General features: G+C 46.6%; 1 protein-coding gene and 1 long non-coding RNA gene across 3 annotated transcripts; both read left to right on the top strand.

Annotated features, from left to right (window-relative positions):
• Positions 1-4,932: 4,932 nt before the first annotated feature.
• Positions 4,933-8,247, top strand: LOC122554617 (ankyrin repeat and SOCS box protein 12-like). The gene is made up of 2 exons (XM_043699931.2): positions 4,933-6,308; positions 8,032-8,247. The coding sequence occupies exons 1-2, from the start codon at positions 5,486-5,488 to the stop codon at positions 8,163-8,165; spliced, it is 957 nt and encodes a 318-aa protein (XP_043555866.1). The 5' UTR covers positions 4,933-5,485; the 3' UTR covers positions 8,166-8,247.
• A 25,977-nt stretch (positions 8,248-34,224) lies between these two features.
• On the top strand, positions 34,225-46,979 carry LOC148149192 (uncharacterized). Of its 2 annotated transcripts, none has more exons than XR_015758060.1 (3): positions 34,225-34,319; positions 35,113-35,305; positions 45,745-46,979. It is a non-coding gene; the product is annotated as an uncharacterized LOC148149192 (long non-coding RNA). The 2 variants fall into 2 exon arrangements; XR_015758062.1 differs by lacking the exon at positions 45,745-46,979 and adding an exon at positions 41,809-42,482.
• Positions 46,980-72,089: the final 25,110 nt, after the last annotated feature.

Below are 72,089 nucleotides of genomic sequence, written 5' to 3'. Positions count from 1 at the left end.
CTCCCCCTCCTCTCCCGCTTCTCACCCCTTCCCCTCCCCTCCCCTCCCCTTCCTTCCCCTCCCTTCTCACCCCCTCCCCTCCCCTCCCCTCCCCTTCTCACCCCCTCCCCTTCTCACCCCCTCCCCTTCTCACCCCCTCCCCTTCTCACCCCCTCTCCTCCCCTTCCCCTGCTCACCCCCTCTCCTCCCCTCCCCTTCTCACCCCCTCTCCTCCCCTCCCCTTCTCACCCCCTCTCCTCCCCTCCCCTTCTCTCCCCCTCCCCTCCCCTTCTCTCCCCCTCCCCTCCCCTTCTCACCCCCTCCCCTCCCCTTCTCACCCCCTCCCCTTCTCACCCCCTCCCCTCCCCTTCTCACCCCCTCCCCTCCCCTCTCTTTCTCGTTATTTGTAACGATATAAAAAGCATTTTTGTATTTATGTGGCACCTTTACTCGGAGTCTACCTGCTGGAAGCAGTGAGGTAGAGACTATATAAGCACATTGTGTGAATGTTTATTAGGAGATTTTTACCTTGCATATAGTTTAGGATAAGGAGAAGAATACTAATACATTTTTGTGTTAGTGTTGTTGGTAAATTAGGGACCTTCCCACTGACATTTTCATTTTAGCATGGTTCCTGAGTCTTTAAAAGCAAACTGCAGCTGCACCTCCCCCCCACACCCACAACCTTCCTGTTCACTTCTTCCTGCTTATTGAGCCATCTGTTTGCCACTTCCCTGCCACTCCCACCCTTACACTTAGTGCCTTCCTCCCTGACCTTCCTGCTCACTGTCTCAGGTCCTCGCCTGTGATGTTGTTCCTCCCTCCCTCCCATTTGTTCTCCTCTTGCTCCCTCCCTCAATCTCTCCCACTTGTCATCCCTCTGTAAGCATCCACTCCACAGCTTGTGTTTGGGAGAGGTAAGAAACGAGCAAGTAGGAACGGCAGAAGGAAGTGGCGAGCTGGAGCTTCAGGGACGTACAAATTAGTATCAAAACACTTTCAGTAAAGGAATAAGGCTGTCAGTTGGGAACAGATCAAAGAGATCGCTCCTAGATTCTGTACTACAGTGCTGGTGCACTAGGCCCAGGAGGGGAAAGGGGAGAATGGTCATGTTTCCACAGAGGATGAGGAGACGCCTCCAGGACCGCATTACAAAAAGAAGTGAGAACAGATATCTTTAATGATGTGCTTGTAACTGAAGCGTACCACAAGGGATTATACAAAGTTTCAATAGTCTTGCTGGTGTCTTGATTTAAGGGTTTTGACCCACAGAACACTGCAATGGGTAGAGGGTTAGAAAGTTAAGGATTAGCCATGGTGATGCAGGTTCATCTTCAGGGCACTCGCTGTCTGATTGCCTGGATGATGTCCTGGATGTCTCCTGTACTCACTCTCCCCCTGTTCTTCCTCCATCATGTATTGCTTTCCCTCTTCACTGCCTACATCACATCTCTTTGTAGAGCCTGCAATTGTAACTCCTGTTATGAAGAGGACAATAATCTAAATATTATTGTCTGTCTGAAAGATTATAAGAAGCTCTACAAATATATCCTGAGTTTTTAAGCAAAGGACAGTTTGCTAAGGAAAAGCCACTGAGTACAACTGCAACAGTGTTGTACCTGCAAGAATTACAGAGCACAAATATTCAGCTTGGAGAATATTCAGAGTTCAAATCGCCTGGTTCTGAGTGGGATAAGATTATTGCATTTTTGAACTGAGAAAATCTGACTTTCTGAAGAACTCCTCTCTCTTCAACTCGTTTTAGCAAAGCATGTGATCTGAAAGCCCACTTAAACTCATCTTTACCTGTCTGGATGAGTGTCTCAACTGGATTTCCTTGGAATCTACACTTTGATGCAGAGGAAACTCAAATAATTGCAGCATCTTTCAGGAAGGCCCCCCTTGCGCTAGCAGGTCCTGTGTTGCAGAAGGACTTCCGAATCACAGTATCATTTTGGACAATCCATGATTTTTTTTTTCCATGAATTTAATACTATTTAGCCAAAGTATTTTAAAGTTAACCTTCTGCAAAGTTTTCATTTCTTTGTTTCTCCTCAGACAAGGGTCAATATTTATGTTTGTATAATGCAAACATTTTGCCAATAATATTTGAATGTTTATTTGATGTTTGTTTTTTTGGCAATGAATCAGATATTTGTTGGCTGTCTCACTCTTAAAATTGAACCTGCAAAGTATGAGACTTGTAGGTCTTTTTAATCAATTTTTAAAGGGCTGGTAATACACACTTCCAGAGCAGGTGGACTTAAACACAGGTCTCCTGGCCCAGAGTTAGGAACAGTGTCACCATGCCACAAGATGCCTGCTGAGGATTGTATAAATCACTAACTTGTTTCACTTTAAATATTTAACCTCCCTCCACCAAACCTGCAAGCTCTTAGAACATAGAAGAATGAGGGTAATAGATACATGGGAACACAACCACCTCCAATTTCACCTCACTCACCAGCCTGACTTTAAAATATGTTGCCTTTCCTTCAGTGTTCCTGGGTCTCCCACTAACAGCAATGAGGGTGTCTCTACACTCTTAAGAACTGCAGTGGTTCAAGAAGGCAGCTTACTACCACCTTCACAGTGGCATTTAGAAATGTGTAATAAATGCTAGCTCAATCAGTGACACCCACATCCCGCAAAAGAAAATTAAAACTCTGCAGTTGCTAAAGAAATTCAACAATACCACATCTGAAAGTCCCACATACATTCAGCTGAAAGTCATCTGTATCATTTGCAGGGAATGTTTAACAGAGGGTGTTCACTGGAACCACATTGGATGCAACAGACATTGTGAGCTGTCTACCCTGCATAGTTCCAATATGTGCATATCAAGCTGGCCTCAGCACCTTGGAAACATGGTACAGTTCACAGGCTTTGCTAGGGAGCAGCTTGCCACTATTCTGAGTCTTATGGATCCCACATTTTGCTGAGTTTTACAAAATCTTATTTTCTGAAGCATAGTTCAACTTCCAATTCCTCCCATAAAATTGCGTCAATCATACTCACTGTACATGTAATTAAATATATTTGCCAATTACACACTCTACAAAAGTGTGCTCCTGTGTATTTTATCACAGACCGCCTCAGTATTAGTTGTATGCATTGCTACCCCTCTGTAAAATTAGTGTCCCCAGCAAATGATTCCCAAACCAAATTCTCTATTGTGTACTTTCATTTCTTTTACTAATTTTTCCCTACAAATGTTAAATAGTTAATTGTAGAACATAAAAAAAGCAGGCAAAGCTAAAGTACCCTTGAAACTCGAGAGCTATCTGGGTGCTGGGGTGTATTTCCATGTTAACTAGATAGTTAAGGAAAAATGGAATGTCAGTGAGAAAGATGTCTATGAAGCCTTCCCACCATAATTGGGAGACACTTGAAATATGAGATGGACAAGGATTATACTTGTGATATTGATACTAAGGAATAATAATGCACAGCGTGGAATACAAAGCTGAATGTATCCATCAAATTAAATGTCTCTCCCAGATATGGAGACAAGAAACAGAAATAGTTAATTTCCTGGAGCCTGCTCTAGCGTTCAATATGATCTTGGCTGATCTGCTGTTGGGTTCAATTTTCTGTCTGCCCTCCAAAACCCATGATTCCCTTGTCTGTCAAAAATCTCTCAAACCCGACCCCCAACCCCAATTGCTTATCAAGGAAGAGAATTCCAAGCACTAATGACCCCATCACTGTCCCGAGAAGAAATTCCTCCTCACCTCTCTCTTAAATGGGAAATCCCTTATTTTGAAACTGTGCACCTAGTTCAAGATTCTCCCAACAGAGGAAGAAAATACAGTAAAGAGTGGGACTGCATGCAAATGATTGTAGTTCTTGTAGAACATTAAATGCACTGTTTCACTGGTGCCACGGTTTGCTTTGTTGCTATCAGTGTTGCTTAATGTATGACTTAGGTTGTGGTTCCGGTTAGCACATGCTTTCAAGAATATCAACTGTTATAATCCCCATAGAGACTAAAATCTTGAAAAATGAATACGTAAACAATCTTACAAAAGGAATTGATGGACTAGATTTCATCTTTTTAAAGCTTTTACACTAGTAGTTGAATTCAAAATCAACATATAGTTAGGCATGCATTAACAGAAGAATAGAGTTTCACTAGGAACAATAGATTTCACTTTAACTAGATGACACAACAGATATGCCATGCAGAGTTGCAAGCTTTCCCCCTTCAGTATGTGAGACATGATGTAGCCATGCAGATTCGTAATATGCTGTTTCTTTATTCCCACGGTGGAGGCGGATGGAGTGGTAGTGATGGTGGTTAGGAGTCTGACAAAAGCTTCCACCCCCGAGTTTCGCAAGCATGATTATCATTGGCAAGATGCATTTTTATGACTCCAGTCTGCCTCAGGTCATGACCGTCCTGATAAATGCAGATTTTCAGAGATCCTTTTCAAATGACCAATCAATAACACTCTGTTTCATAGATCAACTCCTTCTAGTGAAAACACCCAGCTTTCAGCATCACCAAACTATCCACAGAGCTTTCCAGCTTTCAGACTTTTCTTTAGTCAGCTTCTTGTCGAAATCCTGACCGCTTCCCGAGAGAGATTTACTTCTCCTCACAAGAATTCAGTATGCTCTGATACTGACTGTAAACTGTAACCCAAACCTCCCACATAGTTTCTGTTTTCTTTATTTTTTAGCAACATCAGCCAGGGTTTAACTTCTAAGAAATGGTGTCGCAACCAAGTAATCCACCTACCCCTCTTTTTCAGCACTCTCTTTAGTATCGCTTTGATTTAAAAGGATATTTCAAAAATACAAGTTTATTTTTGCAAAATTCAGTATTCACCACCTTAAGATCCTGTTCCATCTATCCTGTTGCCACTTTCTTCTCCAGTGAAATTATAAATGCAGAACTTATCCCAAAATTCAACAGCCATAAACCTGAGTCTGTGATTCACCATGCACCCCAGTCTGTTACCAGGAGTAAGGAAATCTGGTTAACAGTGAAGGTTGGTTTACGGACATGGTCAGGGTTATTGTAACTCCATAGAGGATGTATTCCATAGTTTGTTCATAACTTCTGTAAGTACTTTGTTGCCACTTGCACCATCAAAATGCTGATTGCAAATTGACCATGCATGACCTCCTTCACTAATGTTTTCCTTCTTTTAAAATTCTACCGCAACCACAGACAAATGCACTGTTTCTTCAATGCTGTTGGCAGGCTGCCCAAGAACACCTGAGGAAGAGGTGCATGCATAAGATCCAAATTCAGAGAGGCAATGCTTATGGGACTTGGGTGCCATTCTAAGTTGGTTGCAAATGTGCATCTTAAGAACAATTTTCCTTGCAAGGTTATGAGCTGACCTGTGATGTTGGACAATGCAACTCTCTGCCCAACTGACCTCATAATCATCGCTGTGTTGCATCATGGACAATGTCAAAGTAGCCTTCAGGAGTAGCCAGCAGCATCATGAATGCCTCTGTGTGATACTGGCCTGATAGAGAATCCGACAACATGCTGAAAGTGGACCAGATCATGAGCCCGATGAAGATGAGCCTGGTGGACGTCAGTAAAATCTTCTCGATGCTTCAGCCCCGAAATCAAGATGACAATGTGGAAGTCAATCAGATTAACCAAGCCATCTCCAGAAACGATGCCACACTTTTGTCTGAGCTCTTGTCCCAGGAGAGGTACGCCCAGTTCATCAATAATCGGAGTGGCTGGGGGGTGCCGGGCACTCCTTTGCGTTTGGCAGCCTCCAAAGGCCACGTGAGCTGCCTGGAAATCCTCCTGAGGTACGGCGCCGAGGTGGACAGTTTAGATGTGAAAGCTCAGACCCCTCTGTTCACAGCTGTGAGTGGTAGGCACTTGCACTGTGTCCGGGCTCTGCTAAGAGCAGGGGCCAATCCAAATGGGAGTATCTACAACAACTGCTCGCCGGTGCTAACTGCTGCCAGAGAAGGGGATATGGATATTCTGCAAGCGCTGCTGGAGTATGGGGCTGAAGTTAACGTGCGCTCCAAGGTGCCAGAATGGGCATCAAATGCTTGTGCCTGTAGCGGCCCACTCTACCTGGCCTCAGTTTATAGACACTACGAATGCTTCCGGCTGCTCCTCTTGTATGGGGCTGACCCTGATTTCAACTGCACAGAGCAAAGACTCTTAGCAAAGATCAAACAGCCAAAGACGGTTCTGGAAATGTGCCTCAGGTACGGTTGTGGGCCTCAGTACATCCAGCTGCTCATAGACTTCGGAGCAAACCTTTATCTGCCAGGCCACAGTCCGGTGAAAAATACACAGCAGAACAAAGCTGCCGAGCTTCTAGCACGAGCCACAGGTGAGACAGTCGGAGCCAAGCATTATCTCAGAAGTGGAGAGGTTTAGGGAGGGAGTCTTCTCTGAGGTTGGGAACAACAAAGGTGAGTTTCCACCAAAGCGCTTGCGACAGCAAAGTGCATGGGGGAGCTAAACTGGGCACGACACCAAAATTCAGAATTGTGCCACCAGGCTCACTACTACATAGCTGAGGCATGTGGGACTGTTGTCTTCCTGGACGTCGGAGTGAGTAGTCGCTGGTTTGTCTTCATTGGGGAGCACTAGTCCATGTTCTGCCATGATTGATGTCAGTAACTTGCGTTGCCCAGGTTACAAAGGATGGCTGGGGGAGTGAACACTAATCTGTGCAAGGAGGCTGACCAAGGGTTGAAGGGTCACTATGGAAAAGTGGAAGGATTACCTAAGAATGTGACTGGTGCAGCTACAGTGTTGAAAGAGCTTCACAGGCAGGGATGTTGTTGACTCTTGTGCCTAAAGTGCTGCTTGATTCATATCAACATTAGGGTTTTGGAGATTGAATTGAGGGGACTGGGGAGTGCTGACATAGTGTCAGTGATGGAGGGGAGAGTGCTATATTGTATGGTGGCAGCTCCACAGTTATAGGCAGGAAGTGGATGGTCTCGTGGATCTGCTCGCTGCTAAAAGTGAAGATGGCCCCAATAATGGGAGAACTAAGGGGCAAGCATGAGGGACAGTGATGTCTGTCGGCTCAGGGGAGGCTGAAGCAGATGACTGACCATTGTAATGGTGTGCAGTGTAACTGGAGGGCCTCTCAAGGGTGACTGAGAGGATGTTAATCCCAACTCAGGAGTGGTCAACGATAATGGGACAGGATCTTGATGGATGCTCTTTCAAAAGTTACGATTGCACCCCATTGTCTGACTAGAGACAAACCCATGTCATAATGAGCCAACCTATCCTGGGGGTGTTGGTCTTCTTTCTATGGATAGGCCCACAGGGCAATAGGTTTGCTCCGTCTTTCAGGATCTCATGGCATTGACGTCTCAGCAAGATTAGGAGCCGCAGTGAAATCTGAGCTGAAGGGTATCTGTTATTGTCTGAGACAGGGACTGATGAGCTGAACAGATCCAACCTGGCTCTTTGTTCACATCTGTGATAAAAGAGACAGGGGAAAATAAATTCCATACTCTGATTGCAACAGTCAATAAACCAGCATAAGGCCTCATCCTGTTGGACCTGTGACACCTCTGGGGGTTGGAGTGGGATTGGGAAGCACCACCGTCTTCACTGATCCTTCTGGTTTGTATCTGGCCAAGTGCTGTTTAACTGTGGTGTGATGACCTCCAACCCCAAGAGTTCACAGCAGGGTATAGTAGGGCAAGAACCTCTTGCTGACCTGCTCCATAAGATTCACCATTGTCCCCACACACCATGAATATGAAATGGGCTGAGAACCACAAAAGCAATTGAAGAATCAACCTGTTCCCACACGACAGTGACTCCCACTTCCATGCCCGACTTTAGACAGCATTAGATTTCACCCACCATCTGTAGACATCCAATGAAGCAAGGCCCTGATAAGTTCTACTGACATATGTCCCTCAGTCAGAGATGAAACCATCAGGAGAATAGGAGAGGAACCTTAGGAGAATCTCATCTTCCCAATGAAACTACACTCTTCTGCAGGCCAGACAATGGCCAAATAGTCTTCTCAGGGCGTAGTCTATTCACATAGTACCGTATGTTTGATTTCTTTTTTCCAGCTCAGCCAAGATCGTTGATGTCACTCACCAGAATGGCAATCCGTAAATCCCTCAAACTCCTAAGTGGGCTACAGTCCATTGACCAACTGGACATACCGCTAATCCTAAGGAAGTATTTGAAGCACCAGACCTGAGGTGGATAGACAACAAGGTTGTGTGGATCTGTATAAGTAGGTACGCACTCACTCCACCCTTCCCTACCTTGCAGCAGAGAGGAGGGAGAGCCAACTGTACCAGCAGCAAGATTCCATCCCCACCGCAACCCTTTTGTACTCCTGCAGCTTCGTTGTAATTGGCCCAAGCATCTGATTACAAGTAGAATTCCTTAATCCACTCTATGTAGTAAGTTATTCCATAAGTCATAGTAAAGGAAGATGTACAAAAAATGCTGTATTCGCAACATAAATTTCAAAAAGCTTTGCAAGAAACTTACTTGCTCGTGGGAATTGCTCACGGTCGTTTTATTTTCTCCAACAAAATGGCGTCAAAGTGGGAGATAGTCACTTAAAGCCGTCTATCCACTGTGCCACCTAATGGCCAGAGCCTGCAACTACACTGTGATTGTTGACATGAAAAAGGTTGTCTGTGAAATTTTGATGCAGTAATTGTAAATGGCAAATGTAAAGATAAAAGGGCAATCAAAACATTGTGACAGCAAGAAGTTTGTGGACTGTCACACAATTTATAAAAATTATCTAAGGGATAATTTTTTAGAGTAAGTGGGAGCAGTTTCCAATAATTGCTATTAATATTAACTTAGAAATCCTTTCAAACAAAATGTCCAACTGATTCACATCATCAGATAGGAAGAAAGAATTGGGTTTTATTGTCACATGTACTTAAGTCCAGAAGTGCAGGAGTACAGTGAAGAGTATACAAAGTCACCATTCTCCATTGCCATCTTAGATTTTTTTTTGGTTTTTGTACCTATTTCGCTAAAACCAGAATTGAAAAGAACAAAAGCAGAAATACAAAATAAAACAGAGCCAAGGTAGTCTTATCTCCATCAGGTAAGTGGGCCTTTCTCCCCTGAGCCTTGAATCTCAGGGCCACAGGCCCTTGGAACTCACTTCTGCTGCTGTGGGCCATCATAGATTTTAAATTGGGCAAAGAAGTGGAAGGAATTTGGAGGGATTTCCAAAGTTTGCGCATTGGCAAGCTTGGGATAATCAAAAGACGAGAGTTGGAAGAGTTCTGACATTTGTAAGGCTGGGGGAGATTGCAAAATTAGGGAGAGCTAAGGCTGTAAAGAAATTTGAAAAGAAGCATGGGAATTTTAAAGTTCTCCAAGGAGCAGTGAAAGCTGAGTCATTGAATATAATCAAGGATGAGTTAGAAAGATTTTTGTCTAACAAGGGTTATGATGGTAGGGTATAAGTTGGTGCCCTTTCCAACAGGGAAATGCAGTTGGGACAATAATCCAATCAGCTATGGTGTTTCAAATAGCATGTCAGGGAAACGTTGCTTTTCCTGCTCCTCGGATGCTGCCTGGCCTGCAGTGCTTTTTTTAGCACCACACTTGACTCTAATCTCCAGCATCTGCAGTCCCCACTTTCGCCTGATGGGGCCATATAGCCTAATCCTGCTTCTAATTTTTGTATTCTTGTCAGGGACTCCTAAACTGAGACATAATCATAGAAGTCCTCCAGTGTGGAAGCAAGCCGTTCAGCCCATCAAGTCCACACTGACTCTGCAAAAGCATCCCACCCAAGCCCACCTCCTTACCCTATCCCTGTAACACTGCATTTCCCATGGCTAATACACTTAGCCTGCACATCTTTGGACTGGAGGATAAAACCCATGCAGACACGAGGAGAATGTGCAAACTCCACACAGACAGTCAAATAGAATCAAGGCCAGGTCCCTGGCACTGTGAGGCAGCAGTGCTAGTCACTGTGCCACCCTAAGTGGAGGTCAGCAAGAGCAGGGACAATGGTTGACATGTTTTGTTGCAGGTGGCAGATTTTAAGTTTTGGATTGTGCAGGATTGGAGACTAGCCTCTGAAACACCAGAATAGTCATGTCCAGAGTTACCAAATGCATTGAGATTTTTAGCAAGCACTGGTGGTGTTGCAGAGGTGGCATTTGATTAGTATGAATTTGGTTGCATTGTCCCACAAAATTGTTTTGGGTTATAGTTGTTAATTTTGGTGTCTTCCCAGAAACTCTTTGGTTTTGTCTCCATCTCATTCTGTTCCTTGCCAACTCACTCAGCTCCAGCTCCAGCCTTGGCTTACCTGAGCAGACTCCAAATCTATTTCCACTCTTTTGAAATATTTGATTATTATTATCTTTCTTTTGTATCCTTCCATGGAATGTGGGTATCACTGCTGAGGCCAGCATTAATGGAATGTCAATTTCACCAGATGCCAATGGTGGAATTCAAACCCACATCCCCAAAGTTTTAGCCTGGGTAGTCCTGGATTATCAGTCCATTGACATTGCGATATGCCAGTTTCCCCCATGCCAAGTGTTGCTGAAAGCCTCATACGTAGCCATATCCCGACCAAATTGCTTTCTTTGCCCTTAGCAGCCACTCCCCTCAACTTTACTGATGCCTCCCAAACTTCCAGAGTACTGGTTTTGAAATGATTGTCCTTCTGCATAAATCCCGCCATCCCACATCCCTCCAGACCTTTCCTATATCCCCTCAACCCTTTATACTTTGCTGTCTCTGCTTCCTCTTCAGGCTAGTCAGCTGTCCAGACCGTCTGCGAGTTTGAACTGTCAGTTAAGGCCAAAGTCCCAAAATGTTACAACCTGTCCTTCACCTTTACACCTGGTGCCTGACCTGTGTCATTTTTCCAGCATTTTTCCTTTCCTTTTCGGCTTTTCATTTTTGTGCTCCTGTGGAGGGTCTTGGGATGATTTCCCATGTTGTGTTGATATATAAATGCAATGTTATTCTGCTTTCCTACCTTCTGATCCCTGTTGAAGTGACCACCACCCGCCCCCCCAAAGACTTCTTCCCCTTTGTCCAAGGCGAAGTGGCCTCTTTTCTTTCTGAAACAAAAGTGACAAAAAAATTATTCCTGGGAGGTAATACCTGTGCAGGAGTTGGCGCAGCGGCATCACCATTACCTATGCAATTAACTCCTGGAGAGAGAATCCAGTAAAATGGTCCCACTTTTGAATAACCATGAAAATCTTCAGACTCCCGTGTACTTGTCACCCTTGGCCTGCCCTTGCTCCTGTCTCAGCCTGCTACTGTCTCCCAGTACCAGTCTCACTAGATTCACACACTCCACTCCCACATCTCCCATGTAGGGGAATGGGTCTGGGTGGGTTGCACTTAGGCGGGTCGGTGTGAACTTGTTGGGCCGAAGGGTCTGTTTCCACACTGTAAGTAATCTAATCTAATATAGATACTTTCCCCTCAGTGTTGTCTGCATCCATATCCAAAGTATAGCTCAGGACTGTTGAGCTGACTCCGTACCAGTTTCAGTCGCCGTAACAATAATAATAAACTCTAGTAAATCAGGAATGATTTTCCTCCTGGGAATAATGAATTTCCGACTCCTCAGGTAGCATTACTTTATGCGAAATTACATTAAAGCAGTATTGGCAATGTTAAAGTTAATCGGAAACATGGTATCATCTTTATAGCTTCAAGGTGTAATATTGTGTTTGGGATGCAACTCTGCAGACCAGCTGATTAAACATTGGCTGGTTAACCTTCAACTTAGAACCAGTGCGAGGTTTATCCAAAGCAACTATATTTGCAGCATTAAATATACAGTGTGCATTTAGTGATCACTCGCACCAATCATTCCTTCAACAGTTAGAAAGCTCATTTTGAAATCCGAGTAAGATGATTCGGGTACATCTGCAATGGCATTCAGTTCTCTAAGTGTCTGGTTTGACTTGGTGGAGCTTGAGGGTTGACACCTCTTCTAGCTGCCAGTTATCAGGTCAATGTTTGGAGACATTCAGGCCAGCATTTTTCACTCTCGCCCTTTGGGTTTGCAGGGACATCAGAATTCCTGGTTTCCAAGATTCAAACATGGTGTGAGATTTTCATCCTGGCCAGGGAGGGCATAGGCTGGATTAGGACTCAGGGTCTGAGCGATCCTGGTAGGACTGAGGAGGCTGTCGGGTGCAACGCCCATCTTTCTGGAGGGCCTGGCTTGGGAATCCGGGGCTGGGTCCAAAATAAAATGTGAAACGTTCTTCTAGCCCTCGGCAGCAGCACTCACCCAGCCACACACACAATCATTCCCAGTGCCCCTCCACACCCACTCATGCTACCTCATTTTCACCACCCAGCCACTCCCATGGTCCCTCACCTATTCCTACATGCCAAAGTTTCCCCTCCACCCAACCCTGCAACTCCTCATCCCCCTCCACCCTCCTCCATCGCTCTTTACAGCCCCTTGCCAATTCAGTGCAAACTTACATGTACCATCACCCTTTGGATTTAAGCTGAGCATGCGACTTCACCTAGTAACCATCATGGGCAGATCTCAGGATCCATGCATATACTAGATAAAATAAAGTTCTGCACAATAAAGTTTGAAATATTTATTGCAGACTTCACCTTTTGGTAAAAACAGAACACTCTCATTCATAAAAACCATTTATTACTTTTACATTGTACATTGAAATAAAGCTTCATGACAAATGTTTCATTCAAAAGCACAATCCTTTATAATAATAGGTATTAGAATTCATAGACCTACATCAAAGAGTCTTATAACCATTTGTAATGGTCAATCAAACTTTGAAATGGTAGGTGCCCGACTGTGACAATGGATGATTGTGAAATCAGTCATACATTTGTAATTGCTAAGCAAAGTGCTCAGGCGTATGTCAATTCAGAGAGTAAAACAGCAAAAGCAATGATTTTTTCAAAGGCACTCCAGATATTGTTTCAAAGATTTTAAAAGCAAGACGTTTCCCTTGATATCTGGACAACTTTCTTTGACAGGTGGTTCTAACATTCAGACTGTTGATTTTGACAGTGTCAGTAAGTTATGCACTTTTCACATGAATTTCTGCTTATTTTTAGTTCCAAAGAGTGGTCAACCTGGCTTTTTATAAAGTACCGTATGGCAAACTCATCCATGGGATACAAGGCACGTTTATTCAAAATTGGCCCAGAGGCAGGAAGCAGAGGGTGATGGTGGAGAGATGTTTCTATCGTTGGAAGTTTGTTTCCAGTGGGGTTCTACAGTTCTCAGTTCTGGGTCCTTGCTGTTTGTGGTGTACATGAATGATTTGGAATAAAATGTAGGGATGTGATCAAGAGGATAACATGTAAATTGGTTGGGTAGTAAATAGTTCCAGGTATAGTGGAATTGTACAGTGGAAAATGCAATTTCCCAAGCTATTCCTTCAGAGGCAATTGGGGTTCCCTTGGTTCAGGGATGCAGCAAATCTAGAATCTCCTATGAGAAGGCCTATTATTGATTCTGTGATTAACAGGCCTAGGCTCTGTACCTGGATAGTGTTACTGAACAAAGAGACCTTGGAGTGGAGCTTCATAATTCCTTGAAAGTGGATTTGCAGGTAGATAGGATAGAGAAGGAGGTGTTTGGTAAGCTTGCCTTTATTGGTAAGTGCTTTGAGTATAGGAGTTACGAGATCATGTTGCGGCTGTGCAGGACATTCTTTAGGCCACTTTTGGAACACTGCATTCAGTTCTGGTCTCCCTGCTGTATAGGTAGGATGATAGGAAATTTGAAAGGGTTCAGAAAAGAGTTACAAGACTGTTGCCAGGGTTGGAGGGTTTGAGCTGTAGGGAGAGGCTGAATAGGCTGACGGCTAAATAACTATTTTCCCTCAAGTGTCTGAGGCTGAGGGGAGATCTTTGAGAGGTTTATAAAGACATGAGGGTTATGGATATGGTGTATAGCCAAGATCTTTTTCCTAGGGTGGGAGGAGTCCAAAATGAGAGGGCATGGGTTTATGGTGAGAGGGGAAAGATATAAAAAGGACCTAAGGAGCAACCTTTTTACACAGAGGCTATAGTGCCTGTATGAAATTAGCTGCTAGAGGAAGTGGTGGAGGCTGGTACAATTGTGATATTTAAAAGACATCTGGATGAATATATGAATAGGAAGGGTTTAGACAGATATGGGCCAAGTGCTGGCAAATGGGACGAGATTAATTTAGGATATTTGGTCGGTATGGATGAGTTGGGCTACAGGGTCTGTTTCTATGCTGTACTACTCTATGACTATGGCCCAGTGAAGGACAAAAAAAAGAGTAATCACATTTTGAGATCACTGCTGTTTCATGAGAGAGACTTAGTGCTGGGTAAATCTGTGGGTTACCACACCTCAGGCAAGGGGAGAGGTTGAGAAGGTTATCTTGGCCAGTATGGGTACTGAACTCACACCAGTAGTATTACTCCACATTTTAAACCAGCTCTCCTGCCAACTGAGCTAACCGGCCCCCAAAGTGAAGGACAGCAGGTGGGTTCTCAAGGAGATTGTCCAATTAGAGGATCTGATTGGCACTCACACCAGGAGAGGTGGGCACTGCTGAGGAAGAAGTGCCCTAGCAATTTACGACTAAACACTTCCTCTCAGCTGACAGGACAGCCATTGTGAAAGGGAGGAAGCTGCTTTGAGAGGACTGCTGGTGACCTCAGTTGTATCCTTCCCATCCCTCTCTGATGGCGGGGAACCAAGAGGAGACACCAGCATTCTATGAGATTGCATTCCCTTGCATCTTTTAACATGGGAATGCTGCTGCTGTAGACACACGGGACTTGACAGAAGGTTGATCCAATTCCAATAGCAAGGGAACCTCAACAAGTCTCTGTCCTGCTGCAGCCTCCATCCACAGCAGCAACCGTTAATGTCACAAGAGTATCTTCTGCTTGGCTCGCCTTTCTGGACTTGTTTAGGGTTGCACTTTTCCTTGTTTCTCCCCTCTGACCCCACCATCATGGGGTGACCCTGACAGGAATTGAGAACTCCTGACAGAATCACTCTCAGGAACAGTCAAGCCTCTTCCGCCACAGCAAGGAGGCAATTCACAGAAAGGATTCTCTAGACTAGACACTAGATGTCAGCCTTGTCATACTGCCCCTCAAGCAGACGAAACTGCTCGTTGCTTAGGAAAACTTGCTGATGAAAAGCTTTCAGTTCAGAAATTAGAAAAAAAACTCATACAGCAACAGAAGTAAAAGATAACAAGGAGATTGAGGGTTTCCTATGTCCTCAAGGCAGCACAAGAAACAAACAATTTGTAACTTCTTTTTAATTTAACCTATTTTTCTAAGTGACCTGTTTAGGGATGTTATTACACTTCTGGGACAGGTGAGACCTGCACCCAGGCCTCTCTGTCCAGCGGTAGGGACACTACCACTTCACCACAACTGTGTCCTTTGTTACATTTTAGAGTGATGAGCACAATTAGATTAGATTACTTACAATGTGGAAACAGGCCCTTTGGCCCAACAAGTCCACACCGACCCGCCGAAGCGCAACCCACCCAGACCCATTCCCCTACATTTACCCCTTCACCTAACACTACAGGCAATTTACCATGGCCAACTCACCTGACCTGCACATCTTTGGACTGTGGGAAGAAACCGGAGCACCCGGAGGAAACCCACGCAGACACGGGGAGAATGTGCAAACTCCACACAGACAGATGCCTGAGGCGGGAATTGAACCCGGGTCTCTGGCACTGTGAGGCAGCAGTGCTAACCACTGTGCCACCGTGCCACCCCACTATTACAGAATGGAAGCAGGCCATTCGGCCCATCGAGTCTACATGAAGGGCATCTCATCCCTGCTCCATCACTCTGTATTTCTTATGGTTAATCCACCTGGTCTACACATCCCTGGACACTATGGACAATTTAGCATAACCAATTCACCTAACCTGCACACACTTGGGAGAAATCCAGGGTACCTGGAGGAAACCCACGCTGTCACGGGGAGAATGGGCAAATTCTGCACTGACAGTCGCTCAAGACTGGAATTACCCTCAGGAATAAACACAGGGTTACATTACAGAATGGGAACACAATTTGTTGCATTATATTATCTGGAATATAAATAGTCACATTATACAGAAAGTTGGGACATGTGCAAATTTTTATTTAGTTCCCATCAGTCTCTGCAGTTCTACAAAAATCTTTTGTGATGCTTGAACTGTAGAGACACTCTCCGCCTGCAGATTACCCTCCCTCAATGTTTTAGCTCCAAATGGACATCTTTTGTCCCTTGTGGGCCATCCTTGGGAGACTGATCCCATGGTGACTTTGTGACAGTAAGTGAGTGAGTTGACCAGGAGAGAAGATTCAACAAAGTAAGTTGTAAGTTTGAGTGGTTAACCTCACTCACCACCCCCGACCCCAATCAGTCCCTTTGCCACTTCTTTTAAAATCAAACCTTACACTTACCAACCTCACACTCTCTGCCATCTCATCTCAACTTCACTCACTACCTCTGACAACTCTACTCCCAATACCTCCCACACCCCCTCAGCACCTTCCCATGCAATCACAGAAAGTGTAACATTTGCCTCCTCCCTCCCCGTACCAAAGGTCCCAGTCACATTTTCCAGGTGAAGCAGCAATTTATCTACACTTCACTCAATCTAGTCTACTGTATTTGCGGCTCACAGCAAGATCTCCTCTACACCGGGGAGACGAAATACAGACTAGGCTACAGTTTTGTAGAACGTCTACGATCTCTCCTCAAAAAATGACCCCGAGCACCCAGTTGCTTGTCGCTTCAACACACCACCATGTTCCCCAGCCAACATCTCTGTCTTGGACTTGCTGCAGTGCTCCAGCGAAGCTCAACGCATGCTGGAAGAATTTTCCAGGTGGGGATCCTGCAGTCTTCAGGACTCAACATTACGTTTAGCAATTTCAAAAGGTAATTACCCTGCTCCATGTTTGTTGCCCTCACCTGCTTTCTATCGGTTGCTCCAAGCATGTGTGATTGGCTGCAGCAACTTCTGGGTAGTATTAGCTTCGTGCCTGTCAGACTCTTAGAAAGGTTATGGATGTTTTAGCAACATCGTCTGTTCTTTCAATAACTGCCTTTTATTCGATGAATATTCATACCATTTTGGCCGAAAGCTTATAAGATGTTTGTTAATAATGGCTAATATAGACACATACCAGAGGAGCCCAGCAGTGATGTCATAGAATCATACAGTTCAGAAGAGGCCCTTTGGCTCATCAAGTCTGTACCACCAAAAAATGGAGTACCACCTATACTCCTCCCACTTTCCTGCACTGGGCCCATAGCCTTGAATGTTATGGGGCATATCCTGAGGCTGATTGGCATCCAAGAACCACAGCTTCCCTCCTTTGTGCTAATATACTCCAATCAGTGGAGTAGATACCACCCCCTTCCCGATACGCATTGACTGCAGTTTTGTTCAGGCTCCTTAATGCTGAACTTGCCTAAATGCTGCCTTAATATAAGTGGCAGATCTTACACAGTTTCATTGAATAACATGGGTACTTTTAGGAGAAAGTGAGGACTGCAGATGCTGGAGATCAGAGCTGAAAATGTGTTGCTGGAAAAGCGCAGCAGGTCAGGCAGCATCCAAGGAGCAGGAGAATCGACGTTTCGGGCATGAGCCCTTCTTCAGGAATCATTTCTGAAGAAGGGCTCATGCCCGAAACGTCGATTCTCCTGCTCTTTGGATGCTGCCTGACCTGCTGCGCTTTTCCAGCAACACATTTTCAGCTAACATGGGTACTTTGCATTGTGTGTATGGTCACGTGCCACAGTTAGGAGAGCATCCCTTATTACATTACATCACACGTAGCACATACATGGTTCCATTGTATGATCAGAGAAAATGCATGGGAAATGAGTTTAACACACATAGTAATGTTATTTGGTCTTTTCACAGGCACAGTTATCATAGAATCTCTACAGTGTGGAAACAGGCCATTTGGCCCAACAAGTCCATGCCGACCCACCCAGATCCATTCTCCTATTACTCTACATTTCTCCTGACTAATGCATCTAACCTGAACTCTATGGGCAATTTAGCAGGGCCAATTCACCTAACCTGAACATCTTGGTAATATTGCTAGATTATTAATCCAGAGACACTGGGGACCATTACATTACATTGTGTGTAGATCATACATTGTATGACCTGCCCTTTACCAATTGAGCTAGTTTTTGCCAGGGCAGGTGTTGGGAGGTAAATAACATATGGGAGCTGACTATCCCTCCCTGAAAGCAAGAGAATGCCCTGGCTTTGGAATCCATCTGGGTTCTTTGTGTCCACCAACCTGTTCCGGTACTGCTGAGAACTCCCAATTGGCCTGGAAGGTGGAGTGTCCTGTCCATTTAGAGGCAGGGCCCACTCCTTGGCATGCTTAGCCCTGTAACAGGCTGTGGTGGGGGGCTCTTTCTGAGCTTGCTGATTGCCAGGCGATTCTTGCAATGGAAGGTTCAGAGATACTCACCATTCAACTCCACCATTAAATCCAACCCCCCCTCCCCGGTCACATAATGCAGTCAGTGCAAGGTCAGGAGCAAGGTTGGTACGTTCTTCTCTTAAGAATAAAGTAATCACGCAGAAGAATTTGGTAAAGCAATAATTGGGTTCTCAGGGGAAAAGGTTGCTGTCTAAGGCTGTAATTCCCTGAGGGGCATGAACTGTAGAACCTGTTGGGCAGTGTGCCATACTGGGAACATACATAATGAATCAGGAGGAAAGAAAATTTAATGAGTGAAATAAATTGTATAGAGAACTTATATATCTATTCCACCCTCTAGAATTTGAAATGCTTACATTGTTGGGTTGTATACCCAACGTGGAATTAATTTGTTAATATCATGTCTATTGCAACTGTGTCAAATGGAACAAACGATGAATTTTCCTGCAAACATTGAAATATTCAAGTTGAGTTATTTTAAAATATATTTTCATAAATGCTATGAATAAAGTAAATTTTGGGATAAAAGTAGTGTGGGTTCTTTATTTTTAGATAAGAATTAAAACAGATAATATTCACTGGAAAGAATATATATGCTTTGTTATACAGTATATCATGTAAAGTACATCTGATATCCAAGACTGGCTCCCACAGCCTGCTGAACAAGTCACGGGAGTGAGGCATCATATCCTGTTGAGGTGGAGAGCGATAAACAGCAGTTTACAATATATGTCACTGCATCACAGAAATGGTTACCTAATATTGACAGTAGTACCCAGATTGTTAGATGGTCGGTCACAGGCACCTTGTAGAGAGTGGGAAAGTAAATGGATATGGGATCAATACAATACGCTGTCGCACAAATCAGAGCTGAGCAATTAAAGTATATTTGTGACCCAAGAGAGAATGTGCTTTGCTGCTTTATCCAAAGTGGGCTGCACATGTACAGAAGGATTTCAATGTTACAATAATTCCACCACATCAAGACCAGCAATGTTTGCAGAAACAAATTTTTTTTGTAACTTTGGGTACAAGAAAACTGTCATTACTGATGGTCATAGGGATTCTCCAAATATTGTGCATGACTCTTTGCTGTTTAGGACATCAGCTGTCACTAACATCTTGAACCAGATTGGCACTACTGACAAAAATCCCCTGGAATAAGGAAGCAACATTCATATAACAAAACTGTCCTGCTTTTTCACCCCATGTACACTATCATAGACACTACCTACCCATTTAATCCCCTTCCCCACCCCATCTACACTCTCCCCATCACACACTCTATCAACCCATTTAATCCCCCTCCCCACCCAATCTGCACTCTCCCCAACATACACTCTACCCATCCATTTAATTACCATCAGAAGAAGATTCACAAGGATGTTGCCGGGGTTAAAGGGTTTGAGCCAGAGGGAGAGGCTAAATAGGCTGGGGCTGTTTTCCCGGGAGCGTCGAAGACTGAGGGTTGATCTTACAGAGGTTTACAAAAGCATGAGGGGCATGGATAGGGTAAATAGTCAAAGTATTTTTCCTGGGGTGGGGCAGTCCAGAACCATAGGACATAGGTTTAGTGTAAGAGGGGAAAGATTTAAAAGGGACCCAAGAGGCAACTTTTTCACACAGAGGGTGGTGTGTTTATGGAATAAGATGCCAGAGAAAGTAGTGGAGGCTGGTACAATTGCAGTATTTAAAAGGCATTTGGATAGGTATATGAACAGGAAATGTTTCGAGGGATATGGGCCAAGTGCTGGCAAATGGGACTAGATTAGGTTAGGATACCTGGTCGGCATGGACGAGTTGAACCAAAGGGTCTATTTTCGTGCTGTACATCCCTAAGATGAGCCATGACCTATTTGAATGGCAGAGTGCACTCAATGGGCTAAGTGGCTTGCTCTTGCCCCTATTTTCTATGTCAAAAAGTGCAGTACTGGAAAAGCACAGCAGATCAGGCAGCATCCGAGGAGCAGGAGAGTTGACGTTTCAAGCATAAGTCCTTCATCAGGAATGTCGGGGAGGAGGTGATGAGAGATAAATGAGGGGTGGGGCTGGTGTGGAAGGTATGTAGGATAGTGATAGGCGGATGCGGGTGGGAGGTAACTGTGATAGGTGGGTGAGGAAGGTGGAGCGGATAGGTCGGAAGGAAGATGAACTTGGCACTGCCCTCTTGACCTGTCCGACGAGTTGGAGGGTTGGATCTGGGATGAGATGGGGGAGGGGGAGACTTGGAAACTGGTAAAGTCAATGTTTGTGCCATGGGGGAGGGGTTGTTAAACTGGTTGGCCTTAAGATGGTGGAGTAGCATGGTGCGTGCAGACCACAGATATGTTCCTTGAACTCCTCACTCTCCCAAAGACATGCAAATCCTAGGCCTCTTCCACCACCAAATCAAAGCCAGCCACCGATTGGTGGAAGAACACCTCATATTCCGCCTCAGGACCCTACAACCACACAGCATCAACATCGACTTCAGTTTCGAAATCTCTCTTCCCCTCACTTCATCCCAGATCCAACCCTCCAACTAGGCACTGCCCTCTTGACCTGTCCTACCAGTCCATCTTCCTCCCCACCTATCTGCTCCACCCTCCACCCATCTATCACAATTACCTCCCACTCGCATCCACCCATCACCATCCCAGCTATCTTTCCCCCAGCCCCACCCTCACCCCCTATTTATCTCTCAGCTCCCTTACCCCCTCCACATTCCTGATGAAGAGCGTGGGGCCGAAACATCAACTCCCCTGCTTCTCGGATGCTGCCTGACCTGCTGTGCTTTTCCAGCACCACAGGTGCTGAAGCCTTTGACTCTCCAACATCTGCAGTCCTCACTTCCTCCTATTTTCTATGTGCTCTGCTGTCCATTTCGAATTTTGTTCGCAATCCTGTCTGGCAATGTTGTCACGAGGCTTTTGCCCCTGTTTTGGGCATTCTCTTTGTGCCCTGTGACTGCTACCTCAGCCGTGTCAGGTCTCCAGGCACAGGGTGTCACTGGGTGGGATGCAGTTGCTCCCTTGTGGATCTCAGCCACTGGTAATTGTCAGGTAGAGTAATTCGGCTCAGAGAACTCACTGGGTACCAGCTTCATATATATCAGGCACAAATGGCCGAGAGCAGACCTGGTGACCTGCCACCTCCAGCTCACTCTGTGGGCATAGACAGGGACTAGACTTCGGACTGCTCCCTTTCCCTGGCACCCACAGTCTCTCCTGTAGAGCATCTACCACATGGTGGTGGCACAAGACCCTGCACCCTCCTGACCTGCTGCCATCCAGCCCTCCACATACCATACCCCCACCCCTCCCCCACTGAGAGCTGTTGCAATTGGAATTTCTTTCATCCACTGCCCGAAACCCCAGTTGTCAGCCTGGTGGATGAAGATTATTCCCAGCTGTCACATCCCAGAACGTACACAACTTTCAACAACAAAAAAAGAGAAAATTAGACAAATGTTGGAGCTGAGTGTTTCGAACACAAATGTCCATCTGTTAAATTAGCAGCAAAAAAACTTTCGGAGTTGAAGAGCTTTCATTGTAAATCTGTAGTTTAGCACAAACACAGTTTCCACATTTCCCTTCTGAATCCTTTCCCTTTCCAGACGCCAGCTCAGCTGGGGAAGAACCCAGCCCTTCTTCTTTTTTTAAGAATTCAGCATTTTTTTAATGATCTAAATAAGGCAAAAACAAAAGCTGACCATTTGGGGCAATGTAATGTTAATCACATAGCAGTGAAGCAAAGATCAATGGGAACTAAATCAAACATCAAGAGAGGGGAATTATCAGATCCCAGCCCAGGTGGTGTCCACCTATGTCGGAAGGCTTCATGGATACCAGTGCTCCCTCCCCAAGGACACCTGAGTCTGGCAGTAGCTCCAAAAAGACAGGAGGGCAGTCAGGGAATATGTCTACTTTAGCCAGGCCCAGGAACAGGCCCACAAGGAAGTTCTCTGAGATGCCCTTTCCCTCTGCCTTCTCATTTGATGCCCAAAGATCAGGAGAGAGTGGCTGATGTACGACCAAAGAAATAACAAAAGGGTTGCCGAGAATAAAGGGAGTGCCACCTTGTTTTAGTTTCAAAAATACACTTTGGTCATAAAAAAATCTCTTTGCATATATACATTGACACAAAAGCAGTTTGGTTCTGCACAGGTGCATATCAACTCAACACATAAAATGTTGGAATTTGACTGTCAACAAAACCAAAGAACACTTTATACATACAATACTAATATCTACATATATTTGACACACTAGGAGGGTCTGATAAATGAACAGACTCCCAGTTACCTTCAGCAGGAAGACCTCAGACAGTGGTCTTCCCCCACTGGGCCTTGGTGGCAGCTGCCCCCAGCTTCAGTGCGTCTCTCAGCACTTAGTCCTGGACCCAGGGATGTGCCAGTCTGCAACACTCAGTCTGGGTCAACTCCTTGCTCTGGAAGACCAGCAAGGTTCAGGCAGATTAAAGAGCATCTTTCATGGAGTTGATGGTCCTCCAGGCGCAATCGATGTTTGCCTTGGTATGGAACCTGGGGAACAAACTGTAGAGCACAGAGTCCTGTGTCACGGAGCTGCTCGGGATGAATCTCCAGAATTCCTGTGTAAAAGCACATTCCAGCAGGAAGTGTGTGACAGTCTCTACCCTCCCCCTTCCATAGCCACTTTAAGAGCAGCATGCAGTGGCACAGACCAACCAGGGGTACATAAAGATTTCACAGGTGGTGCCCCTCTCACCGCCAGCCAAGTGATGTCTTGGTACTTGTGGCAACGTTGTGGCAATGAGGCATTTTGCTGAATGACTTTGACACGTCTGTTCAGGAAACCACATAACACAATCTACCCTCTCCTTTTCCCTCAGGGTCTCAAGGACACTATGTGCTGACCACGTCCTGATGGACTTGTGGTCATAAGTCATAGAGTCACAGAGATGTACAGCACGGAAACAGACCCTTCCGTTCAAATCATCCATGCCGATCAGATATCCTAAATTAATCCAGTCCCATTTGCCAGCATTTGACCCATATCCCTCTAAACTCTTCCTATTCATATATCCATCCAGATGCCTTTGAAATGCTGTAATTGTACTAACCTCCACCACTTCCTCTGGCAGCTCATTCCATACATGTACCACCCTCTGTGTGAAAAAGTTGCCCCTTAGGTCTCTTTTAAATCTTTCCGCTCTCACTCTAAACCTATGCCCTCTAGTTCTGGACTTCCCCAGCCCAAGGATAGAGCTTGTCTATTTGTCCTATCCATGCCCCTCATGATTTTATAAATTTCTATCAGATCACCCCTCAGTCTCCGATGCTCCAGAGAAAACAGCCCCAGAAAGGTGTTTGTCTTTACATAGTCCTCTACAAAGGACAGGTGATACAGAACAGTCCAAATATTTAGGGCATTCAGCCCCAGCAAGGACAGTCCCATCCTTCGCAACACTAGGGACAGGGAGAACTCCGTACGTAGTAGGGATGCTACCTCTCACAGCCTGGGCCAGATGCAGTTCATGGAGTCCACGGCATTACAAAACAGACTGTAGATGTGGGGGGCCGGAGAACCACTTTGACCTGTGGTTGTATGGGACTGCTGAGTGTACACTACAGCTCAGGGCACTGATGGAAAGCAGAGAGACTCCCATGTAGAGAGCCTTTCACTGGGGAAGAGCTCACCTTTTCTGTTAATGGACCAGTCACAAAAGTATCCAGTTGCAAACACTGCCACAATACTAAATATCAAAAACAGGGGAACAATAAGACAGGGAGGTAAATCAAATGGATGTGAAATAGTCATAGAGTCATACAGCACGGAAACAGACCCTTCAGTCCAACTCATCCAAGTTGATCAGGTTTCGTAGAGTCATCGAGTCCTACAGCACAGAAACAGGCCCTTTGGCCCAAACTGGACCGTGCTGACCAAAATGTCCATCCACACTAACCCCATTTCCCTGCACTTGGCCCATATCCTTCTAAAGTTTTCCTGTCTATGAATTTGTCCAAATGCCTTTTAAGTGTTGTTAATGTATCCATCTCAATCACTTCGGCTGGCAGCTCATTCCATATCTGTACCACCCTCTGTGTAAAACATGTTGTCCCTCAGGTTTATTTTTCCCCTCTAACCTTTAACTGATGTCCTCTTGTCCTCGATTCCCCAACCCTGGGGAAAAAAATGAGTGCATTCACTCTATCCATGCTTCTCATGATCTTAAACACACATATAAGGCTCCCCCTCAGTCTCCTACACTCTAAAGAAAAAAAAGTCTTTGCTTGTTCAATCTCTCCCTATAACTCAGACCATTGTGTCTTGGCAATAACCTTGTAAATTTCTTCTGCACTCTTTCCAGTTTAGTAACATCCTTCCTATAGCAAGGTGAGCAAAACTGAGCACAATACTCCAAGTGCGGCCTCACCAACATCCTGCACAACTGCAACATCACTTCCCAACTTCTGTACTCAATGCCCTGACTAATGAAGGCCAGTGTGCCAAAAGCCTTCTTCACTTCCCTGTCAAACAGTGACTCCACTTTCAGAGAACTGTGCACCTGGACTCCAAGTTCCCTCCATTCCACTACACTCCATTCACCATGAAACTTCTGCCTTGATTTGACTTTCCAAAATGCACAAACTCACACTTATCTATATTAAACTCCATTTGCCATTTCTCTGCCCACTTCCCCAGCTGATCAAGATCCTGCTGCAATTTCTGACAACCTTCTTTATTGTCCACAAGACCACGTATTTTGGTGTCATCTGCAAACTTACTAATCATGCCTTGTACATTCTCATCCAAGTCATTGATATAGATAACAAACAGCAATGGGCCCAGCACTGACCCCTGAGGCACTCCACTGGTCATAGGCCTCCAGTCCGACAAGCATCCTTCCATTATTACCCTCTGCTTCCTACCATCAAGCCAATTTTGTATCTAATTTGCCAGCTCTCCCTGGATCCCATGAGATCTAACCTCCCAGAGCAGCTTGCCATGTGGTATCTTACCAAAGGCCTTACTGAAATCCATATCGACTACGTTTACCACCCTGCCCTCGTCAACCTTCCTGGTCACTTCATCAGTGAACTCTAACAAAAGCCATGCTGACTACTCCTAATCAAACCATGACTTTCCAAATGCATGTATATCATATCCCTCAGAATCTTCTCAAGTAACTTACCCACCACAGATGTCAAGCTTACTGGTCTATAGTTCCCAGGTTTTTCTTTGTAGCCCTTCTTGAATAATGGCATAACATTCGTGACCCTCCAGCCTTCCGGAACCTCACCCCTGGCTAACGATGATACACAAATATCAGCCAGGGCCCCCACAATTTCTTCTCTAGCCTGTTGCAGTGTTCTTGAATTTATCTGGTCAGGACCAGGAGATTTCGCCACCTTCACACATTCCAATACATCCAACATGTCCTCTACTGTGATATGGACTGTCCCCAAGATATCCCCACTAACTTCCCCAAGTTCCCAAGTCTTCATGTCTTTCTCCATGGTAAACACAGAGGAGAAATATTCATTGAGGACCTTGCCCATCTCCTGTAGTTCTACACATACATATCCACTTTGGTCCTTGAGGGGCCCTATTCTCTCTCTAGTTATTCTTTTTCCTTTAATATGTTTAAAGAACCTCTTTGGATTCACCCTAATCTTCTCAGCCAAGGCTATCAAGTGCCCTCTTTTCACCCTCCTGATTTTCTTCTTCAGTAAACTCCTGTATTCCCTATATACCTCCAGGGATCCCCTTGATCCCAGCTGCCTGTACCTGAGCCAAGCCTCCTCCTTTTTTCTGGTCAAAGCCTCAATATCTCTTGTCATCTAGGGTTCCATATTCCTGCCACTCTTGCCTCTTCACCCTCACAGGAACATACAGATCTTTTAAAGACCTCCCACTTGCGGGAGGTCCCTCTGCCTGCACAGAAGTCATTTCAATCAACCCTTGCAAGCACCTGTCTGATTCCATCAAAATTCGCCTTGCCCCAATTTAGAACTCAAACCTGTGGACCAATTTTGTCTCTCTCCATAACTATTTTCAAATGAATACAACGAACTTGTTGCACGTTAGTGAGATTCGCAAACAGGAAGGACCTGTCAGCAGAGCAGGGTGGGAATTGGATTTTTGAAACCTCTTTAAGTTTCAAAATGAAGTTTGTAAGCCATGCATACAATTTTCATGCTGGATCTACTGAATGGCATTTGATAAAGGCCTTGATGACACACACTTATTCGTTTATCAGAAATATACAGAATTGGCAAAACATGGTACCCCAGCAAGTAACTTTGCTTTAAAATTTAAATTGTTCTCAAAATAACATTTTCCCAATTCCAATTTGCCTTTGTCTCTTTTCTACAAATCTTCAGTCTGGTTAATTTCCTACAGAGGTCCAAAAAAATTAACAAAATTACAGACATGTGAGACACAAGATGGATATCACTGATCTTGAAGAGCTTAAATTGTAGAGAATTGTGGGTAAATCTTGATAGGGGTGGGGAATGGGATTGAAGAGGAGGGTAGAAGGGACAGAGGGATGGATAAGAGCAGTTGGTCCGAAGGGTCTGTTTCCATGCTGTACATCTCTATGACCCTACGACTCTATCAACGATGAGCAGATCAAATCAAACAGTATGTCCCCTCAGGGCAGAATACAGACTGAGTCAATCAGACCATCATTGTAAACTTCTAAACAAAATGACCAGTGTCTTATGTGATTCTACCATCTGGACAACACTTGCTGAACAATCTCAAGTGCAGCAATAGCTATATTCACAATCATTTTAAGATAATCATTTGAGCTCCTTATGCAGCTCATTGATACTTGTTAAAAGTGATATACATTTATACACAGGAACACATCGTTTGCAAACAAAAGGAATTTGGTGAAGCCTGGCACTTTGTTACGAATTAACCAAGAGCTTAGGGAGTCCATAGCTTCCTGCTGCTTTCTGCAACGACAACGTCTCCACCAGTCACAGTTGCCTTGCCAACGAGTCCATAGTACGGACCTGAAGGTGTGTGTTTGTTAAAGGGCAGAGACTTGGGATCGGGGCAGGGAGCCAATGTGAGGAGGATTTCTGGGATTCAGAAGAAAACTCTCTGTTTCCCACTTTGTGTGTTAAAATAGGTTGGACACGACCAATAAATGAAGAGGAAATCAAATCACTGACTGAGTAAATAAAAAAGCCCTTGCTATTTTCAGCAGCTGTTGTAGTGTTCTTTCCCCTGGCCTTCCTGGAATGACTCAGATGCTGCTCCCCAGGGTGTGGTTGATATAGAATCTGGGTAGTCCAGCTTTAACAGCGAGCAGGCACCGGAGTGCAAAGGCGGCGAGTTCATACCACGTAAGAAGAAGTGAGAGTCTCTTAAGGGGCGACTTTCCCCGTCACGAGATGTTTTCAACCAGAAACGCTGAAAAGGAAGGCCATTTGGTCGATTGTACTGTGACCAGCACTTTGCTGTCAAAAAAGCAACTTCACTACTGTGCTCTCTCTCCCCATGTCCCTGCACCTTCCTCTGTTTCCCAATGTTGTCTTCAAAACCCCTCCCTCACACGGTCCTTCTGGCTCCAGTAAATGTTAGTGTGAGTAACTTCTCTGAACCTTTCCTTCTAAGTCTCCTTCGATTCTTTGTGACTGACTCCCTGACAAGACCTTATCGTTCATTGCCTATTGACCATGCTCTTTGTAATATTTGAAAACTTCTGCTCAATCTTGGTCACAAGTGGTCATTCCTTAAATAGAATTAAGGTGCGGCCCAGCAGAGGTTGTACAAATTATGTAATGTACATGTGCACGGGTCCAAATCCAGGGATCATAAATGTCAGATAATCACGAAATAGTGCAACAAGGAATTCAGTGGAATTTCATTTTATTCTTACAGACAGTGATGTTGCTGTGTCAGAATCCTGGAAATCCCTCCCTAAGGGTATTGTAGGTTGACCAACAGCACATGGACTGCAGCAGTTCACGACGGTAGCTCAACACCCACCTTCTTAAGGGGCAACTAGGGACTGTCATTAAATACTGGCCCAGTCAGTGACCCACATCCATGAATGAATGAAAACTCCATATTACCTCTCATTTCTCACTGGGTGCCAGACAGTGGAGCCCATTGTTATACTAACTCCTCATCACCCCGTTTTACATTGTCCTGATCATGGAAGTGAAATCAGGTCTGACTCAGGGTCAAATCAAATAAAAGAGGGACAGAGGAGGAGGAGATTTGGGGCAAAGGAGGTGACGATGATGTTGGTGGGGGTGGGGGTGTTGGTGGGGCTGGTGTTGGTGGGAGTCTGGTGTTTATTAAGTGTGGTGTTGGTGGAGGGTGGTGTAGGTGGGGGGTAGTGCTGGGTGGGGGTGGTGCTGACAGTGGTGGTGGAGGTGGGGTTGGTGCTGGTTAGGGGTGGTGTTGGCAGTGGTGGTGTAGGTGAGGGTGTTATTGGTGCTGCTCGGGATGGTGTTGGCAGGGGTGGCGTTGGTGGGGTGGCATTGGTGCAGTGTGGCATTGGTGGGGGATGGTGTTTGTGGGGATGTGGTGTTGGCAGGGAGATGGTGTTGCCGGGGTGACATTGTTGGGGTGGCATTGTTGTGGGTAATGTTGGTGGGGGTGGCATTGGCAGGGGTTGGTGTAGATTGGGGATGATGTTGGTTAAGGTGGTGTTAGCAGGGGTGGTGTTAGGAGGGCTGGTGTTGGTGGGAATGGTGGTGACGGGTGTGGTATAGGCAGGGGTGGTGTTGGTGAGGGTGATGGTGGTGGGGGTGATGTAGGCAGGGGTGGTGTTGGTGGGGTGGTGTAGGCAGGGGTGGTGTTGGCGAGGGTGGTGTTGGAGGGGGTGGTGTAGACAGGGGTGGTGTTGGTTAAGCTGGTGTTGCTGGGGGATGGTGTTGGTATGTATGGTATTGGTGGGGGTGGTGTTGTTAGGAGTGGTGTTGGTTGGGGTTGTGTTGGGAGGGGTGGAGTTGGTGGGGGTGGTGTTGGTTGGGGTTGTGTTGGTGGGAGTGGTGTTGGTTGGGATCGTGTTGGTGGGGGTGGTATTGGTGGGGGTTGTGTTGTTGGGATGGTGTTGATGAGGTGGTGTTGATGGGGGTCATGGTGGTGGGGCTGGTCCTGGTAGGGATTGTGTTGGTTGGGGTAGTGTTGGTGGGGGTGGTGTTAGTTGGGATCGTGTTGGTGGGGGTGGTATTGGTGCGGTAGTGTTGGTGGGGGTCATGTTGGTGGGGCTGGTGTTGGTATGGGTTGGGTTGGTTGGGATGGTGTTGGTGGGGGTGGTGTTGGTAGGGGTTGTGTTGGTGGGGGTGGTGTTGGTTGGGATTGTGTTGGTGGGGGTGGTATTGGTGCGGTAGTGTTGGTGGGGGCGTGTTGGTGGGGCTGGTGTTGGTATGGGTTGTGTTGGTTGGGATGGTGTTGGTGGGGGTAGTGTTGGTAGGGGTTGTGTATGCAGGGGGAGTGTTGGTGGGGGTGGTGTTGGTGGGGGTGGTGCTGTTAGGGGTTGTGTATGCAGGGTAGTGTTGATGGGGTGGTGTTGGTGGGGGTGGTGTTGGTGGGGGTGGTGTTGGTAGGGGTTGTGTATGCAGGGGTAGTGTTGGTAGGGGTTGTGTTGGTGGTATGAGTGGTTGTGGTGTGGGTGAGGGTGGTATTAGTGGGGCGGGTATTGGTTGTGGTGTTGGTGAGGGTGGTGTTAGTGGGGCAGGTATTGGTTGTTGTGGTGTTGGTGAGGGTGGTATTAGTGGGGTGAGTATTGGTTGTTGTGGTGTTGGTGAGGGTGGTGTTAGTGGGGCAGGTATTGGTTGTTGTGGTGTTGGTGAGGGTGGTATTAGTGGGGCAGGTATTGGTTGTTGTGGTGTTGGTGAGGGTGGTATTAGTGGGGTGAGTATTGGTTGTTGTGGTGTTGGTGAGGGTGGTGTTAGTGGGGTGGGTATTGGTTGTTGTGGTGTCAGTGAGGGTGGTGTTAGTGGGGTGGGTATTGGTTGTTGTGGTGTTGGTGAGGGTGGTGTTAGTGGGGCGGGTATTGGTTGTTGTGGTGTTGGTGAGGGTGGTGTTAGTGGGGTGGGTATTGGTTGTTGTGGTGTCAGTGAGGGTGGTGTTAGTGGGGTGGGTATTGGTTGTTGTGGTGTTGGTGAGGGTGGTGTTAGTGGGGTGAGTATTGGTTGTTGTGGTGTTGGTGAGGGTGGTGTTAGTGGGGCAGGTATTGGTTGTTGTGGTGTTGGTGAGGGTGGTATTAGTGGGGTGGGTATTGGTTGTTGTGGTGTCAGTGAGGGTGGTGTTAGTGGGGTGGGTATTGGTTGTTGTGGTGTTGGTGAGGGTGGTGTTAGTGGGGTGGGTATTGGTTGTTGTGGTGTCAGTGAGGGTGGTGTTAGTGGGGCAGGTATTGGTTGTTGTGGTGTTGGTGAGGGTGGTGTTAGTGGGGTGGGTATTGGTTGTTGTGGTGTTGGTGAGGGTGGTGTTAGTGGGGTGGGTATTGGTTGTTGTGGTGTCAGTGAGGGTGGTGTTAGTGGGGCGGGTATTGGTTGTTGTGTTGGTGAGGGTGGTGTTAGTGGGGCAGGTATTGGTTGTTGTGGTGTTGGTGAGGGTGGTGTTAGTGGGGTGGGTATTGGTTGTTGTGGTGTTGGTGAGGGTGGTGTTAGTGGGGTGGGTATTGGTTGTTGTGGTGTCAGTGAGGGTGGTGTTAGTGGGGCGGGTATTGGTTGTTGTGTTGGTGAGGGTGGTGTTAGTGGGGCAGGTATTGGTTGTTGTGGTGTTGGTGAGGGTGGTGTTAGTGGGGCAGGTATTGGTTGTTGTGGTGTTGGTGAGGGTGGTATTAGTGGGGTGAGTATTGGTTGTTGTGGTGTTGGTGAGGGTGGTGTTAGTGGGGTGGGTATTGGCTGTTGTGGTGTTGGTGAGGGTGGTGTTAGTGGGGTGGGTATTGGTTGTGGTGTTGGTGAGGGTGGTGTTAGTGGGGTGAGTATTGGTTGTTGTGGTGTCAGTGAGGGTGGTGTTAGTGGGGCGGGTATTGGTTGTTGTGGTGTTGGTGAGGGTGGTGTTAGTGGGGTGGGTATTGGTTGTTGTGGTGTTGGTGAGGGTGGTGTTAGTGGGGCGGGTATTGGTTGTTGTGGTGTTGGTGAGGGTGGTGTTAGTGGGGCGGGTATTGGTTGTTGTGGTGTTGGTGAGGGTGGTGTTAGTGGGGCGGGTATTGGTTGTTGTGGTGTTGGTGAGGGTGGTGTTAGTGGGGTGGGTATTGGTTGTTGTGGTGTTGGTGAGGGTGGTGTTAGTGGGGCGGGTATTGGTTGTTGTGGTGTTGGTGAGGGTGGTGTTAGTGGGGCGGGTATTGGTTGTTGTGGTGTTGGTGAGGGTGGTGTTAGTGGGGTGGGTATTGGTTGTTGTGGTGTTGGTGAGGGTGGTGTTAGTGGGGTGGGTATTGGTTGTTGTGGTGTTGGTGAGGGTGGTGTTAGTGGGGCGGGTATTGGTTGTTGTGGTGTTGGTGAGGGTGGTATTAGTGGGGTGGGTATTGGTTGTTGTGGTGTTGGTGAGGGTGGTGTTAGTGGGGCGGGTATTGGTTGTTGTGGTGTTGGTGAGGGTGGTGTTAGTGGGGTGGGTATTGGTTGTTGTGGTGTTGGTGAGGGTGGTGTTAGTGGGGCAGGTATTGGTTGTTGTGGTGTTGGTGAGGGTGGTGTTACTAGGGCGGGTATTGGTTGTTGTGGTGTTGGTGAGGGTGGTATTAGTGGGGTGGGTATTGGTTGTTGTGGTGTTGGTGAGGGTGGTGTTAGTGGGGCGGGTATTGGTTGTTGTGGTGTTGGTGAGGGTGGTGTTAGTGGGGCGGGTATTGGTTGTTGTGGTGTTGGTGAGGGTGGTGTTAGTGGGGCGGGTATTGGTTGTTGTGGTGTTGGTGAGGGTGGTATTAGTGGGGCGGGTATTGGTTGTTGTGGTGTTGGTGAGGGTGGTGTTAGTGGGGCGGGTATTGGTTGTTGTGTTGGTGAGGGTGGTGTTAGTGGGGCGGGTATTGGTTGTTGTGGTGTTGGTGAGGGTGGTGTTAGTGGGGTGGGTATTGGTTGTTGTGGTGTCAGTGAGGGTGGTGTTAGTGGGGTGGGTATTGGTTGTTGTGGTGTCAGTGAGGGTGGTGTTAGTGGGTTGGGTATTGGTTGTTGTGGTGTTGGTGAGGGTGGTGTTAGTGGGGTGGGTATTGGTTGTTGTGGTGTTGGTGAGGGTGGTGTTAGTAGGGGGGGTATTGGTTGTTGTGGTGTTGGTGAGGGTGGTGTTAGTGCGGCAGGTATTGGTTGTTGTGATGTTGGTAGGGTAGTGTTCGTGGGGTGGGTATTGGTTGTTGTGATGTTGGTGAGGGTGGTATTAGTGGGGTGTGTATTGGTTATTGTGGTATTGGTGAGGGTGGTGTTAGTGGGTTGGGTATTGGTTGTTGTGGTGTTGGTGAGGGTGGTGTTAGTGAGGCGGGTATTGGTTGTTGTGGTGTTGGTGGGGTGAGTGGATTTGGAAAACAAGGTGTCAGCAGATACTACTGTAAACACAGTTATATCTCACCCCCTTGGACAGCAGAGACGCCAAAACACCCCCATCCTGATATACCCGCTTCCGGAGTCACCCCCATCCTGATATACGTCTTCTCAAGAAACATCTTTGTTTCCCCTCCACCTCAACACTTATTTTAGGCCCAACCAGTCCATGTTGGTGCTTACCCACCACCCCAGCCTCCTCCTAACCTTCCTCATTTACATCCTTCATCCTAACCCTATATTCCCTTCTCCATTGCCTCCTGTCCAGTTGCCTCCTAACCACATCAATGCTGTTCATTACGACCATTCCCTGTGAGAGTGAGTTCCACACTCTCTCTGCTCTTTGGGTGAAGAGTTTTCTCCTGAATTCCCTGTTGGATTTCCTGGGAACTATCTGATATTGATGGTGTAACATTATACTCTTCCCCACAAGAGGAAACAATCTCTCTCTCTGTCTCTCTCTCTCCACTCCATCAAGTAGAAAGACCGCTGTTAAGAACAGCCATCACCGTGATACTTGAAAATGTGAGAAAAGACAGCAATCCTAGTGACCGCAGGAATATCTACCATTCTTCACAGTCTGCAAAGTCCTTTAGTTTGTACAGTGTTCACTGTTGTAATAGAGGAAACATTGAAATGTGACTTCAGGTCTGTAGTGATTGTAATGAGGTCAGCCAGGTAGACCTCATAGAATATGAGTTCCCTGATTGAGGCTGTTAACACGGTCTAATCAGGGAGCCCTGGCTGACAGATTTAAACAGGAGTGTCAGGAATTGTGCTCAACTCTAACAGCTGGCTCCGAAGGAGCTGGATCAGTGGCGGGTTCCATGCACATGTAGATAAAGGGTGACCTGGTGACGGCATACCGGCCCCTGTGGAGTTATTTCAATGTCTATTGCCAAAAACCTCCTGTACATTGTTACGATCTGTGTTGCTGAGTGCAGTAATGCTCGGTTTCACTCACACAGCCTGTCTGTACAAAGCATGAACCCATAAACACCAAGGAGGTAATCTCCTGATCAATCAGTCTCACATGCTGCTCTGAGAGAGTTGTGAGATTGTCTTTTCCATCTGCCTTTGGTAAGGTACAGGTTTAGTATGTCATTTAAGAGAGAGACAGAATGAGAGAGATAAAGTGGAGCGCTCCAACCAGTGACGGGGAAGGCCGGTGGGGAAGCGGGGGTGGTGTTGGAGAGACAGATACGGCAGCCAGTGGGAGAGAGAAGGGGAAGGTCGGGGAGTGGGGGGAAGAGGGGCCAGCAGCCAATGAAAGAGAGCCCAGTGTGTCCTTGCTCAGAGCAGTGTCACTCCTGCGATAACAAACCTGACCTTTGTCCCAATAGGCTTCGAGGGCCTGCCTCATGTGAACGCAGAGTGTTCGGCCGATCCTCACTGGGACAACCCTTACAGTGATCCCATCAAAGAGTGACACACGTACAAAACAAGGTGAGCACTGGCAGCAAGGTTAGGAAGGGAGGCCTCTGATCCCTCCCAGACTCAATGTGTCTGAGTGCAGCACTGCCCCACCCCACCCCTGGCCTGGCTCTGTGTGACCCCACAGCAGTCACTGCCACCCGAACAGGATGGGACCCTGCAATCTTGGTCTGCTCCCTCATGGTCGGGAGGTGGGGGGAGCAAGTGAAGCCTCAGCGAGACTGTGAGGGAAACTGGCTGTTTGGGCACAGTATTAAATCTAAAACTGATCTCATTGGCTGCCTCACTTTGAGTGTGACCCACTACACCTTGCTCAACACACACGCAGCCCATGACCTACCCTCTGATGATGCCCTGGGAGCTAATGAGCATCCCAGATTGTCAGAAAATTTAAAATTGGCCTCCAGGACACTTGCCGTACCCTTTGAAGAGGCAGAGAGAAATTCTCTTAACTAACTCTTCACTGTAACAATGTGGGAGCTGGCCTGGGTACCAACAGTGTTGTCTGACAGTCTTGTGCCACCCAATGGAGGTATCGCAGTGGGCACGGGGGGGGGGGGGGCGGTGGGGAGGGTGAGAAGTGTTAACTAGGGACAACGGTGCATGGGAAATGAGGAAAGACTTTAAAATGTACCAGCCTCTTCCTAGCGCGTTGGACAGCGCTGACAACTCGTACACAACCCGGTCTCAGTTTAACTCCCATCACCAGGGGAGAAGCGAGAGGTCCAACAGTGCAGAAGAAGTGGGCTCAGATTCAGGGGTCAGTGATCACGGTCAATTATCGATCTGTAAATCCATTTGGCAGACGTTAAGAGGGAGAGAATTTCCTGATCAGTCAGCTACTGCGAGCAACAACCTCACATCGGACTGACCTCTGCGATGGCAGGACTGATGTGCGAAGAGAGGCTGGGGATCGGTCATGATTACCTTCACTGGAGGTTAGAAGAATGAGGAGGACCTCATAGAGTTCTAACAGGACCACACAAGGTAAACACAAGGTAGGATGTTCCCGATCAAGAGAGAGTCCAGAACCAGAGGGACACGGTCTGAGGATTCAGGGTAGGCCGTTTCGGACTGAGGTGAGGATAAAAGTCTTCACCCAGAGAGTGAGTTGAGGCTTAATCATTAAATGTTTTCAAGAAGCAGTTAGATATAGCTCTTAGACCTAAAGGGATCAAAGAGTCTGGGGAGAAAGCAGGAACAGGGGACTGGGTTGGATGCTCATATTGAATTGCAGAGCAGGCTCTAGAGGCCAAATGGCCTACTCCTGGTCTTGAGGTGACATTATGGTGCCCCAGTCAATTGAATGAGATTCAATCTCATGCATTGTCAAAAAGCAAAGAGTCATTTTCTCTTTCAGTAATTGTCCCAGTGATATTTTCTGCCAGCAATGTTCTGGTTTTGTAAGGTCGATTCTGAGGGGAGTGGGTGGGGTGGGCTAGGCGTGAGTGGGTGGGTAAACCCTGGGGAGAGAAGGAGCCAGTCTTCCTTCGACACCCCCTCAGGCTCTGACACTCTGTACGGAGCTCTGCTGCTGCTGGGGCACGGCGCCAGGAGGCTGCTCGTGTCCTGAGGAAGCTCTGAGGAAGTGCTGCCGCTTTCAGCGTGGGGACTTCCTGTCAAGGCTGTGAGAGCGAGGGCGGTGGGCAGAGGTTAAACACGGGCTGGGAGGAGCACAGCCGCGAGCACAGGGAGGATATCCTGTTCATGACAGAAACCTTGAGCGACCTCCCTTCCCTTTCAAATGGAGTGGAAGGAAACAGAGGCACAGCTGGGGGTGTGAGAGGGTCCATGATTTATCCAGGGTGGGGTGACACACCCACCGGTGGCTATCTGGGCTAACCACTGGTTATGGATAGTGATGGTTCAGGCTAGGTCAATGCACTCAAGCGTTTGATCAAGGCCAATATTTGTACACCCTTCACAATCTCTGTGGTCCCCTAAATCCAACCTTTTTAAGAATCCTCACAATTTTACAACTGTGAAGGTGCTACACGAATGCACATTGTTATCTTTCGGCTCCCCCAGCCCAAGGTTGAAACCTCAGTGGAAATACTTACGACAAAACCCTCCCTTGATGTAAGACCTTGTATTTATAAAACACTTGAAACATCACCTCGGAGATTTTAAAGGGATGGATCTCCAGGCTCTCAGCTCTCTGGTACTGAGAGGGCACAGGGTCTGGGAGTATAGAAACACAGTCAGCAACAAAGCTGCTGGCCAGTGGAAAATGCTTTCACGTAAATTCCTCAGCTTGAGAAGTGGCTGCAGTAACAGGAGGAATGGTGAATGTCTCTGGACAACATTCTCACATCTCCATTACCAGCTTCTCATTCTCCACACTCACTGCTGGTGTTGCACTGAGGTGGACAAAGTCAGAAGTCACCTGACTTCACCTGGCTAAGGAATGGCGCTCCGAAAGCTTCTGATTTCAAATGAACTAGTTGGAATGTTGTGTGAATGTTGTGTGAATGAACAAAGCATATAAAAACTGAACTGACATAAAACAGCTTTGAATGATCTCCAAACTCCACCCTCTCTCACTCACTGTCCCCGATCCAACTCCCCACCCTCACACACTTTACCCCATCCAGCCCCCCGACCCTCACAGACTGTACTCCATCCAACTCCACACCATCACACACACACTGTACCCCATCCAACCGCCACCCTCACACACTTTACCCCATCCAGCCCCCCACCTCACACACTTTACCCCATCCAGCCCCCAACCCTCACACACTGTACCCCATCCCACTCCCCACCCTCACACACACTGTACCCCATCCCACTCCCCACCCTCACACACACACTGTACCCCATCCCACTCCACACCATCACACACACACACTGTACCCCATCCAACTCCCAATCCTCACACACACTGTACCCCATGCAACTACCCACCCTCACACACACTGTACCCTATCCCACTCCCCACCCTCACACACACTGTACACCATCCCACTCCCCACCCTCACATACACACTGTACCCCATCCAACTCGCACCCTCACACACACACACTGTACCCTATTCCACTCCCCATCTTGACACACACACACTGTACCCCATCCCACTCCCCACCTTCACACACACACTGTACCCCATCCCACTCCCCACCCTCACACACACACACACTGTACCCCATCCCACTCCCCACCTTCACACACACACTGTACCCCATCCCACTCCTCACCCTCACACACACTGTACCCCATCCCACTCCCCACCCTCACACACTGTACCATATCCAAATACCCACCCTCACACACTGTACCCCATCCAACTCCCCACCCTCACACACACACACTGTACCCCATCCCACCCTCATAAACACACACTGTACCACATCCAACTCCCCACCCTCAAACACACACATACTGTACTCCATCCAGCCCCCCTACCCTCACACACCGAACCCCATCCAACTCCCCACCCACACCCACTGTACCTCATCCAACTCCCCACCCTCACACACACACTGTACCCCATCCAGCCCCCAACCCTCCCACACACACTGTAACCCATCCCACTCCCCACTCTCACACACACACTGTACCCCATGTCACTCCCCACCCTCACACACAGACTGTACCCTATCCAACTACCCACCTTCACACACACTGTACACCATCCCACTCCCCACCCTCACACATACACTGTACCCCATCCCACTCCCCACCCTCACACACACTGTACCCCATCCAACTCCCCACCCTCACACACACTCCACCCCCTCCCCCCACCACACACACGCACACACTGTACCCCATCCCACTCCCCACCCTCACACACACATTGTACCCCATCCAACTCCACACCCTCACACACACACTGTACCCCATCCCACGCCCCACCCTCACACACACTGTACCCCATCCCACTCCCAATCCTCCCCCACACACACTGTACCCCATCCCACTCCCCACCTTCACACACAGTACCCCATCCCACTCCCCACCCTCACACACACTGTACCCCATCCCACTCCCCACTCATACACACACACACACACACACTGTACCCCATCCAACTCCCCACCCTCACACACACTGTACCTCATCCCATTCCCCAGCCTCACACACACACTGTACCCCAACCCACTCTCAATCCTCCCACACACACACTGTACCCCATCCCAGTCCCTACCCTCACACGCAGACTGTACCCTATCCCACTCCCCACCCTCACACACAGACTGTACCCCATCCCACTCCCCACCCTCACACACACACTGTATCCCATCCCACTGCCCACCCTCACACACTGGACCCCATTCAACTCCCCACCCTCACACACACACACTGTAACCCATCCACCTCCCCACCCTCACACACACACTGTACCCCATCCACTCCCCACTCTCACACACACACTGTACCCCATCCCACTCCCCACCCTCACACACACACTGTACCCCATCCAACTCCCCACCCTCACACACACACTGTACCCCATCCAACTCCCCACCCTCACACACACACTGTACCCCATCCCACTCCCCACCTTCACACACACACTGTACCCCATCCAACTCCCCACCATCACACGCACTCTACCCCATCCAGCCCCCCCACCCTCACACACTGTACTCCACCAAACTCCCCACCCTCACATAGTGTACCCCATCCAGCACCCCACCCTCACACACTGTACCCCATCCTGCCCCCCACCGACACACACACTCTACCCCTCCCAACTCCCCACCCTCACATTCTGTACCCCATCCAGCCCCCCACCCTCAAACACTCTACCCCATCCAGCTCCCCACCCTCTCACACACACACTGTACCTTATCCCACTCCCCACCCTCACACTGTCCCCATCCATCTCCCCACCTTCACACACACACACACTGTCCCTATCCATCTCCCCACCCTCATACACACACACACTCTACTCCCCACTAACTCCCCACCCTCACATACTGTACGCCATCCAGCCCCCCCACCCTTTACACACACTGTACACCATCCCACTCCCCACCCTCACACACACACACTGTACCCCATCCCACTCCCCACCCTCACACACACACACAGTACCCATCCCACTCCCCACCCTCAGACACACAATGTACCCCATTCCATTCCCAACCCTTACACACTCTACCTCATCCAGCCCCCACCCTCACACACACTCTACCCCACCCAACTCCCCACCCTCATACACTGTACCTCATCCTGCTCCCGCCCGCCCTCACATATACTCTACCCCACCTAACATCCCACCATCATACTCTGCCCCCATCCCACCCTATCCCTGTAACCTTGCATTTCCCATGGCTAACCCACCTAGCCTGTACATCCCTGGACAATATGGGACAATTTATCATGGATGATTCACCTAACCTGCACATCTTTAGACTGTGAGAGGAATCCGGAGCACCTGGAGGAAACCCACAAAGACATTGTCTGTGCAGAGTTTGCTCAGTCGCCCGAGGCTGGAATCAATGTTCCTGGCGCTGTGTGGCAGCAGTGCTAACCACTGAGCCACCGTGCTGTAACTCTACACTCTCTTGCTCTCTCTTTTTGCCTCTCTCCTTAGCTGGCCCTAATCATTTCTTCTATGAGCCCATGCTGGGAGGCTCCTACCCATAGGTTTTAGCTAACTAACTGCTCAGATTGTCAGCTTTGATTCCTGTGCACTCTCTCAATGTGAGAGCAGACCTTGACCTGCCTGTATGGAGCTGCTACAGACATTATGTAGAGTCCAGCCACTTCCTCTCTCATTTTGTTTTGAGGATCTGAGGGTGCTGCCCTTCTCCCTCATCTGATGAAGGAGCATCGCTCCGAAAGCTAGTGTACTTCCAATTAAACCTGTTGCACTATAACCTGGTGTTGTGTGATTTTTAACTTCGCCCTCAAACGCTCTTGTCGTTTCAATTGTACCACATTCTCTCCCTGACTTTAACACAAGGCATGGGAGAGCAGTCAATGCAGATATGATCCTGCAGGATTGGTTGAAACTGTTTTTGAGGTTTCCCACATTCCCTGTTACCATGGCAATGACACCAATCAACCGTGCTCAAAGGCGTGGTTACTTTTCAGATCTAAACGAGTTTTTGAACGAACCTGCTTATTCAGAAAGGCGCTGTCAGGTTTGTGATACGCCTCCAACTTTCCTTGATAACCCAATGACATGAAAGGTGCTACACTAATGCACATAGAAACAGAGAAAATAGGACCTTTAGGCCCGTCTGCCATTCAATATGATTATAGCTTGTCATTCAATTGAATCCTGAGTTCTTGCTATCTGCCCATACCCTTCTGCTCTAAGATATACATCTCACTCTTTCTTGAAAACATTCAATGCTTTGGCCTTAACCACTTTGAGTGGTAGTGAATTCCACAGGCTCCCCACTCTCTGGGTGAGGATATGTCTCCTCATCTCAGTCTGAAATGGCCTACTCTATGTCCACATACTGTGACCCCTGGTCCTGGTCTCCCTAGTCATCCCTTTCTGTCTAGATTTATTAGTCTTATTCTAAATTCCAGTGAATACCATCCTAACTGATCCAAACTCTCCTTGCACATCAGTCCTGCCATCCCAGGAGTCAGTCTGGGAAACCACTCCCTCCATCGCCAGGACATCCTTCCTCAGATTAGGAGACCAACACTGCACACAGTACTCCAGGTGTGGCCTCACCAAGGCCCTGTACAATTGCAGCAAGAGATCCCTACCTCTGTACTCAAACACTCTTGCTATGAAGGCCAACATATTACTTGCCTTCTTCACTGCCTGAGCCACCACCGACATACATGTTGTGGTTAGCTTGTCAAACCAGATTGCCACCCAATCCCACCCACTCAGTTATGTTAAAAAATTACCCTCCCTAGCCTGAGTCCCATTTCTATTTGTTCCTTTTACTGACCAGCTGAAGTCTCGTTGTAGACCTCAGGGATCTCTGCTATAATATCCACCATTCCCGATGAAGGGCTCCTGCCCGAAACGTCGATTTTCCTGTTCCTCAGATGCTGCCTGACTTGCTCTGCTTTTCCAGCACCACTGTAACCTTGACTCTAACCTCCAGCATCTGCAGTCCTCACTTTCGCTTATGATATTTATCATCCAGTGCCCCCAACCGCTTACCCTCCAGTCACTCCAGTCACGCCAAACACAACCCGGCCGGCTCAGCCCCTGCCCATGGAATTACAGACCCTGGTTTAGCTCACGCAAGCACTCACCTGCCACCTCTGAGGGTCACAAAGCCTGAATTCTTGTAGCACCTTTGCCAGGGTAAGGAGTTTCACAAAAGCATTTGAGGAAATATTAAGGTAGGTGACTAAGAAGCCTGTCAAAGAGGCATCTTCCAAGAAGTGGAAGAGAGAGAGATGGAGGAAGAGGTTTAGGGAGGGAGTTTGAGATATTGTATCACACAGTTGAAGCTGCCGGTGATGGATCAGTGAATATCGATTTGTGTAAGTCTTGATAAATCAATTAGCCTCCATCTCTGCTCACTATATAGCTCATCAACATCTCTGCACCTCTGTCTGCAGATGGAGGACAGGTCAGTCACAGTCTTGATGGCTCCTTATATCTGTTGAACCTCCACCGACAGACGGCATCCCATTGGGAGACCCAACACACCCCACACTCGGTGCTCAGGAGGAAATTAAATAGCCCACAACAACTGGCACAAATCAGGAATCAGCTCTCTGTTGAGTTTTGGAATTGTTGGTGTTAGAATGGACAAATCACCTCGTGGGTCACAGGAAGATTTGTGTGGACCAGTGCACTTTCTCAGTGAAGCGACAGGTTTCAGGAGTCTACCCTGAGGAGCTCTAAAAATATTGAAAAGGGCTAATGCCAATGCATGGGATGTCAGACTCATGGTGAGCGTGTGTGTGAATTACACCACATTGTTTCCTTGCATAAGATGCATTAAAGGTGATATTTCTGCAGGCGCCAATCTTAGTAAATCACACATGTTCCCCATTCTGTTTGGCATGCATCATTTAGATGGAGGTAAAGACCCTTCAGTACTGCTGCTGGTATTACCTTTACAGTCTTTAGCATGAATCAGCTACCACTGGCCCTTAACGCCCAGTTGCTGCCACCACACTGTGGTTTCTGGAGTCTGCCAGTATAACATGGTTCAAGTGCTCAAGATTAGAGAGGTGCTGGAAAAGCACAGCAGGTCAAGCAGCATCCGAGGAGCAGGAAAATCGACGTTTCGGGCAGGAACCCTTCATCACGAATGGTATCATTCCTGACGAGGGACCAATTCTGGAGATGGTGGGAGTGACTTACGAGAAGGGATTAACTGGGTCAGGATTGTTTTGCTGGAGCTCAAACGAATGAGGGGGGATCTCATAGAGACCTATAAAACTCCAACAGGACTAGACAGGGTAGATGCAGGAAGGATGTTCCCAATGGGTGGGTGTGTCTAGAACCAGGGCTCACAGTCTGAGGATTCGGGGTGGGCCATTTAGGAGGGAGATGAGGAGACATTTCTTCACCCAAAGAGCAGTGAGTCTGTGGAATTCATTACAACAGGAAGTAGTTGATTCCAAAACATTGAATGTATTCAAGAGGTGGCTAACTTGGGGTGAATGGGATCAAAGGTTATGGGGGAGAAAGCAGGATTAGGCTATTGAGTTGGACAATCAGCCATGATCATGATGAATGGGGGAGCAAGCCCGAAGGGCTGAATGGCCTCCACCTGCTCCTATCTTCTATCTTTCTATAAAACCCCAGTTTCAAGGCTGGTGATATGACACTCGGGATCTTTATAACATCCAAACAAAACGTCAGCAAAATCCTCTGGGTCCATCGGTAGCAGGCCTGTCTTGCTTCCATTCAATGTCTTCAACCTACAGTGTCACCTTCTTCCACCTCATGGTAGGCAATGCGTTCAACAGCCATCACATCATCCCCCTTAAAGAGATACAGGGCTATCTGAAACACACTGGCTGCAGCACCCTCTCAATGCGGAGGAGAACATAACACCATTCTAGAACCTCCTGTCATGGAGGACCTGGGACTGAGCCCACCTTGGTAAAGCTCAGTAAGGTCACCCCCCCCCCCCATCTCATCAGAGCTAAGACCCCACAAAACTCCAGTCTTCACCCACTTCATCAAAAGTGGGAAATCATTCGAACATGGAACGAGAGTAGGGCTGGAAAAGCACAGCAGGTCAGGCAGCATCCGAGGTGCAGGAAAATCGACGTTTCGGTCAAAAGCCCTTCATCAGAAATAGAGGCAGGAAGCCTCCAGGGTGGAGAGATAAATTTGGGGGGGGCGGGGTGCTGGGGAGAAGGCTGCAAAGAATGAATGGGGGTGGGGTTGGAGGTGATAGGTCAGAGAGGAGGGTGGAGCCGATAGGTGGGAAGGGAGATTGGCAGGTAGGACAGCTCATGGGGATGGTGCTGAGCTGGAAGGTTGGAACTGAGGTAAGGTGGGGGGAGGGGAAATGAGGAAACTGGTGAAGTCCACATTGATGCCCTGGGGTTGAAGTGTTCCAAGGCAGAAGATGAGGCGTTCTTCCTCCAGGCATCGGGTGGTGAGGAAGCGGCGGTGAAGGAGGCCCAGGACCTCCATGTCCTCGGCAGAGTGGGAGGGAGAGTTGAAATGTTGGGCCACAGGGCGGTGGGGTTGATTGGTGCGGGTGTCCCGGAGATTTTCCCTAAAGCGCTCAGCTAGGAGGCGTCTAGTCTCCCCAATGTAGAGGAGACCGCATCGGGAGCAACAGATACAGTAAATAATATTGGTGGGTGTGCAGGTAAAACTTTGATGGATGTGGAAGGCTCCTTTAGGGCCTTGGATGGAGGTGAGGGAGGAGGTGTGGGAGCAGCTTTTGCAATTCCTGCAGTGGCAGGGGAGGGTGCCGGGAAGGGAGGGTGGGTTGTTGGGAGGCGTGGACCTGACCAAGTAGTCATGGAGGGAACAGTCTTTGCGGAAGGCAGAAAGAGGTGGGGAGGGAAATATATCCCTGGTTGTGGAGTCCGTTTGGAGGTGGCGGAAATGTCAGCGGATGGTTTGGTTTATGCGAAGGGTGGAAGGTGAGCACCAGGGGCATTCTGTCCTTGTTACGGTTGGAGGGGTGGGGTCTGAGGGCGGAGGTGCGGGATGTGGACGAGGTGCGTTGGAGGGCATCTTTAACCACGTGGGAAGGGAAATTGCAGTCTCTAAAGAAGGAGGCCATCTGGTGTGTTCTGTGGTGGAACTGGTCCTCCTGGGAGCAGATACGGCGGAGGTGGAGGAATTGGGAATATGGGATGGCATTTTTGCAAGAAGTAGGGTGGGAAGAGGTGTAATCCAGGTAGCTGTGGGAGTCGGTGGGTTTGTAAAAACTGTCAGTGTCAAGTCAAGTCGTCATTAATGGAGATGGAGAGGTCCAGGAAGGGGAGTGAGGTGTCAGAGATGGTCCAGGTGAATTTAAGGGCGGGGTGGAGTGTGTTGGTGAAGTTGATGAACTGCTCAACCTCCTCGCGGGAGCACGAGGTGGCGCCGATGCAGTCATCAATGTAGCGGAGGAAGAGGTGGGGAGTGGTGCCAGTGTAACTATGGAAGATGGACTGTTCTATGCAGCCGACAAATTTGCCACCAGTTCCACCACAGAACACACCAGATGGCCTCCTTCTTTAGAGATCGCAATTTCCCTTCTCACATGGTTGAAGATGCCCTTCATCAGTGGTTGAAGAAGTAGTGCTTTGAAAGCTCGTGTCTCCAAATAAACCTGTTGGACTATAACCTGGTGTTGTGTGATTTTTAACTTTGTCCACCCCAGTCCAACACCGGCATCTCCAAATCAGACCTAGAGATTCCACGTTCCATCAACTTTGACAGCCCAGCACTCAAGGTGATCAGTAGATTCACATAGCTCAACAATTACAAGTGACCAGCCCCTTGATGCCAAAATCGGCAATATCCTGGGGGTTATCGTTGGCCCGAAACTGAAGTGGGCCAGCTGTATAAACAAAGCGGCTACAGGGTTTGGCTTTCTGCTGTCGTTTTCACTCAGCTCCCGACTATTCAAAAGAAAATGAACCTTTCCTCTGTCCCCCTCAGCAGAAAGCTGCTGAAATGTCGGGCAGCACTTTCGCTCAAAACCTCTCAAATACCCCTCTCTGACATCCGCCACCTGCCAATTCATCCCGAGACTGGGTTTATTGCTTTGGAAAGTACTTCGTTTTCATGGGACTCATTCAGTTTTTTGCCACTAACTTGGATAAGATTTAACCATCAGACTCAGCATTAAATACAGAGTAACCTCAATTATCCGGCATTTGATTATCCAAATATTAGATTATCCGGCAAGATCGCAAATTCCCGACACTTGGCTAAACTATGTTATCCGGCATTCGATTATCCGGAATTCAATTAACCGAATGAAATACTCCCCTCCCACGTCCTTCGGATAATTGGGATTTCTCTGTATTGGAGTTTTTACTCTCAGTGCTACCATGTTATGTATTCTTCTTCCCTTACAGAGTGGCACAGTGGCTCAGCAGTTAGCACTGCTGCCTCACAGCACCAGGATTCCAGGTTCGATTCCAGCCTCGGACGACTGTCTGCGTGGAGTTTGCACATTCTCCCCCGAGTCTGCGTGGGTTTCCTCTGGGTGCTCCGATTTCCTCCCACAGTCCAAAGATGTGTAGATCAGGTGAATTGGCCATGCTAAATTGCCCACAGTGTTAGGTGCATTAGTCAGAGGGAAATGGGTCTGGGTGTGGACTTTGGAAGATTAGGCAGGACTTGTTGGGCCGAAGGGCCTGTTTCCACTCTGTAGGGAATCTAATCTTAAGCTTGAATTGCTTTATTGTCACTTGTACCGAAGTACAGTGAAAAGCTTTGTTTACGAGCAATACAGGCAGATCATAGTAAGCAAGGATGTACAGAAGAAAAGATTTAGACGGAGGCACACAGGTTACATTGCACAGAGCACACAAGAGAGATCAACATTAACAAGGTCAGCATTATTTGAGGCAAGAAAGCCCATTCAATAGTCTAATAACAGCTGGGAAGATGCTGCCCCTGAACATACTGGGGGTATGTATTCAGGCTTCTTTATCTTGAAATACTCAGACTTAGTATTCTGAAGGTTCATTGACTGTATTTCTCTGTATTGTGGCCGGAGGACTGTTAAGCCTGTTAAACCATTTCTCAGCCCATGAGTGCGAATGTGAATGTGGCAGCCCAGGATATTTATTCACACAACAATTAGTTCCGAGCTCGATAGAAATGATTTAACACTACAACACCTCCATGTTACAAGCAAATGGCCATCCTGACAGAAAACTCCTTGCTAAAAACTGAAGGAGCCTGGAATTGTGAGAAATACTTTCAAAATGTTTTCAGTGCTTAGAAGGGAGTGATTCCACAGTAACAATGCCAAGTATTTTCTCTCTCTCGCTCTCCCTCATATACTGAAGAATTTCTGCAACTCTCTAGAGGACTGGACTTTGCAAATCGGCAGGCCAAGTATTTCCGACTACCCCAGAATACAAGCATTATCGCTATGGCAACGAGCCCAACATTCCAGCTACCGGCAGTTGTTGCTAGTCTGGCCTCCCTTAGCAACCAGGGAAATATTGTGCTGGAGGATTAGTGTCTATATATAGATGTGTGTATACTATTTGACAATTTATTATCCTTTTCTTTGCTATTTCCAACGCCCTGTCTCTAATCTAGCTGCAATCTTTCTTCACCCCGGCAAGATATTATCTGGAAGCCCACTGAGTTTATGGATGGGTGCGGGGGTGGTGTAGAGGTTTACTGCACACGCTGTCAGCCTTGACTGGAAATGTCCTGGTCAAATCATTAGATCCATTGGGCTACCACTGGGGAGGGAGGAGGTGAAGGTGGAAGGTTTTATATCAAACTATTATTAAATGGGATGCTCTTCAGAGGCTAGGTCCAGACTTAATGGGCCAAAACAGCCTCTTTCCACACTGTTGGGATTCTCTGATTCTAAATCGGAATCTAAGTCCCCAAAACTTAGCAAATATTATAGAGCCATAGAATCATACAGCATGGAAGCAGACCCTTCGTTCCAACCAGACCATATTAAAGTAGTCCCACTCGCCTACATTTGGCCCATAGCCCTCCAAACATTTCTTTTGCATATACTTATCTGAATGTCTTTTAGCTGTCGTAACTGTATCTGCATCCTCCACTTCCTCTGGGAGTTCATTCGACATACGAACCACTCTGTGTAAAAGATTTGCCCCTCATCTTTTTTAAATCTTCCTCCATTCACCTTAAAAAATGCCCCCTAGTCTTGAGAACCCCCAGCTTAGGTGAAAAAAAAACAACTGCCATTCACGTTATTGATATCCCACATGATTTTATACACCTCTATACAGTCACCCCTCAACCTCCTATGCTCCAGTGAAAATAGCCCCAGGCTATTCAGCCTCCTCTATAATGCAGACCCTCCATTCCCGGTAACATCCTGGTAAGTCTTTTCTGATACCTCTACAGCTTAATAATATTATTGAGGACGAGGCTTCCTTTGAACATGGGAGCTTCTTTGTCCCAAAGATGAAGACAATCCAATCAGTTATTTCTGCCATGTGCCTCCCTTCCACTTGGCCATTAAATCTCCGTTAATGCACCTCCCTGTTTGAACCCTGAACTCACAGCTTCCTCCCAGTTCCTCTCCTCTCATGCCCTCTCAGAGTTCACCTCATCCAATTAGAGCCACTTCCTGTTCCCTCAATCCCTAAACTGCTGACCGTCCCCCGGTCACCACGCTTTACTGAGACTGGAAACCATTTCCTTTCTTCAGGTATTGCCCTGTCCCATTCAAATCTCCCAGGTTCCAAAGTAGGGATTGGCAACAAATGGTGGCCTTGGCAGTGACACTCACATCGCTTGAAAGAATACAGAAAAACAAAATAAGGCAAACATCCCTGTCTTTCTCCTTCTCAATCTGACTGCAGCTTTGGACACAGTGACCACACCATCTTCCTCCAACCCCTCTGCACTGTTGTCCAGCTGCTCTTACCCAGCTTCCATTCTTATCCATCACATCGTAGCCAGAAAATCACTGTCTTTAAAAATACTCAATGACATCTCCTCCACCGCTCTTTGAGGTAGTGAGCCCCAAAGAAGAAAGGATTTTACCTCATCTCTGTAGTAAAAGGGTGACCCATGATTTTAAAACCGCGCCAAAGAATCATACAGCACGGAAACAGACCTTTCTGTACAACTCATCCATGCCGTCCAAGTTCCCCAAACTAAACTAGGCCCATTTTCCTGAGTTTGGACCATTCCCCTCTAAATTTCTCCTGACCAAACGTCTTTTAAATGCTGCAACTATCCCTGCACCCTCCACTTTCTCTGGCAGTTCATTCCAAATATGCACCACCCTCTGCGTGAAAAAGCTGCCCTTCAGGTCCCTTTTAAAGCCCTTTCCTCTCACCTTAAATCTGTGCCCTTTACTTTTGGACTCTCCTACCTTGGAGAAAACAGCTTGGCTCATCACATCATCTATGCCTCTCATCATTTTATGAACCTCTAATGATTAGATTAGATTATAGATTAGATTATATTACAGTGTGGAAACAGGCCCTTCGGCCCAACAAGTCCACACTGCCCCGCCGAAGCGAAACCCACCCATACCCCTACATTTACCCCTTACCTAACACTACGGGCAATTTAGTATGGCCAATTCACCTGATCCTGCACATCTTTGTGACTGTGGGAGGAAACCAGAGCACCCGGAGGAAACCCACGCAGACACGGGGAGAACGTGCAAACTCCACACAGTCAGTCGCCTGAGGCAGGAATTGAACCCGGGTCTCTGGCGCTGTGAGGCAGCAGTGCTAACCACTGTGCCACCGTGCCGCCCACTGCCACCGTGCCGCCCACATGCTCCAATGAAAATAGTCCCAGCCTATACTTATAACTCAAACCAAAACATACCCACATGAGGCTACAAATATTCATATTAATAATGGAATAAGAGTTTACATAAAGAAAACAATACACTGACGTACTACTGTTCGGAAGATCTTAACATAAACTTCACTAGATTTCGACCTGTTCCTCAACACCATCTGTTAAAGATTCAACTCCAGAGAAATTGCAGACTTATCTTAATTCTCTTTTTCTATTTAACTGACTCCTTCCTTCCAGCTTCTCTCCCAGATCGTGGAGACAGTATTGATGATTCCTTTTAGAGTCTGCTATCATGAACTCAAATCAGAGACAGCCTAAACTTTCCCAGTTACAAAAACTTGCAGATTTCCAGCCAAACTCCCTTTGGCCTAGAAGCTTCACAAACAAGACACTTCCACTGAGTTGAATACCAAAATAAAACGAAAATCTGTGGATTCTGGGAATCTGAAACAAAAACAGAAATCACTGGAGAATGTCAGCAATTCTGGCATCAGTGGAGAGAAAGTACAGTTAACATTTCAATTTCAGTGACCCTTCTTCAGAGACTTTAATTCTGTTGAGTTAACTGGCTTCCTTGAATTACAAACTATAAAACGTGCTCCTGAATTTCTGGCATTCACTGAACTGAACAGAAGAACTTGCTGAACTGAAAACATTGGCCTCAAATGTGTTTATTCTGTCATAAACTCAACGGTATACATGTCTTTCCATTCACAACCTAGGGGGCTGCTGCAACACGCTTTTTGATTCATGCTGGATTTCAGTCATGGCTGCACAATGACTTGCTAACCTTTCCAAAACAAAGGAAACAATCATAACAGTGTCTACATGTATCTGCTGGATTCCTGAAGAAGGGCTCATGCCCGAAACGTCGATTCTCCTGTTCCTTGGATGCTGCCTGACCTGCTGCGCTTCTCCAGCAACACATTTTCAGCTCTGATCTCCAGCATCTGCAGTCCTCACTTTCTCCTTCTACATGTATCTGTGTCACTTTGTAAAACAGAAGGACTAAAATTATTATAAATTGCACAGGTTTCACCAGTGAAAAGACAAATGTAACGATTGACTGCCTGGACAGGTTGATGACATCACTAGAGTTCAATGCTCAGAATCTCTCCAATCACCTCCATCCCCAAACTCAATGGAGTTTGTGAGACATGATTTCCCACGCACAAAGCCATGTTGACTATTCCGAATCAGTCCTTGCCTTTCCAAATACATGTACATCCTGTCCCTCAGGATTCCCTCCAACAACTTGCCCACCACCGAGGTCAGGCTCACTGGTCTATAGTTCCCTGGCTTGTCCTTACCACCTTTCTTAAACAGTGGCACCACGTTTGCCAACCTCCAGTCTTCCGGCACCTCACCTGTGACTATCAATGATACAAATATCTCAGCAAGAGATGCATCACCCTCTGTATGAAAAGGTCGCCCCTTAGGTCCCTTTTAAATCTTTCCCCTCTCACCCTAAACCTATGCCCTCTAGTTCTGAAATCCCCTACCCCAGGGAAAATACCTTGTCTATTTACCCTATCCATGTCCCTCATGATTTTATAAACCTCTATAAGGTCACCCCTCAACTTCAGACACTAGAGGGAAAGCTGGAAATTCAGCCTCTCCCTATAGCTCAAATCTTTCAAACCTGGCCACATCTTTTTAAATCTTTTGTGAACCCTTTCAAGTTTCACAACATCCTTCCTAACGTAGGGAGACCAGAATTGCATGCAGTATTCCAAATGTGGCTTAACCAATGTCCTGTACACCCTCAACATGCTCAATACACTGACCAATAAAGGCAAGCATACCAAACGCCTTCTTCACTATCTTGTCTACCTGTGACTCCACTTTCAAAATAGCCCAAAACTGTACACAGTATTTAAGATGTGATCTCACCAATTCCCTGTACAACTAAAGTATAACACCCTCATTTTTACATTCAATTCCCTTCGTAAAAAGGATAGCATCCAATTAGTCATCTTGTTTATGTGCTGTACTAATTTCTAACTGTTGTGACAATCTAAAACCTTATTTTAGCTCAGAACTCCGCAGTCGTTCACCATTCGAGTAATACTCTGATGGTGAAGCCTCCACGATGATGTCTGACTGAGCTGGCAACATGGCTGAGCATAGATATTGAAGTTAAATATAGTAGGTGAAAGAGTAAACAAACAAAACTGAGAATCCCAGCAGGTCTGGTGGTATCTATAGAGAGTTAATGGGGGAGAGGGGATGAATTTAATGTGAGGGGTCTCTAGCCTGCAAATTGGACTACGAGCACATTGCCTCTTCTAGGAAGGCCTGTGGTGTTAGGTGGCCACTAGGATGCCCTACCCGGATCAAAAACCACAGGCAGATACATCCCGCCAACCGAAAGCTGCCCTTCCAACCAGGGGCCAGCAGCTCTTTTGACAGGCAGCGCCACTGGGAAGACGGTGGCTGCTGCCGGAACTGCGAGCACCAGACACCCAGGCTCGAAAAGGAAACCCAGGCCACAGCTAGGTCATGTCAGGATGGACCTCGTGGGGCAGAGGTCACAGGGGGTGAAGTCTAAAGGAAGTGCAGGGTTTTGGTGGCTCTCATGGAGCCCCACCCTTTCCTGATAGCAGGAGACCACAAGCCGTGTGCGCAGATTTGGCCAACATGCATTCTGCATGGCAAGATCCTTAGAGGAAGAGGCGGAATGAAATAATCAGACATTTAGTTGCTCTCTTAAAAGTATCAATTAGACACACAATAGCCATTCTCGGGCCTTTCAGATCCATAAGAATTTTATCAGAGGTGGGAAAATACCGGGTCATTCTCACACAAACTTACATAAGCCCATATGGTGTAGGAGCAGAATTAGGCCATTTCGCCCATTGAATCTGCTCCTTCATTGCATGAGAGCGTGAATTGGATAATCCTCAACTCCCCTTTCCTGCTTTTTTCCCATAACCCTCGAATCCCTTACTGATTCAAAATCTGTCTCTCTCAGCCTTGAATATATTTAATGACCCAGCCTCAACAGCCCCCTACTGTAAAGATTTCCACAGATGCGCTACCCTCTGAGAAGAGAACTTCCTCCTCATCTCTGTCTTAAATGGGTGACTCTCTATTCTGAGATGCTGCCCTCTGGTCCTAGACTCTCCCACAAGAGGAAATAACCTGTCCGCATCTTCCCTGTCAACTGGATGTCTGGGGATGTTTTTTATATGGAATTCCAGAAGGCATTTGATAAAGTCCCACAGAAGAGACTGTTAACCCAGATGCAAACCCATGGAATTGTATGTAAATTATTGACATGGCTGGGAAATTGGTTGAGTGGCAGGCAACAGAAAATAGTGATACTGTGTAGGTGCTGAAATGAGCAGGATGCGGCCAGTGGTGTCTTACAAGGATCAATGTGAGAGTCTCAATTATTCACATTATTTCTTAACGACTTGGACATTGGCAGAGAAAGGCACTTATCCAAATTTGCTGATGACACAAATTTACACGGCATTGTAGACATTGTAGGTGATTGCATAACGTTGCAGAGGAATATTGAGAGACTCGGTGAATGGGCAAAACTACGGCAGAAGGAGTTCGATGTAAGCAAGTATGAGGTTATGCATTTTGGACCGATAAAGGATAGATCAGAGTACTTCCTAGATGGTTTGAAGTTAAATGGAGTGGATGTCCAAAGAGACTCAGTGGGTTCAGGTGCATAAATCTTTAAAATGTCACAGGCAAGTGCAAAAAATAGTCAAGAAGACCACTGGAATGCTGGCCTTTAACCTAGAGAACTAGACTGTCAGGATGCAGGAGCTATGCTGCAGTTATACAAAACCCTAATTAGACCCCACTTGGACTACTGAAAGCAGACCTGGGCCCCACACCTTCGGAAGGATATAACTGCCTTGGAGGCAGCACAACACAGGTTCACAAGAATGATACCTGGACTTCAGCGATTAAGTTAGGAGAAGTGATTGTACAAATTCAACATTTTTTCTCCAGAATTTAGAAGGTTAAGTAACAGTCTGATCGAAGTTTTCAAGATATTAACAGGAAAAGACAGGGTGGATAAAGATAAATGATTTCCATTGATTGGGGATTCTCGAACTAGGGGCAGAGTCTAAGAATTAGGGCCAGACCATTCAGGAGAGATCATAGGAAGCACTTCTAGACACAAGGGTGGTAGAGGTTTGGAACTCTCTTTCACAAATGGCAATGGATTTTAAATCTGAGTGATAACTTGTGTTGAGCAAAGGTATCAAGGGATAATGGCCAAAGTATGGTATATGGAATTAGGCCACAGATCAGCCACAATCTCATTGCATGATGGAACAGGCCAACGGGGTGAATAGCCTACTCCTGTGGATGTAAATTTGCTCGCTGAGCTGGAAGGTTCATTTCCATACGTTTCATCATCCTACTAGGTAACATCTTCAGTGGGCTTCCAGCAAAACACTGTTGATAATTCTTGCTTTCTATTTATATGTTTGGGTTTCTTTGGGTTGATGACATCATTTCTTGTGATGATGTTATCTCCTGTTCTTTTTCTCAAGGGGTGGTAGATGGGGTCTAACTCGATGTGATTGTTGATAGAACTCCATCAACAAACACATCGAGTTAGACCCCATCTACCAGCCCCTGAGAAAAAGATCAGGAAGTGACATCATCACAGGAAATGACATCATCACAGGAAATGATGCCACCACAGGAAATGACATTATCAACCCAAAGAAACCCAAACATATAAATAGAAAGCAGGAATTATCAACAGTGTTTTGCCCAGAGGCCCACTGAAGATGTTACCTAGTAGGGTGACGAAACATCTGGAAATGAACCTTCCAGTTCGGCAAGCAAACCTACATCCAGAACCTCAACCTGAGCTACAAATCTTCTCAAACTCCGCTAAGCCTACTCATGTTTCTATGTTTCTATGTATTCCAGCTGTGACTGACTAGTGCTTTTGTATAGTTTTGGCAAAATGCCCAGCCTTTATACTCTATTCCCTTTGAAGTAACCTGCATTTACCTTCCTTATACCTGCTGAACTTGGATGCTAGCTTTTTGTGATTCGTGGATGAAGTCTCCCAATCTGCAATCCTTCACCATTTAAATAATATTCAGCTCCTCTATTCGTCCTGCCAAAGTGCATAGCCTCACATCATCCCACATTATATTCCATTTGCCAAGTTTTTACCCACTTGTTTAACCTGTCAATATCCCTCTACAGACTCTGTACAATCCTCAGCATTTGCTTTCCCACCTATTTATGTGTCATCCACAAATGTGGAGAATGGTATGTTCATTTAAGCATACCGTGAATAATTGTGGCTCCAGCACTGATCTCTGTGGCACATTGTTAGTTACATCCAGGTTGCCATCCTGAAACTCAGGCCTGATTAATTGTGAGACGTGGGGAGGTGGGGGTCTATAAAATTCGAGTTCACGCTTCAGGCTGATTGTCAACCAGAAACCAGCTTTCCGTTTCTTTCTCCTTGATTGTTGCTGGACCTGTGAAGTATTTTCACTGTTTTCTGTCTTTCCTTTCGATTTTCAGCACCCTGGAACTTTGCACAAGTTTAGAACGAAGTGTGTAATTCTTCTTTCCAAGAATTTTCCCGGTTTGCTTTCCATCCTGCTGGTCTTTGCCTGTGAGCATTCCATCCTTGGTTTTGGATTCTGCAGAAATCGAGGATCTGAATAAACAATTTGTCTCGACGTGAGTTGTTTACTTCAGCTTGCAGACTGCGGAGCCAGGGTTTTTGTGTTTGAGACATCTGCCCAGTCTCCCTTGTGTACAAGTGTGGAAGTGTGGTGGGGGCAGCAGATGAGGAGTGGACTGGGGCTTTCTGTGATGCCACTCCCTTTTGATTGTGCCACGGTCACATTGTCCAACTCGGTCAAGGCCAATTGGAGGGCACTGTTGCTAAGTTTGCAAATGTGACAGGCAGGAAGCTGGAAGAACACAACAAGCCAAGTCAGGAGGTGGAGAAGTTTCGGGGATAACCCTTCTTCAAGACTGGGGTTGGGGGTAGGGGGAGCTGCACATAAAGAGAGAGGGGGGAAGGGTTATGGATGGGGAGAGGGGCGGAATGGTGGGGTAGTGATAGGTGAATAGAGGTGGTGGGTCGATAGGAGGAATGAATCCCATTGGTAGCTGGAGGGAAGGATCAGATGGAAAGGAGGAGGCGGGCCTGGAAAGGGAGTCGGGAGAGAGCTGGGAAGGTTATTTGAAACTGGTGAACTCAATCATTCCTCCCAACAACCAATCAGGTCGTACCCTCCAGCTGTATTCACCTATCACTGTCTCAGCACTCTGCTGCTCTCCCCGCCCATAACCCTTAACACCCCTTTATCTGCAGCTCCCCCTACCCCACCCCCAGTCCTGAAGAAGGATTATACCCGAAAAGTCGACTTCTCCATCTCCTGATGCTGCCTGGCTTGCTGTGTTCTTCCAGCCTGTTGTTTGTCTACTTTGGATTCCAGCATCTGCAGTTTTGTTTGTCTCTAAGTTTGCAAATGACACAATGATAGGTGGAAGGTCCAGGTAGTATTGAGGAAGCAGGGAGGTTGCAGAAGGACTTGACAGTTTAGGAGAGTGGGCAAAGAAACGACAGATAGAACACAATGTGGGAAAGCGTGAGGTTCTGCACTAGGAAGAATACAGACATAGACAGCTTTTTAAACGGGGAAAGGCTTCAGAAATCTGAAACACACAGGGACTTGGGAGTCCTAGTTCAGGATTATCTTCAGGTTAACATGCAGATCCAGTTGGCAATTTGGAAGGCAAACGCAATGTTGGCATTCATTTCAAGAGGGTTGGAATATAAGAGCAGAGCTGTACTGCTGAGGCTCTATAAGGCTTTGGTCGAACCTCATTTGGAATATTGTGAGCTGTTTTGGACCCTGTATCTAAGGAAAGATGTGCTGGCATTGGAGAGAGGCCAGAGGAGGTTTCCAAGAACTATGCTGGGAATGACGGTCTTGTCATATGAGGAGCAGTTGAGGACTCTCGGTCTGTACTCGATGGAGTTCAGAAGGATGAAGGAGGATTGCATTGAAACCTACAGAATACTGAGAGGCCTGGACAGAGTGCACGTGGAGAAGATGTTTCCACAGGGATGAGAGACTCTGACCAGAGGACATAGCCTCAGAGTGAAGGGATAACCCTTCAGAACTGAGATGAGGAGAAATTTCTTCAGCCAGAGGGTGGTGAATCTGTGGAACTCATTGTCACAGAGGGCAGTGGAGGCCAAGTCACTGAGTGTACAGCATTTAAGACAGAGATAGATAGTTAGGAAAGGGGATCAAAAGTTACAGAGAGAAGACAGGTGAATGGGATTGAGAAACATATCAGCCATGACCGAATGGCAGACCAGACTCGATGGGCTGATTGGCTTAAGTCTGCTCCTATATCTGATGCTCTTATGGTGCTTGGCCTATTGCTCCCCTACTGATAGGACACACTCTCAATGATTGACACTGTTTTGTACCTTGGCTATAAGCCTGTTACCCAAGAATATGATTCATGCAGAGAATGGGTGGGGGAGTGGGTGGCTGGGGCTGGGCAGAGGTGGGCTGGTGATATTAAAAGAATTGACGGGACCCCACTGCTGTCGGTTGCCCTACACCCAGCTGACACGCCCTTGTTCATATCCTGACAGTCAGCAGTCTCCGGGGACAGATACTGGGGCTGGACTTGGTTACCCTTTGACCCCTACGTCTCACGAGGGGCAAAAGGCAAATCCATTTGTTTCTGACACATTGCACCCCCTTACATTAAGCAGGTCACCTCACATTTGGAAAGAATCACCGATTTTATAACAGAAACAAGTCACTCCACCCAGCCTATTGTTATCTTAATTCACGACAAGTCCTGTTCCCCTCTCTGACTGACACTCTTGGTTACAGCCTGTGTCAATTTTAAAATCCCCACCCTTCTTTTCAAATTCCTCAATTACCTTCCTTACCTCTGGAATCTCCTGCAGTCCCACGAGATATCTGTGCTCATCCAATTCTACTCTCTTCAGTACCTGAAGTGGTGGGCAAGTTGTTGGAGGGAATCCTGAGGGACAGGATGTACATGTATTTGGAAAGGCAAGGACTGATTTGGGATAGTCAACATGGCTTTGTGCGTGGGAAATCATGTCTCACAAACTCCATTGAGTTTTTTTGAAGAAGTAACAAAGAAGATTGATGAGGGCAGAGTGATAGATGTGATCTATATGGACTTCAGAAAGGCGTTCGACAAGGTTCCCCATGGGAGACTGATTAGCAAGGTTAGATCTCATGGAATACAGGGAGAACTAGCCATTTGGATACAGAACTGGCTCAAAGGTAGAAGACAGAGGGTAGTGGTGGAGGGTTGTTTTTCAGACTGGAGGCCTGTGACCAGTGGAGTGCCACAAGGATCGGTGCTGGGCCCTCTACTTTTTGTCATTTATATAAATGATTTCGATGAGAGCATAAGAGGTACAGTTAGTAAGTTTGCAGATGACACCAAAATTGGAGGTGTAGTGGACAGCGAAGAAGTTTACCTCAGATTACAACAGGATCTGGACTAGATGGGCCAATGGGCTGAGAAGTGGCAGATGGAGTTTAATGCGAGGTGCTGCATTTTGGCAAAGCAAATCTTAGCAGGACTTATACACTTAATGGTAAGGTCCTAGGGAGTGTTGCTGAACAAAGAGACCTTGGAGTGCAGGTTCATAGCTCCTTGAAAGTGGAGTCGCAGGTAGATAGGATAGTGAAGAAGGTATTTGGTATGCTTTCCTTTATTGGTCAGAGTATTGAGTACAGGAGTTGGGATGTCATGTTGTGACTGCACAGGACATTGGATAGGCCACTGTTGGAATATTGCATGCAATTCTGGTCTCCTTCCTATTGGAAAGATGTTGTGAAACTTGAAAAGGTTCAGAAAAGATTTACAAGGATATTGCCAGGGTTGGAGGGTTTGAGCTACAAGGAGAGGCTGAACAGGCTGTGGCTGTTTTCCCTGGAGCGTCGGAGGCTGAGGGGTGACATTATAGAGGTTTACAAAATTATGAGGGGCATGGATAGGATAAATAGACAAAGTCTTTTCCCTGGGGTCGGGGAGTCCAGAACTAGAGGGCATAGGTTTAGGGTGAGAGGGGAAAGATATAAAAGAGACCTAAGGGGCAACTTTTTCACGCAGAGGGTGGTACATGTATGGAATGAGATGCTAGAGGATGTGGTGGAGGCTGGTACAATTGCAACTTTTAAGAGGCATTTGGATGGGTATATGAATAGGAAGGGATTGGAGGGATATGGGCCGGGTGCTGGCAGGTGGGACTAGCTTGGGTTGGGATATCTGGTCGGCATGAACGGGTTGGACCGAAGGGTCTGTTTCCATGCTGTACATCTCTATGACTCTATGACCTACCCTCCATTTTGATCGTTCCACCATTGGGAGTCATGCCTGGGCCTGAGGCCCCAAACTCTTGGAATACTTCCCTCAACATCTCTGCTCCCAGCTCACTCTCCTTCCTTAAGTCTTCTTTAATCCTCACCTCTTTGCCTTCAAGCTTCCCATCACCTGACTTAATATTATCTCATCTCTTTAGAGTCATAGTCATAGAGATGTACAGCGTGGAAACAGACCCCTCTGTCCACCTTGTCCATGCGACCACATATCCCAACCCAATCTAGTCCCAACTACCAGCACCAAGAGCATATCCATCCAAACCCTTCCTATTCATATACCCATCCAGTTAAATATGCTGCCTTATGACAATCCTGTGAAGCACGTTACTTTCACATAGATCCATATCGAGTCATAGAGATGTACAACACAGAAACAGACCCTTTGGTCCAACTTGTCCATGCCAAACAGATCTTCCACATTAATCTAGTCCCATTTGCCAGCATTTGGCACATATCCCTCTAAACCCTTCCTATTCGTACACCCATCCAGATGCCTTTTAAATGCTGTAATTGCACCAGCCTCTATCACTTCCTCTGGCAGCTCATTCCATACATGCATGAAAAAGGTGTCCCTTATAAATCTTTCCCCTCTCACATGAAACATTTGCCCTCTAGTTTTGGACTCCCTTATCCTGGGAAAAAAAACCTTGGTTATTCACACTAACCATGCCCCTCATGATTATATAAGGTCAGCCCTCAACCTCCGACGCTCCAGGGAAAACAGCCCCAGTCTATCCATCCTCTCCCTATGGCTCAAACCCTCCAACTCTGGCAAAATTCTTATAAATCTTTTCTGAATCCTTTCAAGTTTCAAAACATCAGCGGGGAGACCAGAACTGAAAGCAGTATACCTAAAGTAGCCTGGCCGATGTCCTGTACTCCTATGTTTAATGCACTGACCAATAAAGGCAAGCATACCAAATGCCTTTTTTGCAACATGATAAACATAAGTTGTTGTTGCTGTTTCTTTGACTGAGCCGTCCACTTTAGCATAAATAATCTCACTCTTGAACTTCTGTTTTCTTTTTCACATTTTAAAAGATTATGCTGGATCCAGCGCCTCCCACACTTTCTAGATGATTTCCACTGGAACCTGAGCTTGCATACATCGATACTGAGCCCGAGATTTGGTTGAGGAAGACTGCACCAGCTGGGGCTCCTTTCTCTTGAAAAGGGAGGACTTTGGGGTGACCTGACATCACTTTAAAACTCTGAAAGGGCTTGACGGAATAGATGCGTTGTTGGGAGATCTCAAGGAGCAAGGAATTCGCCTCACGACAGTCCAAGGACGCTGCTAGCAACAAGGATAGGTGGTCTGAGTGCAGAGACTGTGGGGGTGCAGATGGATCTGCCTGGGATTGCCTGTATCCAGTAAACTCCACCCACAGAGTCATCAGCACACTGCACAGACCATTCAGCCCATCAAATTAATGCTAGAATTCTCTAGGTTCATAATCATAGAGTGGCACGGAAACAGACCCTTCAGTCCAATCAGTACTCGCCAACCATAGTCCCAAACTAATCAGTTCTATTTCCCTCATTTTTATTCCCCTGCTTCAAAAGGCTTACTTCTCTCAAATGACCATCCAACATCCTTCCGAAATCAGCTCTGCTTGCATGCAAATTACTCAATGCAATACCTACTTTAATCAGAGAATGAAAAACATATGAACGCAGAGGGGATGTGGCAAATAGCATCGAGGCAGCTGGATGAAGATAAAAGGCTAAGAGTTGGGAATCTTGAAGTGAGTCACTCACCTCCTGACTCCCCAGAGCTTGTCCACCATCTACAAGTGTGATGGAATACTCCCCACTTGCCTGATGGTGCAGCTTCAATAACACTCAAGTCGCCATCCAGGACAAAGCACCACGTCCACAGCATCCACTCCCTCCACCACCGACGCTCAGTAGCAGCAGCATGTGCTCGACAAGACGCACTGCAGAAATTCACCAAAGATCCTTAGACAGCATTTTTCCAAACTCACGACCACTTTCATCTAGAAGGATAAGGGCAGCAGATCCATGAGAACTGCAGCCCCTGCAAATTCTCCTCCAAACCACTCATCATCCTGACTTGGAAATATATCACCGTTCCTTCAGGGTCGCTGGGTCAAAATCCTGGAAATCCCTCCCGACATGCATTGTGGGTCTACCTACAACTCAGAAGCTCAAGAAGGCAGCTCAGCACCGTCTTCTCAAATTTAGATTAGAGTGGTGCTGGAAAAGCACAGCAGGTCAGGCAGCATCCGAGGAGCAGGAAAAGATGCTGCCTGACCTGCTGTGCTTTTCCAGCACCACTCTAATCTAGACTCTGATGTCCAGCATCTGCAGTCCTCACTTTTGCACTGTCTTCCCAAGGTCAACTCAGGATGGGCAATAAATGCTGGGCCCAGCCAGCAACACCAACATCCCACATGTGAATAAAACAAATCAAATGTTGCATTGTTATGATCAAGGTTTATTCAGAGCACTAGCATCGCCATAGCCCAGCTGAATGAATGGCCTGTTTGTCTACTGTAAATTCTCAAGGGGTGATGTAAAAGGAGCTGCTGATTTAGTTTGCGCTGTTTTACAAATCTCAGACTAGCGCACTGTATTATTAAACTTGTAACCTCTCCCTTTGTTCTTTAGTTGATTATTTTAAATTCATACCCTGTGGTTAAATACTCATCCATTTGGAATCTCTCCGGATTAAAGAACAGAGCAAGTATCGGGTTTTGTTGGAAGCAATACAGGAGTCACCCTTGCTGAACATGCCTGGACTTGCCCCTGACAGTCAGCCGCATACAGCTCCAGACAACCACTCCCAGTTAGTCTCCTACTGACACCCTGATGTGGATTCCGAATAAAGGCAGCTGACTCCAAACACAGACTGTCAACAGCACGTGCTCCTGGAACCCATTTAACTGTTTCTCTAGCACCGTCCAGTCCGCAGCGAGTTAGTTTGTTCATAAACTGCTGGGCCGGAATACATTTTATTCTCTCTGGATTTTGACATCACTGACAAAGCTAACTAGCATCCTTGGAGGAGGAGGATAGTGTTTCAACAAATGTTTTGAACCCAGACAGGCAAGTCGTGGGTATGTTTGCCTGTTCATTTTGAGCATTTGACTATTCAGTCTCGTGTTGACTGTAACATGGACTATAACACATGGACTGCAGTCTCACACTGACTGTCATAGTCCCAACATTGACCATTGTGTCACACTCACAGTAAGAACATAGAAAATAAGGGCAGGAACAGGCTATTCGGCCCTGCTCCCCCATGCAATACGATTGTGGCTGATCAGGCCCCCTGTTTCTGTTTTCTTCCTATATCCTTTGATCCCTTTAACCCCATGCACAATACCCAACTCCTTCTTGAAGTTGTAAAATGCTTTGGCCTCAGTTGCTTTCTGTGGTAATGAATTCCACAGGCTTGCCACTCTCTGCAGGTCAGTCTCACACTAACTATAGGGTTAAAAATCACACAACAGGTTATAGTCCAACAGGTTTAATTAGAAGCACACTAGCTTTCGTGCTTCCAATTAAACCTGTTGGACTATAACCTGGTGTTGTGTGATTTTTAACTTTGTACACCCCAGTCCAACACCAGCATCTCCAAATCATGACTAACTATAGGAGTAGTCCCAGAGGGCTATTAGAGAGAGATGACTGGTGGTGAGTTTAATCTGAGGGTCACCATGCCTCAGGCAAGGGGTGAGGCCTTCTTGGCAACCAAGCCAGTGCAGGAATTGAACCTATGCTACTGGCATCATTCTACATTAAAGAATGGTTATCCAGCCAACTGAGCTAACCAACTCCCACCATAGTATTGGCTAAAACTGATCATTGTGTTCCAAACACTGTAAGATCAATTTTGCACTAACCATAACATGGACTGTAGCACAATATAATCTAACACTGACTTGTACTGTCTACACGCTCAGACTCACATAAACTGTGACGTGGACTATAACAGTCTAACACTGACTGTAGTCTCATACTGACAGTAAGCTCAGTCTTGCACTGACTGTAACATGGACTACAATACAGCCAAACACAGACTGTAACCTTGCACTGACTATAACAGGGTCACACAGTGACTATGGTTTCAGTCTGTAGAATACCAGCATGTGATCTCCCATCTGCCTATGTGCACTCACTGCCTGACAGCACAGTCAGTGAACAGGTTGGGACATGCCTGCTACTCTTTGTATCGCTTTTTGCCTTACCCTGTCTCATGTCACCACAGGAAACCGTGCTGTGGAACCTGAAATTATATTTGAAGATACCAGCTGCTCACCATGCCGTCCCTGAAGACTGTCAGAAGCAGAGGTTAATCTCCAGGGCACTGCTCCATCGGGGAGAAACAAGGAGAAGCAGGAGCCTTCAAAACATGATTTTCATTTCCTTCATTTGCATTAAAAATATTTTAAGTGAGGGGGTTGGGGGAAATGTAAACGGACTGTCAAACTCCTTAGATAGCACCTTCCAAACTTATGCTTAAAATGGTGGTGGTGATGGTGGTGGGGGGGTTGGAGTGTGGGGGGAGGTGGGAGTGAAGTAAGGTTACACACATGGGAACACTATCATCTGTAAGTTCCCCTCCAAGCCACTCTCCATCCTGACTTGGAAATATATCACCGTTCCTTTCATATCGCTGGGTCACAACCCTGGAATCCCCTCCCTGAGGGCATTGTGGTCATCCTATTAAAAACCAAGGGCTGCCCCTTTAAAACAGAGACTGGGTGGAACCGCTTTCTCTTAGCAGGTTTCTATAAGTCTCTTCCTGAAAAGGTGGCAGCAGAGACTTTGCATATTTTTAAGGCACTTGAGGAATGTCGGGGTAGCCTGTGGATGTGAGGTTACAATCAGTTCAGCAGCTATCTTTTATTCAATGCCGATACAGGTTTGAGGGACAGAGTGGCCTTGTTCTACTCTCAATTCACATGCTCAGATGTTAAAAAAAAACAATCACCAAACATGGAGCACATTTTGATTTCGATCAAATGAGGGAGGCGGCACTTAGAGCATGGAAACAGACCATTCAGTCCAACTGATCCATACTGACCAGACATCCTAAATTAATCTAGTTCCATTTACCAGCATTTGGCCCACATCCCTCTAAACTCTTCCCATCCAGATTGTATTAAATGTTGTAATTGTACCAGCCTCCACCACTTCCTCTGGCAGCTCATTCCATACACGCACCACCCTTTGGGTGAAAATGTTGTATTTAGAACAAATAATGGGCTTGGTGAGGATTGGGGTGGGAGTGAGAGTCAGACTGTGAAGTCTTCAGAGACATCACCCAACCAGAGGTGGCCATTCTCTGAGCCATTTCGAAACACTCAGCTGGTAAGAGGTTACCAGCAGTGAAATGTCTGAGGTGTGAATCCCAGTCAGTGTTATTGCAGTGGTGCAGAGTCTTGGTGAGGCCACAGCTAGAGTATTGTATGCAGCTTTGGTCTCCTTTCCTGAGGAAGGATGCTCTTGCTCTCGAGGGAGTGCAGTGAAGGGTTACCAGGCTGATTCTGGGGGATGGCGGGATTGGAGAGAGATTGACTGGGTTAGGATTGTTTTCACTGGAGTTCAGACAAATGAGTGGGAATCTCATAGAGACGTATAAAACTCTAACAGGACTAGACAGGGTAGATGCAGGGACGATGTTCCCGATGATGGGTGTGTCCAGATCCAGGGGTCACAGTCTGAGGATTCGGGGTAGACCATTTAGGACAGAGATGAGAAGACATTTCTTCACCTAAACAGTGATGTGTCTATGGAATTCATTACCACAGGAAGTAGTTGATGTCAAAACATTGAATTTATTCAAGAGGTGGCTAGACGTAGCACTTGGGGCGAATGGAATCAAAGGTTATGGGGAAAAAGCAGGAATAGGCTATTCAGTTGGGGAATCAGCATGATCATGATGAATGGTGGAGCAGACACGAAGGGCTGAATGGCCTCCTGCTGCTCCTATCTTCTATGTTTCTATGACTGTGTTTGCCCTTTACACCTCCCCCCCCCCCCCCCCCACTCAAACATTTATCCCTCAACCAACAATACCACCGCAGATTATCTGGGCAATGCCACGTTAGTGCTGGTTGGATCTTGCTGTGCACTGATCGACCTTCTCTTCAACCAGGATCAGGGGAGCCCTGGGGTAATGTGGACAGGCCTAGAGTCACAGATCGGGGAGGAATGGGCAGGCCCAGGGTCAAAGGTCAAGGGGCAGGCTCAGCCATTTTGGCAGCACCAGCTTCAGATCCGTCCAGTCTAGGTTTTGGCCAGCCCATTTATCAATCAAACGCAAACAGCAACCTTGTGGTTGAACACGTCAGTTTTAGGTATTGGTTTCTCGTTATTGACACTGTGCAGAAGGTTGTGGTGTCGCGGTGTCACAGATGAGGATCGTTACCAACAACACCGACAGACACGCCGGACTTTTACTCTCAAGCATTTGATTTTGTTTTAACAAAGGTGACACATGCAGTCAAAATGAAACGGATGTAAACCTGGTTGCTGTCTCAGGAGGAAATTCAGGAATGTCGCACATGGTCAAAAGTGTCAAAGACAGTACCACCATAAGATACAAAAGGGGCAGTCGGCCATTCAGCCCATCACGTCTGCTCTGCCATTCAATCAGGCTGATCTGATAATCCTCAATCCACTCTCCTACCTTTACCCCATAACTCGAGATTGCCTTATTGATTAAAAATCTCTCTCAGCTGTGAATATACTTAATGACCCAAACTTGCTAGCCCTTCGCGGGTAAGAATTCCACAGATTCATTGCCCACTGAGAGAAGAAATTCCTCCTTATTGCTGTTCTAATTTGGAGACCCTTTATTCTCCAAAAGGATCTTGGTTCTAAACTCTCCAACAAAGGGAAACAACATTTCTAAATCTACCCTACCAAGTCCCTAAAGAATAAACACTTAAAAGGCATTTGGATGGGTATATGAATAGGAAGGGTGTAGAGGAATATGGGCCAAGTGCTGCCAATTGGGACTAGATTAGATTAGGATATCTGGTCGGCATGGACAAGTTGGACCAAAGGATCTGTTTCCGTGCTGCACATCTCTATGACTCTAATACCACATGTTTCAATAAGGTCTTATCTCATTCTTCTAAACTCCACTGAGTACGGGTCCAGGAGGAGAAAGTGAGGACAGCAGATGCTGGAGATCAGAGTCGAGAGTGTGGTGCTGGAAAAGCACAGCAGGTCAGGCAGCATCCAAGGAGCAATTCCTGACGAAGGGCTTATGCCCAAAACATCGATTCTCCTGCTCCTCGGATGCTGCCTGACCAGCTGTGCTTTTGCAGTGCCACACTCTCGACTGAGTACAGGTCCAACCTACTCAACCCATCCTCATATGACAATCCCTCCATACCCAGGATTAGCTTAGTGAACCTCCAGTATCTTCTTTCAGATAAGTTCACAGTCTTCCAGTTGTGGTCTGACCCGCTCACTTTATAGCAGAGGCAAGGCGTTCCTATTTTTATACTACTCCATTCCCATCGAAATAAAGGCCAACATTTTATTTACCTTCCCTATTACCTGCTGAACCCTAGATACTAGCCTTTTGTGATTTGTTCTCAAGGAACACCAAGCCCCTCTGTGTCTTAGCTTTCTGCAGAAGCTTCAAAGGGAGAAATTCATTACGAACTGAACTGTGATCATCAGTCCCGGAGCATGATAGTTAAAAAAAAAGCAGCCTGTTTTTCCCTTTCAAGAATACACTGGGACAGCAGTTACAAGGAAGCTTTAACCTTGGTCTGTGCCTGTTAGTGTCCTAGTGTGCGGACTAGTGGGCTGTAAAATTCACAGAACAGCCATTAAACACCCTTGCAAGACAGGCAAGGATTGGGAAGAAAGCTCTCTCTCACTAAGTGGGCCACCAGCTAGTTATTGACCAGAGGAATTAGGTCAAAGGAACTTTAATCGACCTGCAGTGGTTTTTGTTGGGATTCACTTTGCCATTGACGCATATTAGAAAAGTTTATTTCTATTTTGCACTTCGTAAAGTTATCACCTTGAAACTCTTTGCCCTGTGGCTCAATCCTTAACCCATGTAATCTGTATTAAGACTACAGGGAGTCCCCAGGGTTACGAATGAGTTCCGTTTTTTCCAAGCCGAGTTTGTGTGTAAGTCAGAACAGATACGGGCTAATTTGTCCGTCGTTTCTTAGGACGAAACATTGTTCATAACTCAGATTTAAAAAAATAATTTTTAAAAATGAGAAGCCGAGGTCAGTTCATAAGTCAGGCGTTCCTGTATTCTAATGGCATTGAGACACCTAAGAGTGGAGCATGACGTACAAAGAGTGTTGGCAATACACATTTTCATTTAAGGACCACAGGAACTGAAATATGGGACAATCTGCATCAGAAAGGTTTTACCATGCGGGTTTTTGGAACTGGAAAGTCAAAAGGTTAAGCTGCATGGTGATTTAACCACTGTTTACAAAACGTAAGATAACTTCAGGGAAAGCAAGCAAGAAAAGCTTTTAAGAGAAATAAAGGATGGATTTTAGGGCTTTAATTGCTTGACAAATTTGGTTTGGAAGAAATGGGATCTGTGCAGCTGGAGAGTGCCTAGCAACAGCCTCTGGTTTGCAGTTGCTGGGGTTGTCCAATGCATACCCAGGTATGACAACTGAAGGAAGAAACCTCCAAGAAGCTGGCAAAAAAATGAAAATCTCTCATTCCCAGAAAAGAGGACATTTTACAACAGGAGAAATGGGACAGACCTCTGAATGAAGTATCACCTGGGAATGTGAAAAAAACAGTATCATTACTTCCTCTCAAGGCTGACTGGTTGCTTCTAATTGATTCTCAGCTGAACTGATACCTGATTTGAAGACATTTATTGACTCTAAAGCTGACGGCATTTCAATGTCGATGACAGGAAATTGACGAGTTAGTGAGAAGTCTTTCCTTTCCTTGGTCTTTGAGTTCGGATTCTTGGTCCTGCTGGAGTGTTTAAAAAAAAACTGTATCATCTCCCCAGAGTTCCAATACCCTGTGTGTTGTGTGAATGTGCGTGTTTGTGATTAAGGGATATGGTTTAACTCCAAATACTTACTTAGTTGTTGGCCAGTTTTGCCATTTAGTTTAAGAATAGCTTTACTTATAATCAATGAGTTATTTTTGAATTAATTGAAGGAACTGGGTGAAACTCACTTTTGTCCTGGGTAAAAGTACTGAAGGAAAAAATGAAAGATCATTTTGGTGAGTAAACAAAACATAATACTTTGATGTGGTTGAGGGAGTAGAAAAGTTAAGTAACCAGTACACTCCACAAGTGGACTTATAGTAAGAGAACATTCAATTTTGCTGTAAATTCTGTCATTTCCGAGCGTAGTTGGCTTGTTGTCTAAGGTTCCAAATTCTACTAAAATAATTGAATTTAGAAAATAAACATAGTTAGTCTCATCCCAATCCTTTATTGTAAGAGCCAGTCAATGGAATCTCACTCACATAGACCCTCAGCATCCACAGGAGAGGAGGGGAAAGCACCAACAGTCCAACAGCTCCTACAAGCTGCGCACTATTCACTTGTACGTTGACTGCAATGTAGAGTGAGGGCCACTTGGCTGGTGGTGAGAAGGGCACTATCTGTGAGATCCTTCATGTATGCCCAGTTGGTCTGTGCCACCACATGCTGCTCTTGAAGCAGCTGTGGAGGTGGGGGGGGAACATTAAGGCTATCACACATCTCTTGCTGGAATGTGCCTTTGCAAAGGAAATCTGGAAAGAGATGCAGTGGGTTTTATCAAGGTTCATTCCAGGAGAAAGTGAGGTCTGCAGATGCTGGAGATCAGAGCTGAAAATGTGTTGCTAGAAAAGCGCAGCAGGTCAGGCAGCATCCAGGGAACAGGAGAATCGACGTTTCGGGCACAAGCCCTTCTTCAGGAGCAGCTCCGTGACGCAAGACTCTGTGCTCCATGGTCTGTTCCTCGAGACGCACACCGAGACAAACATCGATTGCGCTTGGAGGACCATCAACTCCGTGAAAGATGTTCTTTAGTCTGCCCGAACCTTGTTGGTCTTCCAGAGCAAGGAGTTGACCCTGACTGAGTGTTGCAGACTGGCACATTCCAGGGTCCAGGACTAAGTGCTGAGGGACCCACTAAAACTTGGGGTAGCTGCTGCCAAGGCGCAGTGGGGAAAGACCACTGTCTGAGGTCTTCCTACTGATGGTAAATGGGGGTGCGATCAGTTATCGGACCCTCCTAGTGCGTCAAATATATGTAAATATTAGTATTATATGTATAAGAGAGGTCTTTGGGTTTCTAGATAGAGTCAAAGTCCAATGTTTTGTTTGTTTACTTGATGTGCAATGGTACAGGACCGAACTGCATTTGTGATTATGCATATATAAAAAGAGATTTTTATGAATACAACCAGTTCTGCTATTACGTGTCTTTCCTTAATGCGAATTGGCAATTGATGAATAGCGAGCATTGTTTCTGAAACACAAATTTGTAAATTGTGTCCTGGCTATAAGTGATTATATCGCCAACATTTTATGTGCTATTTTTATGGTGCACAAGAACGTTCCTATTGTGTTATAGAAGAAATGACTGTAATAAAAGAGTCAGGGCCTACCCAATGCTCCTCTGACTCTGCTCTACTTCCGAACCACCCCCAGCCTGTGTCTAACTCACTGCCAGTCCCATGACTGGGGACATACCCCAGACAACAATGATGTGCCTGTGACAGTATCCCTGAGCTCATCCAAGGAGAGCTGCTCCCTCAGGCCGCTCAGCTCACAGGCTCCTCATTAGCCTGGCCCGGAGTAAACAGGCCTTTCAGAAAGGCAGCACGGCAGCAATCAGACTGTCATCGAATTCATCCTTAATCTTCTCTCCCCATCTGTCACACACCCAATCCAAAATGTGGATTTCCCTCTGTAGAGTTAAAAACATTTGCAAAAAGACAAATCTAGCCACTTTCCCAGGTCCAATTTCGCCTCTTATCAACCACTCCAAACCCCCTATATCCCCCCCCATTGCCTTTTCCCTTACTGTTCTTTCATCACTCAGGACCATCTTACTGCAGTTTATGCTGCCTTATTTATGACTAGACTCTCTGACAACTGCTTGGTGTTTTTTTAAATTACTTCATATTCCGCTCTCATTCCCTTTGCTCCAATTCTCACCTTCTTCCCTCATCCTCCCCTTCTTCACTCCATCTGCACCTCCTGCTTCACTTGATTCCTCCCCTCCAACTGTTCCCCCACTCCCTCTAACCTCTCTTTCAACTCCTGAATTCCCTCTGCTCCTATTACAGACTTATACACTTAATGATAAGGTCCTGGGGAGTGTCGCTGAACAAAGAGACCTTGGGATGCAGGTTCATAGTTCCTTGAAAGTGGAGTCACAGGTAGACAGGATAGTGAAGAAGGTTTTTGGTATACTTGCCTTTATTGTGTCACACAGCTAGTCCCATTTTTTTTTCTAAAAGCTGTTCCTTGGCACAAGGAGACTGTCCTTTTTTTAATTATTGAGGGGCAATAAACTGGGCTGGGCTCCGATCAGTCTGGTTTTGGTACAGAGGTGAAAAGGATTTTGAGAGGCCTTTTATTTATATGTAAACAGATGAGACATCAGGCCAAAGTGGCCATGTTTTAGAAGTGACCTGTATAAAGAGAGGGGAGCGGTCAGCTCTCTAGCTGAGCTGAACTGAGCAGTTGAGTTCACTCTTGAACTGGTTGGAAGTTCAACAGGGAGCTGTGCGGAAACTCTCTCTCTTTCTGCCCTTCAACTTCAACCTGTAAGCATGTGTTCCACTTATACTGGTTTTTAAAGGAAGTTTGCGTATTGGGATTGTTGTGTATACTCGGAAGAGTATAATTAAGTCTAGTTTGGATAGGGTGTCTTTATTCTGTTCTTTGTGTTTCATTGTGTAATTTTGTGAATAATTTTTTTGTCTGTTTTAAAATCTAGTAGTCAATCTAGCTAACTTACTCCAGGTAATGTTCACTGTACACTTACCAAAACAAATTGCAAAGTTATGGTCTGAGCTGCCTGCTTAAGAATGTTTTGAGTGGTCTGGCTTAGTCCATAACAATTAGTCAGTGTGTTGAGTATAGGAATTGGGGAGGTCATGTTGGGACTCTACAGGACATTGGTTAGGCAACTTTTGGAATACTGTATTCAATTCTGGTCTCCCTCCTATCAGAAGGAGTTGTGAAACTTTACAGGAAGCAGAAGAGATTTACAAGGATGCTGCCAGGGTTGGAAGGCTTGAGCTACAGGGAGAGGCTGAATAGGCTGGGGCTGTTTTCCTTGGAGTGTTGGATGCTGACAGGTGAACTTCTAGAGAGGCATGGATAAGGTGAATAGCCAAGGCCTTTTCCCCGGATGGGGGAGTCTAAAACTAGAGGACATAGGTTTAAAATGAGAGGGGAAAGATTTAAAAAGGACCTAAGGGGCAGTATTTTTCATGCAGAGGGTGGTGCGTGTGTGGAATGAGCTGCAGGAGGAAGTGGTGGAGGTTAGTACAATTACAACATTTAAGAGGCATTTGGATGGGTACATAAATAGGCAAATGGGACTAAATTAATTTAGGATATCTGGTTGGCATGGACAAGTTGGACTGAAGGGTCTGTTTCCGTGTTGTACATCTCCAAGACTCTGATTCTTTCCACTTCCCTCACTACCTCTAGTCTCCTTCTGTCCTTCCGTACATTCCTGACATCAGCTTCCATTGTGAAAGAGAGTTGAATATCTGGGTGGCCAAGGAACAGGTTCTGCTTGAGGGATCGCCCTCTGACATTCCGTGAAATATCATGCCCTGCACAGGCTTTCCCAAATTCTCCTGCTGCTTTCCTCATCAGACCAAGGAGGCAACACAGTTCCCTCACCAATGTAGGCTGGTTTCACTCCTCCACCACTCTGCATTTCTCCTCCTCAGGAGCAATGGCCTTCCTCAGTAACAATGTTAGCGCTTAGAGTCAGAGATGTACAGCCTGGAAACAGACCCTTTGGTCCCACTCGTCCATGTCGACCAGATATCCCAACCTAACCTTGTCCCATTTGCCAGCACTTCGCTCATATCCCTCTAAACCTTTCCTATTAGTATACCCATCCAGATGCCTTTAAATGTTGTAATTGTACCAGCCTCCACCACTTCCTCTGGCAGCTCATTTCATACACATACCACCCTCTGTGTGAAAAAGTTGCCCTTTAGGTCCCTTTTATAACTCTCCCCTCTCACCCTAAATCTATGCCATCTATCTAGTTCTGGACTCCCCCACTCCAGGGAAAAGACCTTGCCTATTTATGCTATCCATGCCCATCATGATTTTATAAACCTCTACTCTGGTTTGACTTGGAGTAAGACTGCAACACGCAAGCCAAGCCACCACGTGGTCTTGCAAAGATCTCCTTGACTGTTGAGCTGAAGATGAGTATGTTGGAAATTTAAGTCACAGAAAGCTTTACCCATCACGCCTATGAAAGTCTCAAGGACATCGCAGAGCCCTAACAGCATTCCTGTGCATCTGTGCAAAAGTCTCCTGATGC

This window comes from Chiloscyllium plagiosum, unplaced genomic scaffold (genome assembly GCF_037043375.1).
Source record: "Chiloscyllium plagiosum isolate Xiang-an unplaced genomic scaffold, Cpla_swu_hap1 HiC_scaffold_9, whole genome shotgun sequence".
Classification (NCBI taxonomy): domain Eukaryota; kingdom Metazoa; phylum Chordata; class Chondrichthyes; order Orectolobiformes; family Hemiscylliidae; genus Chiloscyllium; species Chiloscyllium plagiosum.
The sequence above is the reverse complement of the archived record's forward strand: the minus strand, read 5'-3'. Positions and strand labels throughout refer to the sequence as shown.

Excerpts from the sequence above, each read along its gene's own strand:
- LOC122554617 (XM_043699931.2), top strand. The coding sequence starts at position 5,486 with ATGCTGAAAGTGGACCAGATCATGAGCCCGATGAAGATGAGCCTGGTG. Across the intron at positions 6,309-8,031 it reads GCTTCTAGCACGAGCCACAG|CTCAGCCAAGATCGTTGATG; the intron begins GTGAGACAGTCG and ends TCTTTTTTCCAG.